Raw genomic sequence first — 64,692 nt, forward strand, 5'->3', positions numbered from 1 at the left:
TCATCTTTACCACACTATGCCCTGGCTTCATCGCAGAGTTGCTTGTGACTCATAAGCCTGTTCTGGGATGCGGAACAGCTAACACTAGGTCTGGGGGACTTCTGCAACTTTACTGTGAGTTGAGGAACAATTAAAAGAACTAAAGGTCCTGGCCTCTGAGAGGGGGAACCTAGATGGCCACCATCTTTAAATGGTTGAAAAGGACTCATTAGTGAGATGGCTAAGTGTTGCTTACTGCCAAACCTGAAGATCTGACTTTGATCCCATGGTGGAAGAAGAGAACTGTCTTCTGCAAGTTGCCCTCTGACCTCCACCTATGCCCCTACTCACATCCTCATACACAGATAAACAGATAAAAGTAATTTTTTAATTTAAATTAAATTTTACATATTGTACAAAAAATTGTCAAAAAACTATCGTGAGAGGAAAAATACTAGAATATTCTTCTAATATATCTATAAGTCAGGTGTGGTGGGAGAGTCTGAAAGCCAAGCGCTCAGCAGGCTGAGACAGGAAGCTCTCCCTGAGTTGGAGGACAGCTCGTTCTACCTAATAAGTACCTGGCCAGAATGAGACCCTGTCTCAAAACACCAAAAAAAAAGAAAGAAAGAAAGAAAGAAAGAAAGAAAGAAAGAAAGAAAGAAAGAAAGAAAGAAAGAAAGAAAGAAAGAAAGAAAGAGAAAGAAAGAAAGAAAGAAAGAAAGAGAAAGAAAGAAAGAAAGAAAAAATGAAAGAAAGAAAGAAAGAAAGAAAGAAAGAAAGAAAGAAAGAAAGAAAGAAAGAAAGAAAGAAAGAAAATATCTGTAAGATTTGACTTTTTAAAATTAACAAACAGGGGCTAGAGAGATGGCCCAGCAGATAAAGAGCACTGGCTGCTCTTCCAGAGGGCCTGAGTTCAATTCCTAGCAATCACATGGTAGCTCACAACCATCTGTAATGGGACTCTGATGCCCTCTTCTGGTGTGTCTAAAGAGAGGAACAGGGTATACACATATGTAAAATAAATAAATAAACCTTTAGAAAATAAATATAATCAATGAACAAAATATTACTTTGGTAACTAGAGAAAAAGAATGACAAAGTTACAGCCAGAAGGGGGACTTGAACAAACCAGCACAGCAAGACAGATCAAAACAGAACTCTTTGTGATGTGAAACCAAACCCAAGGTCTAAGATGCAGAATGCTCCAGTGTGGAAGGGCTGCACTGAGAGGGTCTTATCTTTGATAGGATTCAAGCAAAGAATAAATAGCCGTGTGATTCCAGCAGCTCCAGAGAAGGCTGCCCAAGTGAGCGTGCTAACAATGTCCTTTCCATTATAGGGAAAGAAGTCTTCTTCCATTTGCTGGGGCTAAAGGAAACGTCTGTGAAGAATTCAGCCTTCCAGTCTGTTCACAGAGGGAGACCCTGTCTCAAAACCAAAGCTCAAGCAACAATTCAGCTCTCATCAGCCTCAAAGCGTAGCTGAACAAGTGAGCTGCAGGAAGGGAGGACGGGGGTGAGCTCAGCTCACACACAGCCCCGTGCTGGTGACTCAGCCCCTAGCGCTCAGTTTCTGGGTTTTATAATTCATATTCTTTTTCACGAATCTGAAAGGCCATTGGCAAGAATAGGGACTTGGCTCTTCCCGGGTCAGGCACTGGTCCTGTTTGATCAGTGAATCACTCTTAGGAGTGGAATCTTAAAGTTAAAATACAAAACAAAACCCCGAGCAGAACATAGTGACAGATACCCTCCACGTCAGGGGTGTAAAGTTCTCAGAAGTACTGGGAGTCGGGGTGTGGTCACCCTCAAAGTGATGCTTAAGGTCCCGTCTAAAAACTTGGGGCTCACTAGTTGTGAGTCATGGTAACCTCGTGCTGATGATGTTTACCACATGGTTGGAAAGAGGTCAGGTCTCATTCATATTCAGCCGAAGGCATGAGCTTGAGTTAGTGAGGGGAAGCAGGGGCAAGAATGGAACCATAGGAAGGGCAGACAGACACCAGTGCTGACCTGGGGTGCACTGTCATGGTCGGAGAGACCCCAGGCTAAATTACAAGTTGTCCACACATGGTTCTCCTCTGTGACAATTTTAAAATAGACTTTTAGGAGCTCGGCATGGCCCCACACAGCTGCAGTCCCCAGGAAGCTGAGACAAAAGGATTGAGTTTGAACCAGTCTGAAGACACGCACAGTGGGATTTTCTCAAAAACATAAACTAGGGTTGGAGAGATGATGGTTCAGCATAAGAGAATTGACTGCTCTTCCAGAGGTCCTGAGTTCAATTCCCAGCAACCACATGGTGGCTCACAACCATCTGTAATGGGATCCGATGCCCTCTTCTGGTGTGTCTGACATTCTGGTGAGTGATATTGTACTCATATACATAAAATAAATAAATAATCTTAAAAAAACATAAAATAGAGGCCAGCAGTATACTCAGCAAGTAAAAGTGCCTGCCAGCACCCCTGAGGATAGGAGGTTGATCCCTGAGACCCACATGGTGGAAGGAGAGAACCAACTCCTACAAGAGTCCTCTGACCTTCATGCACCTGATGTGGTACATGTGTATCCACACAACAAAATGTTAAAAAAAAAATTCAATAAAGTAAGCCTTTAAATTTTAGAAGTTTAGATTTACAAAAAAGGGGTTGATCAAATAATCCCGAGTTCCCACATGCCCCAGGCCCCCCATTGTTAACACCAAGCTTCACTGTATACTAGACTGAACTCAATACCTCCAGGTGATCAGATCTGGGTAAAGGGCCTCTGGGCAGTGGTTATATCATGAAAGTGGACCCTCCATAAATGGGCGTGGCATCCTGATAAGAGGCCTGGATTAGTTAGATCCATGGCTTTTTCCACCACTTGAGAACACAACAGGATGGCTGTATTTGAAAAACTGACCGTCACCAGGTGCTAGATCTGATCTTGGATTTTGAAGGCTCCAAAACGCTAAGAAGAAACCTTCTGTGCTTTGTAAGCCATGCGGTTTGCATTCGTTTTGTTTTAGCCTCTCAAGTAGAATGAGACATGACGGCTCGTTATAACCAGTGAAGCACTAGCAATATGCTGTGAGAGCTGAAGTCCATATATGATCTGAATTTCATTAATCTTTCCTGAGATATGGGAGGCACAGAGGTTCTTGTACTCAAGATCAAGTGGGTTGAAACCCGTTTAGGGGTTAAATGGCCTTTTCACAGGGGTCACCTAAGACCATCGGAAAACACAGTTATTTACATTCTGATTCATATTAGTAGCAAACTAGTTATAAAGTAGCAATGAAATAATTTTATGGTTGGGGGTCACCATAACATGAGGAAGTGTATTAAAGGCTTGCAGCAGTAGGAAGGCTGAGAACCACTGAACTAGGGTAACCAGGAATTTTAAACACACAGGGTTAATAGCCTGGTGACCTTTGTACTATCTGTATGACTGAGATTACGTTAGATCCTCCCCGAGACCCTTATCCTGAGCGTGTCAATCTATAGAACCCACCTTTATGGAAGGAGTTATATGCAATCAATCTATAGAACCCATATTTATGGAAGGAGTCACATGTGCTTCAAAAGACGTTTTGAGATAGTCACATCTTAAGCTTTGTTGAGCACATGAGCATGTTAATTAACACCAGGAACTCTTTCACCAAACTGTGCTGTGCTAAAATATGCCTGAAATAAACTATTCCAGGTCAGACTCCTGAAGTTTGAACCAATGTCTGTTACTTAGCTGTGTTGAGCTGAACTGCCTTCTTGCCTCGTCTGATCATTGCTCTGCTGGTCGTGGTGGTTAGAGAGACTCACACATTGATGTGTTTGTTTGTTTGTTTGTTTGTGTTTTTGATCCAGGGTCGCTTGGAGGAGGTCTGTATCAGTCTCCTAGGGCTGCCTTAGACCAGTGCCATAACATTGTTGGCTTACAACAGAGGTGTATCCTCAGAGTTCTGGAGGACAGAAGCTGGCAATCGGCTAAGCTCCACAGAGAACAGAGGCTCCTTCTCCACCCCTCAGCTCCCGCTGGCTCCAGCCCTTCCCCAGCTTGTGAGACTAGGGTTCTAATCTCCCTCCATATTCACATGGCTTTCTTCTGTGTGTGTTTCTGCATCTGAGAGTCTCAGATCTCCCTGTCCCTTCCACTTCGTTCCTGTCATTCCTAAATCCAAGATGATTTCATCCTAGATCCTTACATCTGCAGGACCTATGTCGCTATGACAAAAATGCCCAGGATAACCCACTTGCTAATCACTATGACAAAAATGTCCGGGATAACCCACTTGCTAGGAAGAAGGTTTATTTGGATCATGGTTTCAGAAGTTTTGGTCTGTGGTCATTCGGCTCTGTCATTTAGGGTCACTGCAAGGTGATCAGAAAACAAAGAAAGAGAAATAGGAAGGAAGTCGGGTCCACTGAAGTAGCTTCCCAGAGAACTCACTTCTTCCCAGCAGGTCCCCATTTCCACCATCTCACAGGCTGAGGACCAAACCTCCCACATTTTACCTTCAGGAAAACTCTAGATCCAAACTATAGCGTTCTATTTCCAAATAAGGCTGCACTCACAGACGCTGGAGATCTGTCCTCCAGCTCTGGGGGCAGGGGTGGCGACACAATTTAACCACTACAATATCACACTTAGTCATAATGTCTCCCTAGGTTCCACTGGGCAGGTTTTCCTTGTGGGCGAAGGCTCTGACAGTTCTGTGGCATCGCGGTTAGATGCTTTGTAGATTATGTCATGGTTTGAGTTTGTTCAATGTTTTTCTCCTGTTTAGACTGAGGTTCTAGGTTGAGAGGGGGAGACCACATGGGGGAAGGGCGGTTCTCAGCACTGGCTCTGGAGAGCGTGTGGCACCTCGTCTCCCCCCACCCCCTCACTGGTGCTAGCCATGCCCAGGAGGCCTCTCCCCTGCAAACTTCCCTTCTTAGTTCCTCTGCTTCAGTGCGGTGCTCCTCGGAACCACATGTAAGTGTCGCCACACTTAGAGATGGGAGTCAGGCTACTGTCCCCACAAGGCATATTTGTATAGATTATCCACACTTCTTCCATGGTCTCCAAAATTGTGTACACATTCTGGCACAGGAAAGCCACTATCGCTCTGTCAGCAAGAGTGCTCGCCTTGCAGTCACAGAGCCTCAGAACCACACAAACTGGGTCCGGCAGTGCACACTTATGATCTCATCACGCAGGAGGTGGAGGCAGGAGGATCAGAAATTCAACTTCATCCTTGACCTCACAGGAAGCTCGAGGCCAGTATGGTATATATGAAACCCGGTGTCAAAAATTAAAAATCACACATACACACACAATCTGCCTTGTCCCAGCTCTCCAGAGAGAATTTCAAATACAGGCCCAGCCCTGAGCATATAAGTCTCTAAATAGTTTTAACTAACTAAAATTACTCTGAGGACAAAGTTGTACAAAATGTTAAGTCATGGAGCTGAGGGTCTGGCTCCATGGGTGAGGGGGATTGCCACCAAGTCCGACAACCTGAGTTTGCTCTCTTGAATCCACACTGTACAAGAAGATAACCCACACCTACAGGTTGTCCTCAGACCTCTATATGCATGTAGTATGTGCATATTCCCACATAAATACATATTTTTAAAACTAAAATGTAGGCAATGGATTAGTAGTTTCACATCTGTAATAATGTGGGTATAGAAATTGGGAGTAACATGCAGACAATTTCATGACAATTTAAAGAGTAAGTTTATTAACTCTAACAACTAAGAATTGAGGCTTTTAGCAGGGCAGTGGTGGTGCACACCTTTAAGCCCAGCACTTGGGAGGCAGAGGCAGGTGGACTTATGAGTTTGAGGCCAGCCTGGTCTACAGGGTGAGTTCAGGACAGCCAGGGCTACACAGAGAAACCCTGTCTCCAAAAACAAAACAAAACAACAACAAAACAAAAAAAGAAAAGGAAAAAGAAATGAGGCTTTTGTTGGAGAAATGGCTCAGTGGTTAAGAGCACTGACTGCTCTTCCAGAGGTTCTGAGTTCAATTCCCAGAAACCACATGGTGGCTCACAACCATCTGTAATGGGATCTGATGCCCTCTTCTGGTGTTTCTGAAGACAGTGATAGTGTACTCACATACATAAAATAAATAAATCTTCTTAAAAAAAATTGAGGCTTTTTAAAAAAAATTGAGTCCTGTGCTGGAGAGATGGCTCAGTGTTTGAACTGCTTGTGGTACAAAGATGAGGCTCTGAATTAAACCCCAGAGCCTATATTAAGGTCGACTCAATAACTCACATATCTATAACCACAGACCTCCTAATGGAAGACTCAGAGCAGAGACAGGAGGATGCCTTCAAACTCCAGCCCAGCCCACCCTGTTTTCCACATTAAAGCACAACAAAAAGACACCACCTCAAATAAGGCAGGAAGCAAGGTCCCCTGAGGTTATCCTTTGACTCTGCCAAAACTCCTGCATGCACACAGGCATGCGTGTGTGTGTGTGTGTGTGTGTGCGCGTGCGCGCGTGTGCGTGTGCGTGTGTGTGTGTGTGTGCGCGCGCGCGCGTGTGTGCATGTGTGTGTGTGTGTGTGTGTGTGTGTGTGTGCATGCAGAGGATATAAAGAAAAATAACTGAGTCTTATACAGTTCACCCTCTGCATGTAAGGTTTCTGTACCCCTGGATCTAAACAACTGTAGATTGAAAGTGAAGGAGCTGAAGGGGTTTGCAACCCCATAGGAAGAACAACAATATCAACCAACCAGACCCCGACAGCTCCCAGGGACTAAACCACCAACCAAAGAGTACACATGGAGGGACCCATGGTTCCAGCTGCATATGTAGCACAGGTGGCCTTGTACTGCATCAATGGGAGGAGAGGCCCTTGGTCCTGTGAAGGCTCAATGCCCCAGTGTAGGGCATGCCAGGGCAGGGAGATGGGAGCGGGTGGGGAAACACCTTCATAGAAACAGGGGGAGGGGGGAGGGGATAGGAGGTTTCCAGGTGGAAAACCGGGAAAGGGGATAACATTTGAAATGTAAATTAAAAGAATATCCAATAAAAAAAAAGAAAGAAAAGAAAATATTCTAAAATGGCAAAACTACAAGGGATGGGGGTATTGCATGTGTACTGAACACATATCTTTCTCTTTTTCTGTGTTGTCCTAAACAACACAGTATCACACCCATTTACACACACCTGTATTGCGTTACATGTTATAAATGACCTAGAGCAGGATATATTTAGGCTATATGCAAATGCACAGCGTTTTATTTTATTGAGTTTAGTATAGTTTTGTTTTTGTGGTGGTGTCTCATGTCACCTAGGCTGGCCTCAAGCTTGCTGTCAGAACCAGTTTCTGACTAGCATCCTCACGTGCCTGTGTTAAGATCTTGGAGTCATTTGTTCTGCTGTCTTCTCAGGACATTGTTCCAGCACCAAGGGCTGAGGAGGAGTGCGTCTGGAAGCTATGTGCACCTGGCCAGGTGTGCCTCACACAGATGTGGGTGTTCCCCGCTGTCACCTCACCAACATGCCCCCTTGTTCTCTAGATGTGACAGAGAGTCTCCAGCTTTCCCACACTAAGTTCTTGCCTGTGACTTTTCTCCCCAGAGTGTGCTTGTCCTGCCTGCCTCCTACTTACAGGCCCTGCTCAACGTACAAAGCAGGACAGCCCCTCTCTGGTCACTCCAGCCTATTTCAATCACCTCAGTATAGAGCCGCTGGCAGGTCAGTCTGGGGGGGGCTCTTGCTCATGCTAAGGTGAAGGTGCCCAAGACACTTCTGGTGCATACAGAGGATAGCAAAAGGGGACAGGGCTGCCAATGTCAAGTTTTTGCTAAGATCTCCAAAGCAAGCCATTCATATGGTCATGGGGCTAGCAGAAGTTAATTACCAGACCACTGGAAGTTAATTTAAAATAATAAATATATTGATTATTACTATATCAACTACAAAAGAACACAGAGCCTCCATGCTTATAGAAAACGTGCAACCACAGTCCCATATTTAATATAAATAAAAATTTTTGAATTATTAAATTGGGCTTTAGATAAAAAATGTATTAATAAATAAATACTGTTATTATCTTGTAGACAATCCAAATATTGCAGTGCATTGTGTGTTAAAATAGATAGCCCTTGATATAAATGAATTTTTTATAACCCATCTGGCATTAATTTAACTTTGTAATATAGGAACAGTCTCAAAAAGTGTGCCAGGGGCTGGAGAGATAGCTTAGTGGTTAAGAGCACTGGCTGTTCTTCTCAAGGACCAGGCAGGACAGGCATGCGTTTAGACAACATACACATAAAATTAAGTAAAAAATAAATAAATAAGGCAGGGCACTGGCTGAAGACATAGTGGCACACGGGGCACACAGCTGTAACCCCAGCACGTGGGAGGAAGTGGCGGCACGAGGGTGAGCTCCTCCCACTCCCGCTGCACCAAGGAAGAATCCAATCCTTTGGCTTCCTATACGGTCTGGGTTACTGCTGCCCCTCAGGCTGCACTCAGAGTCCGTCCTCGCAGGGGGTGCTATGGACTAGGTTCTATCGCCTTAGTCCCTGTGAGGAGGCCCTGGCTCCCACTGTGAAGGATTTGGAGGTGGGGCTTGTGGATGGTCATTAGGTTCAGATGAGGTCATGAGGGTGGGGCTCTGTCTTACATCAGTCTTGGTTACAAAATACTATAAACAGAGTGGCTTAGAAATGACAAGAATTTATTTCTCACGGGTTTGGGGCCGGAAGTTCAGTATCAAGGTGCCGTGTGGCTGAACTCCAGGTGCCGTGGACTCAAGGTGCTGTGTGGCTGAACTCTCATGAAGACCCCAGTCTGGCTCTCTGAGTAGTCCCTTCTGACCCCAACCTCACAGCAGGAAAACTCTCTAGGGTCTCTTTTATAAGGGCTCCACCCTGGTGACCTCATCACCTCCCAAGGCCCCATCTCCTAATGTCATCTCAGAGGTTACCATAGCAACATATAAATCTCTAGAGCTCCCGATTCACTGGTGTGGCACAGACAGCTCACCTATATGGACTCCATTTTTTGCAGGAAACCCTCTCCACTTTATACTGCCCTTAATTTCTAGAGTCTTTGCCAAAATCCCATATCCTTGGTGACAAGTTTTAGCTTATTTTCTTCTAACTGAGGTAAAAAAAAAATTTACACATAAAATTAAGTAAAAAATAAATAAATAAGGCAGGGCACTGGCTGAAGACACAGTGGCACACAGGGCACACAGCTGTAGCCCCAGCACGTGGGAGGAAGTGGCGGCTCGAGGGTGAGCTCCTCCCACTCCCTCTGCACCAAGGAAGAATCCAATTCTTTGGCTTCCGATAGGGTCTGGGTTACTACTGTCCCTCAGGCTGCTGGGGCAGACTCTGGAGAGATGGCTCAGCAGTTAAGAGCACTGACTGCCCTTCTGAAGGTCCTGAGTTCAATTCCCAGCAGCCACATGGCGGCTCACAACCATCTGTAATGAGATGTGACAATAAATAAGTCTTAAAAAAAATATTTTTTCTCCTGAAAAGGAACCTGGAACTACTTGGTGGTGGGCTCTTGTAGCAGTAAGCCTTCTGGATCCGGTGAGAGGAATGCTGGGATTGACTACCAACGTGTCGTGACTGTTGGACAGGTGACGGCATCAGTGCCAACCTAGTTTAGAAGCTGTTCTGTTTTTCTCCTTTCTTTTTTCATTGTTGTTCAGGTTTTTGGTTTTTCTGAGATAGGAACTTGTGTTTGTTATATACCTGAATTCCTGAATATTGTGGAATCCCTGAGCCTCCTGCTTCCACCTCCCACAGGTTGGTTTCATACACATGCACCACCAGACTCAGCCTATGAGCTTTTGCCTAGGATGTTGATAAGCATGGCCACTGGGCATGAGCAACCGTGACTCCTCTAAGCAGTGTGTCCTGGTGGCTTCGTCCTCAAGGGGCACCCAGCTTCTGTGGGTGCAGATGAAGAGCCAGGTGGGAGTAAGAGATGTTAAAGTCCACTGCTCGGTGACTAAGGAGACCCCCAATCCTGTGTGCAACCCCCGATAAGCAGTACCATCTCCACACAGAAGTACCAACTCTCAATGACATTGCGATTCATTCCTACAAGCTTAAGTCCAGCACCATGCTAGGTACTTTGGATGAAAAACAAAAGCACTGTAATGTCTATGCTCAAGAGGTAGTCATCTTACCAGGAACATCCCTGGCCGTGTAGTGAGTGCTCATGGAGTCCAGAGCATCGGGACAAGGACAGCTAGACCCAACAGATAAGAGAGGAACAGGTGGGGGTTTGATCTTGGAAAGGCAGCTGTGCATACAAAGTCAGCAGAGTGTCCTGCTCAAGGGCAGTGGGAGAGTGGCTTGGAGGTTAAATGGAGAGCTGCAGGGGAAATGGCCAGGACCATAGCCATGGGGTACAAGAGGCAAGCCAAGCCTCCATGCCGCAGAGCTAGGGGCCCAGAGGACCGGGACTCAGCTCAGCTATGGGGCCCACAGGGCAAAGAAGGTGCCCTTGGAACAAAATCTATAGCACAGCCAAACAAGGCCCAGCTCATGTGGTAGAACCAGTAACTGCCAAACAGGACTCCAAGTTCCCTCTGCCTCAGGCAAGTCTAGTCCTAGCTGAGAGGGAACTGAGGGGAGGTTCTAGCTGAGGAGAGAGGGCAGGTAGTGGTGAAGAAATGGATGCATGAAGGCCCCTTGAAACCATTCACTGGGGTACATGAACATGGGTGGCAGCAGTCTGAGCAGGAGGGACAGGCTTGGGTATGCTAGAGACAAACTCCAGAAGCAAGGGCAGGTGTCCTCGCTTGCGTTTCCTGCCGTGATAAGAGACTGGCCAAAACCAACTCGGGGACCAAAGGATTTGTTTGTCTTACACGGCCTGGTCACGATCCATCATTGATGATCCCAGGTCGAGCTCTGGGGCAAGATATTTCCTATCCATTCGCCTTAAGGCAGTGAGAGGCCAGTGATTGGAGGGGAGAGAGGAGGAGGAGCTAAGGGAAGTGAGGGGAGGAGAGAGAGAGAGAGAGAGAGAGAGAGAGAGAGAGAGAGAGAGAGAGAGAGAGAGAGAGAGAGAGAGAGAGGGGCTCAGTGGACCTGACCAGAGGCGCTGAAGACTGCTCTTAGAGGAGCCAAGAGGGAGATGTGCTATCCGGATGGCTTCAGATGTATTTCTGGTGTTTTGGAGAGGTTAGAAATATTGGGGTAAGACTTTATCATCGTAAACTGGCATTATAAAATTGGGAGTTTCTTAAACATAAATATATTTGGTTAACTATTCAAGTTTAAGAGTAGTGCTTTACCAGATACTTGGAAGGAGTGGGTGCTGGGCAGAAGCATGGGATACCCACGCCCACGTTTATAGAGTCTATGGCAGAGAGGAAACAGCTGGGATGCTGTGAGAGCTAGCTGAAAGAGATCGGCTCAGCGGCGACAGTGAAAGTCACTCTGAGATGGACCCACTGGGAATCGGTGCAGAGGCCTGGGGGAGATACGCTTTATTATTTACCCCAACAGAGCTCAACGCAGGAACTAAAGCAGAGGCCGTGGAGGAATGCTGCTTATTGGCTTGTTCAGCTGGTGTTTTCATACAACCCAGGACCACCTACCTAGGGTTGGCACTGCCCACAGTGGGCTGGGCCCTTCCATATTAATTAACCATCAAGAGAATGTTCTGAAGACATTCCCATGGGTCCATCTGATGGTGACAGTTCCTTAGTTAAGGGTCCTTCCTCCCAGGTGACTCTAATTTGCATCAAATTAACAAAGACTAATGAGCACAAATGACCCCTTGTCAACCTGACGCATAAACACATCACTATTAAACATAATCTGTAAGGATTTTCTGTCTCCAAGATCTCATGTTAATATTAAGATAGAAATATAAAATACGGTTCAACACTTAAAAATCCCACCGTCTTTAAAAATTCTATCGTTTAAAAGTTCAATATCTCTTTAAAATATTTCAAGTTGGGGCTGGAGAGATGGGTCACAGGTTAAAAGTACGTTGTGCTCTTGCACAGGACCCAGGTTCCCAGCATTGATGGCTGTCTCTAATGTCTGCGTTCAATGCCTGGAGCCCATGTAAAGGTAAAAGGAGAAAATGGACTGTATAGGTTGTCTGATGACTCCCCTCCCCCACACTGTACTATATATGTGCCCATAAACACATATCTTACACATATAGACAATAAATACCTTTAAATATTCAGAGTCTCTTAACTGTGGACTCCTATAAAATCCAAAATAAGTCACATACTTTCTTATTCCAAAACGGAAGAAACAGGGCATGGTTGTAATCATATCGAAGTGAACTGCAAATCCAACAGTGTACAAAGCTCAGTGTCTGACATTTGGGACTCACTCATGATCTTCTGGGCTCCAATGGGCTTGGGCAGCCGTATTGTCCCAGCTCTGCCACTTCCAACATGCACAGCTTGTCTCAGAGTCTTAGGCCAGTTCACTCCACGCCATGGATGCCCTTGGTGGCCATCCCCCAGTCCCGGCTTCTCCCATATGCTGGGGTCTCCATTGCAGCTAAAGCTGTACCTTCACCAATGGTGTCTTTGAGTCTCACACCATTCCTAGCCTCGTGGACTCCTTGTTGCTCTCCATGACACCTTCATGCCTTCAGTATGATGTAGAACACCCTTTCACATTGCCAAATTTGCTGCCAGCTTGAAGTGCAGACAGCCTTAACACTCCAGCCAGCCAGGCCACAGTGTGACAGCATCATTGATGCTGATTTCATATTAATCACAGCCATCTTACCAGCATTGATCATCCCAGAAAACTAAAGGTTTCACTTCTATTGACTCTTAATTCAAATATCATACGGATGGCCCTGGTGGTCTCTGAGGGACTCGGAGGCTTCGTAAGCCAGGTCTCCATCATCTGCATTTCTCTCAACAGTCTCGGCTTCCAAGTCCCCACAGAATGGCCCTTTAAGTTCTAAGCTTTTCCAGCCCAAAGTTCCAAAAAGTTCCACAGTCCTTTCCAAAACCCACAAAATCCCACTCCCTGATAACAATTTCTTTAGTTTCCTTTTGTTGTTGTGATAAAATTGACCAAAATCAGCTTGGGAAGAGTTTATTTTGTTTACACATGTCAATCACAGGCCTCCCCCCCCTCCGACCCCCCCAGAGAAGCTGAGGCAGGAACTGAGGCAAAGACCACTTGCTCTCCACACTTTGCTCAGTCTGCTTTCCCACACACCCCAGGACCTAGGGATGGAGCTACCCGCAGTGGACAGGGCCCTTCCATAGCAACAATCAAAAGAATGCTCTGCAGACTTGCCCAAGGGCCAGGAGAGGCAATTCCTCTGTTGAGGTTCCCTCTTGCCATGTGACTCTGGTTTAAGTCAAGTTGACAAAAACTAACCAGCACAGGCTAGAATCAAATATCAAAACCTGACCTACTGGGGAAGAGGCAGGAAGGAGGAACAACGGTGTGCTAACCAACAGAGTTCCTCGGACACTAGTAGCCTGGTGGAGAAGTTAAATGTCACACATTACAGAATTTGATGCCCTGGACTTACATCTGGCCTTTCTTTCTGCATGTTTCTTTGGGCAGGTCAGTTAACCTCTCTGGGCCTCTGATTTTTCATCTATGGATAATAACAGTGCCAGCCTCACAGGAGTATTGTAAGGATGGAACGGAAACCCTTTTGTTTGTTTGTTTGCTTTTTTGTATTTGGTTTTTTCAAGACAGGGTTTCTCTGTATAGCCCTGGCTGTCCTGGAACTCACTCTGTAGACCAGGCTGGCCTTGAACTCAGAAATCCGCCTGCCTCTGCCTCCCAGAGTGCTGGGATTACAGGTGTGCACCACCACCGCCCTTGGAACAGAAACACTTAAAGCACCATTGTCACGCCTGACCCCAGTGTGTGCAAACGTTTGCTTGTGTCACAGTCGGGGAAACAAAGCAGTGTGTCTCAGATATTCGCCCAAGTATATTCCATGAAACCTTCAAAACGATGTTTCCCCCAAGGAAAGTTCTTGGAGCTGGGAGATGGTATGCAGTATGAGATATTTCATGTGCCTGCCTCTTTAAATGACCCTGTGCAGTTCAGTGACAGTGACTTCTGGGAACAGGAGAGGATGTAAAACCATCAGAGGCTGAGAGGAGACTGAGTTAGGAGTAGGTGTAGACAGGAGAAGTAGGACTGGGGGGCAGGCAGAAGTGGGGTCCAGGGGATGGAGGAGTGGAGTCAGAGTAGGAGGAGAGGAGAGGAGAGGAAGGGAGGGGAGGAGGGGAGGGGCGAGGACAGGAAGGGAGGGGTGGGGAGAAGATGGAGAGGAGGAGAGGGGAGGGGAAGGGAGGGGAGGAAGGGGAGGGGAGGGAGGAGAGGGGAGGAAGGGGAGGGGAGGGAGGGGAGGGGAGGGGAAAGATTCTGAAGAGTGAAAGGAAATCAGAGGCATGTGAAAGTGACTAGGCTGGCCGACTATGAAGAGATGATCCCTGGGGACAGTTGGGCCAGGAAAAGCCAGGCTGAGTAGAGTAAACATTGTCAAGAGACAGAGAAAAGAAGAACCGGAAGAACCCACAAACAACATAGGTACAAGAATATAAAGACAAAGAATTATAAACAAAAAGTAACATTTTTACAAAAAGCTACAATGCTGCATGCTCTTAAACCCTGCAATCAGGAGACAGAGATAGGAGGAACTTGGAGAGTTCGAGATCAGCCTGGTCTACTTAGTTCCAAACAAACAAACAAACAAACAAACAAGCAAAAAACAACAAAGAAAGCTCTTGGGCAGGCAGATGGCTCAGCAGGTAAAGAGCTTCCCCAGAACTCATATAAAGTAGAAGAGAACCAACTCTCAAAAGTTGTTCTCTGATCTCCGCACCTCTATGGTGGCACTCACATACATACCACACACACAAATAGTAAAGGTTTTGAGTTACATTTTATGTTTTTTTTAGTTGGGAGGAGCAGAGCATGTGTCATGCACACATGCAGAGGACAACATGCAGAGATGATTCTTCTTTCCCCCTGGGGGCCCGGGGGGGGGGGGGGTCAGAGTTAGTTCATCAAGCTTGGCCGCAGATGCCTTTACCCACTGAGATCTCAAAGCCCAAATAAGAAGTCCTTATGGCCCAGGTGTGATGGTGCACACCTGTACTCCCAGTGCTCAGGGGTGATGGCAGCTGAGGAATAGGGTCACCTCTGCTGCAGCCTGAGCTCAAGGCCAGAATGGGCCGCATGAGAGCCACTACCTTCAGTGAGTGCAGTGTGCCAAACCTAGTGGGTCCTGGGCCGCTCTGACATCACACCTAATGAGATGACACTCTGCAGGACACCAGTTTGGAAAGCACTCTTGGGGACTGGGGGAAGGAAGGTCTCTAGAGACAGCTTCTGGGGGCACCCAGCAGATCGGGTGCCTGGGAGGGAGCAGGGAGGAGGCTTTGGCCAGGTGCACATGAGGGTCCCAAGGAAAGTGGAGTGGAGAGGACCAGAATGTCGGCTCTCGGAGGGCAAGGGAGCCGGCCGGACACGGGAACTCACGCTCAGAGAGGTAGGACGTGGGAGCAGCGCTGGGACCAGGGTGGGAGGCATCGTTCAGTCACAGCAGCACCCTTTCCCAGCTGTACGGTGGGAGTAGCGGTGAGTCCCGTGGCCTCTCTGGGATGGATGAGCCCTGAGGTTAGGAAGATGCTCAGTCCCAGCTATGTGCAGACTGTGTGGTTGTAAAATCGACAGCAGTTGTCCAGTGCCTCTTGGCCGAACTCCAAGCTGGTGCTGAAGAGAAAGAAGCACGATATCCAGGCCACTTATGTAGCAGTTATAGGCTGTGCTGCCCTGGGAAAGTCACTCCACATCTCTGGTCTACCTCTCCTCCCCAGCCTCTATCCTTAAGCCTTCATTTCTTCCTCTCTCGGTCACGGCTGCCACAGCCATAGCATTCCTAGCCTGGGACCCTGAGCCCTAGTCCTAGAAGCACGAGGCACTTGGGACTTTTGCTCACACACAGCCCAGGCAGGCACTCACTTCTGGAAGACTTGGCGGCAGCACAGGTAGACCTCAAAGCTGCTGCTGTTGACAGTTTGGTTCAGAAGAGACACGCAGTCCACCTCGCCCCCCCTGGGCACATAGAGGATCCCTGCAGAAGGAAGGGATTTGGGGGCCTGGCTCAGGGGCCAGCCCTGCCTGAGAGGGGCTAGAAAGCAAGGGGTCAGAATTCTGAGGTGGCTGGACGACACTCACCTGCCACACAGGCATTCACCAGGGACACGAAGGCCCCTGTGATCAGCGCCCGGAGCACAATCTGGGAGAAGTCACTCCTCCGCTGGGGGACCAGGGAGGCTGCAAGGGGGCAAGAGAGCTTAGGGCCAAGGAGGCCACCCACCCCCTCTGCCCATTTGCTGAAGCTCTGGCACCACCTCCCTGGCACTGCTCTCTGGCCCAGCTCATAGCATCCAGTGATGGATGCCCCCTTCACCACGCCCACTGTAGCAGGAGGAAGGATAGAAGCTGATTGTTGAGCGCTCTCTCTCTCTCTCTCTCTCTCTCTCTCTCTGTCTGTCTCTCTCTCCCAGCCCCGCACCCCAAAAGGCTGCTGTGTCCATTCGTGCAGAGGCACATTCAGGAGGGGCCTTCCTCTCCCTGGCCGGCTGTGAGGAGATAGTGGGAAGCGGGAGTAAGCCAGAAAACTCACATTTAGGGGGAAAAGAAAGCAGGAGAGCAGAAAGGGGCCCGGGGTGAGGGTGTCTGTCCTCCATTACCTGTGACCTCCTTCCTTTACCTGCGTATTGTCCCCACAGCCCCCCCCCACCACCCCTAGACGTCCCCCTGTCTCCTGGGAGCCGCCCCCGCCCAGCCCGGGACTCACTCAGGCCTCCCAGCATGATGCCAATGGAGCTGAAGTTGGCGAATCCACAGAGGGCAAAGGTCGTCAGGATTTCTGCTCTGACCTGAAAATGCAGATCACAAGGAGACCTTGCCCCTGGACGTGGAGCACCCCGGCCTTAATTCACTCAGTTCCTTTGTGGCCTATGGCCTTGGAGCATGCTGGCCAAATGCTCCATCTTAAGTCAACTCTACTTCACCACCCCACACAAGCCTCTGACTCTCTCTCTCTCTCTCTCTCTCTCTCTCTCTCTCTCTCTCTCTCTCTCTCTCTAGGCTGTCCTTCATCCTGTATCCATAAGACACACCTTTTTGTTTTGTGTTTTGGTGACAGAACCTCAAATTGTCCTAAGCTGTCCTTAAGCTCATTATATCAAGGATGATCTTCAACTCCTGATCTGCCTGCTTCCTGCTCTGAGGTCACAGACAGTAATCTACAGCACCGTGCCCAATTTGAGCGGCGCTGGAAGTCGAACCCAGGGTTTCCTGTGTGCCAGTCCAGCACTCCGTCGGTTGAGCTACGTCCCCTGTACAAGTACCAGCTTTTTGGGTTCTGATTCAGGCTGATTTGGTGTGCCAAAGGCCCCCCTTTCTCCCATCTCTGCAGTCTCTTGCCTCTTTCTGGTCACTGAAAATACCTGTACTTTGGGGGCTGGAGAGATGGCTCAGTGGTTAAGAGCACTGACTATTCTTCCAGAGGACCTGAGTTCAGCAACCACTGGTGGCTCACAACCATCTATAATGGGATCTAATGTCCTCTTTTGCCATACAGGTGTATATGCAGATACAGAGCTTTTATATATATATATAATAAATCTAAACAAAAAAGACACAAACCTCCCCTTATTAGGAGCTTAAAATTAAAACAAGCAAACAAAGATGGAACACTTTGTAAAAAAATAACTGCTTGCCACTCAAGCCTCACACCATAAAGTTAATTTTAGACCACTGAAGAAAATAAGCATTTTAAACATAAAATCATTGGCTACAGAGGGCAATAATGGCTGTAGCGCAGTAGTGACCTTGGGGCTGACTAAACACACCGAGGCTCACAGAGCCCAGTAGCAGAAGCTGTGTAGATACGGCAGCTGAGCCAGAGACAGAATCCAGTCCTGTCTGGCTCAGCTCCTGGTCTTAACATTTCGCCCCATTGTTTCTGGAATTTGATGCTTACAGGGCCATGTTATAAGATTAGAAAAGCTGGGCGGTGGTGGCGCACGCCTGTAATCCCAGCATCTGGGAGGCAGAGGCAGGCGGATTTCTGAGTTTGAGACCAGCCTGGTCTACAGAGTGAGTTCCAGGATAGTCAGGGCTACACAGAGAAACTCTGTCTCGAAACAAACAAACAAACAAACAAAAAAAGCCAAAAAGAAAAAAAATAAGATTAGAAAAAGGGGAATGGAAAAATAGAAATCTTTCAGAGAGAAATATTTGGTATAAAAAAATAAAATTCTTTCAGATAAAATGAAGGTGAGGAAATAATAGGGGAAAATTACAGAAATCCATAACAGAAAGAATCTAGGCCTGGTGGCCTGGCCTTGTATTCTTAGTTAGGTGGAGGCGGGAAGGTTGTGAATTAAAGACTTCCCTGGGTAACTTAATGAGACTTTGTCTCAAAACAAAAGTGGAAATATTTCTAAAGGTAAGAAAATTTTCTGGAATTCTTTTCTTTAAATACCTTTGATAAAATGTGCTTTGAGGGCTGGAGAGATAGCTCAGTGGTTAAGAGCACTGACTGCTCTTCTGAAGATCCTGAGTTCAATCCCAGCAATGGTGGGTCACAACCCTTTGTAATGAGATCTGATGCCCTCTTCTGGAGTGTCTGAAGACAACTACAGCATACTTACATATAATAAATAAATATTTTTTAAAATGTGCTTTGATGGTATGCCTGCACATATGTCTATATGAAGATATCAGATCTCCTGGAACTGGAGTTATAGATGGTTCTAAGCTGTCATATGGATGCTAGAAATTGACCCTAGGTCCTCTGGAAGAGCAAGCAGTGCCCTTAACCACTGAGCCATCTCTCCAACCCTCTTGGTACTCTCTAGGTAGCCAAGAATGGCCATGACCGTCTGCTCCTGCCTTACTAACTGGGGATTGGGCTTCACAGTTTACGCCGTGCTGGGGAGCAAACCCAGTGCTTTGTGTATCTGCTCAAACCCTCTCTGCCAGATGAGCTCTGTCGTCAGCCCCCAAACATGCCTTCCAATACAGACTTCCGGGACAGCCTTATTTCTGGTGGTAACTGTGGAGAGGCGCACTGAGGCCACACTTAACCACTACCACAGCACTTAGGAACGCTGCTCCAGGAGGGCATGAGGTTTTACTTAACCACATTCCAGGAAGCAGGGAGAGTTCTACACTCAGATATTCACTTCAACATCATCATACACACAGCCAGATAAGGAGTTCAGCTGATGACCCAACAGCACAAGACTGGAAAATATGGTGGACACTCAAATTTGGGCCTGTGAGACGGCTCAGCAGGTAAAACGCTGTCATTACGCATGACATCCTAAGTTCAATTAGCTCCTACAAATCACCCTCCAGCTTCCATATGTGTGACATGGTGTACACACACACACACACACACAGAGAGAGAGAGAGAGAGTGAGTGAGTGAGAGAGAGAGAAAGAGAGAGGCATACATATATACAGAAAGACATGAGCACACACATACAAATACTATTATATAACTATTAAATAACTATTATTATATATTTTAAAGATATATGAATTTTGGAGCCAGGCATGCTGGCAAACACGTTTTAAGCCCAGCATTCAGGAGGCAAAGGCTGACCTGGTCTACAGAGGGAGTTCCAGGCCAGCCAAGGCCACACATAAAACCCCTGTCTCTTTATACCAAAACAAAAATCAAAATAAACAACCAAACAAAAAAGGTAAGTAAATTTACAGTGGTGTATAGCTTAGTGTTTAGCGTCCACAAGGGCCTAGTACAATCTCAAGCATTGAAAATAAGAAGCTCCGTACATCACGATGAGGTGGGGGGAGCTGGCTGGCTACACTGTACTGTGGGAGCAACTGTGTAAACTGTCTTAGAGCAAAGGAAGCTGGTCACATGGGTGTGGTGGCACACGCCTTTAATCCCAGCACTTGGGAGGCAGAGGCAGGGCCAGCCTGGTCTACAGAGCGAGTTCCAGAACAGCCAGAGCTATACAGAGAAACCCTGTCTCGAAAAAAAAACAAATAAAAAAAAAAAAAAAAGAAGAAGCTGGTCACATCATAGACTTACACCTGTGATCCCAGCAGAAGCCGGGGAAGACAGAAGCAGAAGGAGCTCAAGGCCACTCTTCCATATATCTGTGGTGGGCGAGCCTGGGCTACATGAATCCATATCCCCAAAATAACACATGAAAAAGAAGAAAACAGATAAAAGCAATAGCTGCTGTCTTAGGATAGTGGGATTATTATAGACATTTCTTTTTTAATTCCCAACATTAGGTTATGACCCTGTACTCTTTTAGAAAGGCTAATTTTGTTTGGATTTTTTTGCTTTTGTTTTTGTTTTTTCGAGATAGGGTTTCTCTGTGTAGCCCTGGCTGACCTGGAACTCACTCTGTAGACCAGGCTGGCCTCGAACTCAGAAATCCACCTGCCTCTGCCTCCCAATTGCTGGGATTAAAGGCGTGCACCACCACGGCCTGGAAAAAGGGGATTGCATAATTACATAGCTTACATAATTTTGTTCATGGCAGTGTTTTTAGAATAAATGTTAATATCCCCTGTTTTCCAAAACAGAGGCAAGGCACAGTAGCTCACCCAAGGCCAAAGCTAGCAGTGGCCTGTCTGGAACGTGGCCTCAGACAAAGCTCTTTCTGGAGCCCACAGTGCAGCTCTGTCACTAGAGCGAGGGGGCAGCCAGGCCTGTCTGGTCTCCCAGGATAGCAGCATAGGGGTGGCTAAGCATCTCCTCAGTGTGTCTCAGACAGGCTCAGGGAAAGAGCTGTGCCACCCCCGTGCTGTAAGGAGTGGATGAGAACACTCACCGAGATCCACTGTTTCTTGTCACCAAGCCACTCCTCGGCCCCTGCCAGGCGTCGCTGCTTGTACTGGGAAAGCTCTTGGTAGGCCACAAACTCGTTCAGAAACAGCTTGATGCCCAGCAGCTCAGCCACTACCGGACAGTCCTCCCAGGCCACACCCATCAGGAAGGCCACAGGCCGCAGGACGTAGGAGCAGATGAGCTAAGGAAAGGGGGACAAGAGAATTGGGTGAGACGGGGGCTCTTCAGGGCGTCCACCTATCATTCCCTGTCCTGAGACCATCCCCCCAGCACAGCCACACCTGGAAGCTGAGTCCCTGGATATCCACCATGTCCCCCAGCCAGGAGAGGGCCGCGTTGATGAAGGCCAGTACAGCCAGGAAGGCAATCAGATTGGCAGCAATGTTGGCAACGACCTTCACTGAGATGGCAGCCCCAGCGCTGGCTGCTTCCACGAGGTTCTGAGCATCTCTACCGTTGGGATCAACAGGTGTCATTATTGGCATGTCCCTATAAGCAGTAAATGTCCCCACCTCATAGGTGCAAAGGGGAGCCTTGGACAGAGGGCTTTGAAACCAAGGAGGCTTATTTTCTTTCTTTGACAAGGAGATAAATGACGTTAAGAGAGGGGGAAGGGGGCCCTGCTGGCCAACAAATGAGAACGCACCCAGGTTTTTGCGCTATGCTACAAGATAGAAGTTGATGGTTCAATGTGTCTCGGGACACTGGAGAGCAAGCTGGGCATAACCAAGTTGTGTTGTAAATGTAGTATAGCCCTCAGATGTTGAGGATTTGAGGAGAGGGAGAAGGAAAGAGAGAGGGAGAGGGAGAAGGAGAAGGGGAGGGAGAAGGGGAAGGGAGGGGGAGAGGGTATCTTAGTTTTTGTTTGTTTGTTTGTTTGTTTGTTTGTTTGTTTCTTTCTTTCTTTCTTTCTTTCTTTCTTTCTTTTTTAGTCATGGTCTCTCTATGTATCTTAGTTCCTGGTTATCCTGGAACTCATTATATAGACCAGGCTGGCCTAAAACTCAGAGATCCATCTGCCTCCCAGATGCTAAGATGCTAAGACCTATGCTACCATGTCTAGCCTCTTACTATTTTTATTGATCACATGGATCACAAAAAAATGAAAATGTTTTTGATACGTTAGATTAAGCAAAAGATTTTAGTAAGAGCATGTGCTTTTCTTATTTTAAAAAATAGGCCAGAAGCCAGACATGAGGGCCAGCAGAGCTCTGTAAGTTTGAGGCCAGCCTGGTCTACATAGTGAGTTCTAAGCCAGCTGGGAAAGAAGGTTATGTCTATAGAAGAAGATGCTAAGGCCGGCGGCCTGAGCCTGCTGCTTCGAGCTCACATGGCAGAAGCAGGGAAGGAGCTTTCGCCGGAGTCGTTAGGACTGCCTGCCTTCAAGATGCGCTGAGCTCTCCTCCCAAAAGCCTGCATCTCTCTCACCTCTGTGGTCTGCAGCTCTTTCCCTCGTGAGCTCTTCTCTTTCTCAGTCTCAGAAGGAAATTGATTGATTGTCCTGCAACCTCCAAACGAGTGCTGTGGCACACATGCAGCACCCCCACACACACACACACACAATAAATAAAATGCAATAAAAAGTTGTCTGGGGCTGAAGAGATGGCCCAGCAGTTAAGAGCACTTGGTGCTGGCAGAGGACCCAGGTTCAGTTCCCAGCCTCTACTTGGCAGCTAACAATTGTCTCTAACTCTAGTTTTGGGGCGTCTGGTGCCTTCTGATCTCCACTGGCACAGACATGCATGTAATATACGTTTATGTACATGCAGGCAAAAAAGAATATACATAAAAAGAAATGTGTGTGTGTGTGTGTGTGTGTGTGTGTGTGTGTGTGTGTGTGGTTTACTAGAAAATATAAAATAAAGGTTAGGGATGTAATTCTATAGGCAGAGCACTTGTCTCACATGTGCAAAGTTCTGGGTTTCATTCCCCAAACCCCATAAATTAGGAATGATAGTATACACCTATAATCCCAGCATTTAGGTAGTGGAGGCAGGAGAATCACAAGTTCAAAGTCATTCTCAGATATAAATCTAGTTTGTAGCTGTTACAGTTGGGGGGGGGCGGGGGCAGAGGGAGGGGAAGAGGAAGTGGGGGGGTGATAGAGGTGGTGCATAGTCGCTTTCACAGGGCAGAGCAGCCCCAGCGCCTCAGGAGGTGTGAGGTTTGGATTGCTCCTTGTGCGGTCTTTTCAATGTCTGAGCACAGGGAGTGTGGAGACAGCCTGGGCTGGCCTGGAATTTACTGTGTAGTAAGAATGGCGTCTAGTTCCTAACTTTCCTGCCTCTATCTCCAAGTGTTGGGATTACTGACATATGACACCACACCCAGCTTCTTTTCAACATTTTAAAAGATTTGGTTATTAATGGTGGTGATTAAGACTGACAAAAGGCAAGTTAGGAACCTGGCATTCTACTTGTCAAGGTGAGGCTGCCACCTGCTGGCCAGAGGTCAGAAGTGCAGAGAGGATATCGGGGAGCGGCACCAGGCCACAAAGAGCTGAGCCACCCTGGTGAGCTAGGCCAGCCCCGTTTCTCTTGCTGGTCAGAGAAACAGGTTATGATTTGAAAAGTAGGATCAGTGCTTGCTGCTGCTGCTGCTGCTGCTGCTGCTGCTGCTGCTGCTGTTTTTCTTTGGTCTGTTCTGCCTAAGCCAGTTGCCCCGTGTAGCCTACGTTGGTCTTGACTTTGCTCTGTAGTCAGGCTGGCACTGAACTCTCGATTTTCCTACATCAACCACCTCAGCAAGTATGTTCCAGATGGAGATTAAAGGTAACTGAGCTGGGTGGTGGTGGCGGCGGCTCATGTCTTTAATCCAAGTACTCGGGAGGCAGAGACAGGTGGATCTCTGTGAGGTCAAGGCTAGCCTGGTCCACAGAACAAGTTCCAGGACAGCCAGGGCTACACAGAGAAATCCTACCTTGAAAACAAACAAATAAGCCCGGCAGTGGTGGCGCACGCCTATAATCCCAGCACTTGGGAGGCAGAGGCAGGTGGATTTCTGAGTTTGAGGCCAGCCTGGTCAACAGAGTGAGTTCCAGGACAGCCAGGGCTACACAGAGAAACCCTGTCTTGAAAAACCAAACCAAACCAATCAAACCAACAAACAAAAAAGCCAGCAAACAATCAAACAGAGCGACAAGCTGCACTTCCAGAGGACCCAAGTTCAATTCCCAGCACCCACATGGAGGCTCACAGCTAGCCATGTGCCAGAGAACTCTATATTCTCTTCTACAGGCAAACACCGTGCACATTAAACAAATAAATTAGTTCTGGGGAAAAGAAGTGTGTTAAGACTTAGAGGTTAAGAGCACTGACTGCTCTTCCGAGGTCCTGAGTTCAGTTCCCAGCAACCACAGGTGGCTCACAACCATGTATAATGAGGTCTGACGCCCTCCTCTTACATGCATGAAGACAGAGCACGCATGTACATAACATACATTCATAAACACATCCTTCTAAAGAGTGTTTGCACGTGAAGCCACACCAAGGAAGCGCTGGAAGAGAACGGGCCAAGCTCCAGGGAAGACAGACATGGGTCACGGACAGCGCTGTTCTTTGACACCTCTACCCCCACGCCTGGCATTAGTGCACTTCGGAAAGCCCCCTGTTGCACTCACCCATACGTCAGCTTCACGCCTTCCTTACTCCGGAACTTGGACTCCTCCACCTCTGGGTAGACCAGCTTGGAGAGGGCCAGAGCACAGGGCGCCGCCATGACGGAGGCCGCGATTAAGGAGGCAGCGTCGATCTGCAGGAGCAGCAGAGAGGGTGGGCTGGGGCTGGCGAGAGTGGGGTGCTGGCTTAGCCTGCATGAAGCCATGCCTGTGATCTCCAGAACCACATGACCACGCAACCACGTGACCACGCGACCAGGCCCGGAGGTGCCTGCTTGTAATGCCCACCCTCGGAAAGTGGAAACAGGAGGAATTCAGGATCCTCCTCAGCTACATAGTGAGGTCAAGGTCAGCCTGAGACCCTGTCTCAAAATATAATCAATCAATCAATCAATCAATCAATAGGGAGGTTATGAGGGACAGGTAGAAGAAATGAGGTGGCACAGGAACAGGTTTTTATGTGGATAATACATTCTTGTAAGTATGACTCCACTGTACTACAGCTGACCTGATCATTAATAATTCTTTTTATGTTCAGACGATCTCCCAGGACTTCTGCGAGGGCCCATGAGATGGCTGGGCTGGTAAAGGGGCTTGCTGCTAAGCCTGACAATCTGAGTTCAAGTACCTGCAACTGACATGGCAGAAGGAGAGAACCGACTCCTGCGCGTTGTTCTCTTCCATACACGCACACACATATACATATATACATATACATACATATATGCATACACATATAAGATACACATATATACCACATATAAGAGACATGTAAAAAACAACAACAAAAAAAGAGTGGTCACTCTTTCCTTAAAAACCAATACTTCTGCAAGGTAGGTCAAGCAAGTGACAATACCCCATCTACACACAAACTGAGGCCCCAGAGGATAACTACGACTTGCTCCAAACAAAGGAAGAAGAAGTAAAATCCGACGCTGCCTTTGGCTCCGATTTCACTGGTTCTCCTCCTCGCCCAGGCTGTCTCTCTCTGACCACTAAGCCCGTTCTGCTTGAGGAATTTGTCACAGATTCAGACAATGCTCCAGAACTTTTAAATGTTGTCTTTAGTCCTTAGAAGATGGGATGAGCAGCTGGGCGGTGGTGGCGCACGCCTGTAATCCCAGCACTCTGGGAGGCAGAGGCAGGTGGATTTCTGAGTTTGAGGCCAGCCTGGCCTACAGAGTGAGCTCCAGGACAGCCAGGGCTACACGGAGAAACCCTGGGCTAAGCCCAGAGGGCTTCCTTCTCTGTTCTAAGCATGCCGAGGCTTGGTCCTGGAAGCTTCTAGCCTCCATACTATCAAATCTTCCAGGCTGACTGAGTCAGTGCAGGTTCTCTCAGCTTCTGACTGGACTGCTCTGCTGGGCCTCAAATAACTCTGACAATATATGACAATATATGCTCTAATCTTCTGGATCCTTCTTATATATATGACAATATATGCTCTAATCTTCTGGATCCTTCTTATATATATGACAATATATGCTCTAATCTTCTGGATCCTTCTTATATATGTGACAATATATGCTCTAATCTTCTGGATCCTTCTTATATATATGACAATATATGCTCTAATCTTCTGGATCCTTCTTATATATATGACAATATATGCTCTAATCTTCTGGATCCTTCTTATATATGTGACAATATATGCTCTAATCTTCTGGATCCTTCTTATATATATGACAATATATGCTCTAATCTTCTGGATCCTTCTTATATATATGACAATATATGCTCTAATCTTCTGGATCCTCCTTATTCTCTGGTTCACCCTTGTCTCTGTAAAAGTGTCCTAGTAAAACCGCCTCTCCCACCCCATCTGTCCCTGCACTGCTCTTAAGTAGCCTCTTCTTCTACATAAAGGTGTGTCATTCTTTCTGGATCACACAGACCTAGAAGGTCTTTTTGGATGTAACCCTTGTCAGAGCAGCCGTGTTGCTGGGTTAAAATTCCTCTACAAGAACTGAGGGTTGGGATGGATGAAGCAGGCGGCCCATCCCCGCCTCTGCATGGCTCCTGTGCAGTAAAGGAGTATAGCCCCTAAGTTGTATTTTTAATACCTATGATGACAGGGCACTCACCACTTCAAGGCAGCCTGTCTCCCTCGCTCCTGTATGAGGGAGTCAGCCTCCTTCAACAGCCTGGAGGCCCTGGGTCTGTCTCTGTCAGTCACACTGGACAAGTACTCCAGCAAGATCATAAACCACCACCAACTCTGAGGGGGTGGGGCACTTCCAGAACACACACCCTCACTGCTCCAGAGACAGATGGACAGCCACTGATCTACTCACCAAACTGACATCAGAAGCAAGCATCTCACTGACAATGAGCAAATAGCCTGTTCTTTTAAAGACTTGTTGATTTTGTGTGAATGGACATTTTGCATACATGTTTCTGACTATTTTCAGTCTATCCTTTGTGGCCAGGTGACCAGTATGTCTGCCCATTTTACAGATGTGGAAACTAAGCAACAGAGTCACTTTGCCCACTCAGGATCTTGCAAATTCTTGTTTCCCTTGGGAACAATTCAATAAGAAGCATGAGTGGCCAACTCCTGAATGTTACCATGACCAGCCTGGGTTCAGAGACCCCTGCACCAAGAGACCAATTTGTTTGGATTTGCAGTGAAAGCTGGTGTGTCTATCCTAGAGCCTCTGTAATGACAGCATAGTCGAAAATGTATGTGGAGATCATGATGAAATGATTCAGTCAAATAACAAAAGAGAAGACCTAGGCTGGCACTGTCCGGTACAAACATGAGAGAAACCATATTTATAATGTCATTCTTGCTAGTCTTTAGATACAGTCTTCTGTAGCCCAGGCTGGCCTCAAAGTTGCTATGCAGTTGATGGTGACTCAAATTTGTGATCCTTCTTGTCTGCCTCCCAGGTGTTGGGCTTTTTGAATTGCGAGCCTTCCAAGGTTGGCCGAATGCAGTGGTATGTTTTTCTCGTGATGCTGGAGGCAGCAACCGGGCAAGCCCCAGGCCCAGGTCTGCCAGGGGAAGCTTGGTGCTGACAGTGTACTGTCTATGACGAAGGGGTAGTTCCCACTTAAGATACGTTTGTTGGTGTGTTTGCTGGGTATAGCCTCACTGTACATCTGTGGGGGTTTGTTTGCTTTGTTTTAATTTCATTTCAAATAGGGTTTCACTATGTGACCATTGATCCTCCTGCCTCAGCTTCTGGAGTACCGAGATCACAGGTGGTGACAGACGTATTCATTCATTCATTCATTTTTAAGATAGGGTTTTTCTGTATATCTCTGATTGTCCTAGAACTCACTCTGTAGATCAGCCTGGCCTCAAACTCAAGAGATCTGCCTGCCTCTGCCTCCCAAGAGCTGGGAGCAAAGGCGTGTGCCACCACCTTCTTTGGCTTTATTTTATTTTACTTCTTTTAATGTGGTAAGATACATCCCCTGCCTTTTAAGTCCTAGATAATGACTAGAGGTGTCTGCAAAGCTTATGTGTCTAGAAAGAACATGGGGACAATTTTAAAAACTGATCACGAGGCCCAGAACAAAGTTAAGATGTTTAAAGACCTTAAGATATGCAAGTAGTGTGTCTAATATGTCACCATTGAGAAACAGTTTCACCAACAAAGTGTGGGGTTTCACATTTTGTATGTTGCCAGGCAGCAGTGGCACATGCTTTTAATCCAGCACTTGGGAGGCAGAGGCAGGTGGATTTCTGAGTTCGAGGCCAGCCTGGTCTACAGAGTGAGTTTCAGGACAGCCAGGACACCACAGAGAAGCCCTGTCTCAAAAACAAAATAAAACAAAAATTTGTATGTTTAGGTTTTATTTTTGACTTTTGAGGCAAGATAGCCTTCAGTTCTATGTATAGTTAATGACCAAGGACTTCCGATCCTCCTGCCTATGCCTCCCAAGTGCTAGGATTACAGTTTTTTTTTTTTTAAAAAAGTAAACTGGGGCTGGAGAGATGGCTTAGAGGTAAAGAGCACTGACTGCTCTTCCAGAGGTTCTGAGTTCAAATCGCAGCAACCACATGGTGGCGCTCACAACCACCCATAGTGATGCCCTCTTCGGGGTGTCCGAAGACAGCTACAGTGTACTCACATACATAAAATAAGTAATTCCAAGAAAAAAGAAAAAGAAAAAGAAAAAAATTAATGTGTGTGTGTGTGTGTGTGTGTGTGTGCGCGCGCCTATGCTATTGTATTGTGATTTTTTTTTTTTAGTTTCAATGCTTTATTATAGAAATTAGGAAGAGAACAGGAGATAGAGAAGTAAAGAGAGAAAGAGAAGACAGAGGGATGAGAGCTGGCCATGACCAGGTGGAAAGAGGGGAAAGAACGGGGAGCGAGGGGGGAAACAGGGAGACAAGAACAAGGACGAGAGAAAACGAGAGAGAGCTTGTCTTGTGAATTAAGGGTCCAGCTTGTAGTACTGGATTGGCCCATGAGAGGATTATGATACACATCATTCAGGAGGGCAGATGCCCAGGGAAAGCCTACATGTGGGTCTATGGAAAAGTGAGCACACATTTTGGAGTTAGATCTGAGTTCAGATCCTGACTTTAACCACTAATTTATTCTCTTACTTATCTTACTTATCTTGAGCCTCAACGTACTTATCTATAAAATGGGGGTATTAAAGCATCCAGCATAGTGCCTAATATGTAATAACAGCTTAGTAAAGGGAATTCTGGGAATCTGTCCCAGCGGCCATTTGAAAAGTCTAACCAAGTACACTTGTTCAGTCAAACTGGGCTTTGAGACATGCCATGGCTGCTATGACTAGGAGCATGTGGGGCTTCCAGAAAGGTGATTTCGGGGCTTTGGCAAAGCCAATCAGAGAAAGGTTCTACCTACCCCAAAGGAGATGTAGGCGCCCAGGAGGCTGCCAGCAATAGTAGCATAGCCTCCAGTCATGACAACGTGAACTTCAGAGAGCGTCATGTCTGCCAGATAGGGCCGGATCAGCAGCGGAGCTTCAGTCTACAAACAAGTCAGAAGGCAACAGTGAGCTGGGGTGGCGGCGGTGGGGGGGACTGTCCTCACTGTAGGAGTGATGGTCGCAGTTCTTGACGGAGAATCTCAGAGGAGACAGAGGGTAGGTTTCCATTCAGCCGAGCCTCTCTGGACCTCATTGTCCTTACACCCTTGTGACAGGTCCTGCGTACCCCACCCTACCCCGCCGCTGTGTGTTAACTCTTACCTCACACCTGGGCACTCAGTGCTTACCATCTGAGACAGAAAGGACCTGTCATTTTCCAGGGAAGCAAACAGAAGCTTGGAGGGGAAGCAGGGGGTATCACCAAAAGAGCGGCCGGGCATGCAACGGGCATTTGCTCTGGGGCTTGTGGGGAGTCTGGGCCACTCTTTATTTGTCCGGTCTAACTATGGAGTCTCCGTCACTCTTGGTAGTGTTTGCAGGACGGGTATGATGGGGAACTCTTCACCGTCACGTGACTAGGTTTAGAATCACCATGGAAACACACCGCTTAGTGTACTGCAAGGGTGCAGTCAGAGAGGTCTGAGGAGGGACAACCCACCTGCCCTGAATGCGGATACACCATCTTGTAGGCTGGGGCCCCAGAATGAATACAAAGTAGAAAGTTGTAGGGGATTATGGAAATCAACCCTGTGAAGGGAAAAGTGGGATGGACAGCGAAGCGCCACAGGTTCCTACAACTCCTCGAAGAGTCCTGGTCTGCTGTATTAGGTCTAAATACAGCATGGTATCTAAATACAAAATAGTCTGCTGGCATTAGATCTAAAATGGCTCCCAGAACACCAGTGAAACAGCAAAAAGGAATGGAAGCCAAGCGGTGGCTGCTTCCCCCGGGGCTGACGAACAGCAGGACTTTACAGAAGTCCTAACTCCTCCCACTTCTTCTGAGTAACCTCATCAGGCACGACGTTCATTGGAGCCTGGTGACAGTGTGGTGAGATATGATTGGCCAAGGATTTAGGAGCTTGGGATTGGCTCAAACACTGTATATAAGCATATGCGCTGGGCAATAAACTCAGATCTGCACTCTGATGCTGGTCTCCAGAGTCTGATTGCCCGGGATTGGTCACGTGACTCTGCTGCCTCTCACTCCATCCACATCCTCAGTCCTATACTCGCAGACAGTAAGCTGAGCACCCATATTTGTCTCACACCCCTTCCTACAATGTGACCAACTGTCTCACATTCACACCACCATGACCTCTCTGCCATGACAGCCTGTACCCCTAAACTGTGAGTCAACAGGCATCTCCCTCCTTCCTTAAGTTGTTTCTGAAGGGTGTTTCATCACAGATGAAAGTAAAGCAACCAAAAGCCGGAAGTGACAAGAAATACAGACACACCCTTACACACATCTTTAATCCCAAACAATGAAGGTAAAGTTAGTTTGTATAAGGAAGCACCCAAGTTTGAGAGTGATGTCTAAATGAGTGGCAGACAAAGTGATGAATCAGAGAAAGATTTGACACAATAGGATACACCTAACTCTCACTAGAAGAGAAAGGAAAGGGAAGCTATTTAAAAGAGAGCAGGGGGGGTGGGTAGAGGAGGCAGTTTTACCAGAACAGTAATAGACAGACAGATTGCAGAGAGAGACAAGCTAGACCAGAGAATGAGAAGGAGCCAGAAGATTAGAACATATTGCCAAAGTTAGTAGGAGGCTAAGCAGAGCAATTCAGTGAGAAACTGAGAGAAGCCAGATTGGATCAGTCACCTTGGAGAGGAGCTTAAACTAGAACAGCTGAGTTGACCAGCCAGAGTTCAGAAAAAAAAATTAGGAAGCTCACTAGAGTGAACTTATTCAGCAGTAAGTCTCAGGGCTAAGAACATTCCTGGCCTAGATTAGATTGTATGGAAGCTAGACGCTTCCAGGACTGGGCCTAGGTTAGCAGATGAGACAGCAAGCCTCTGAGATGACAATTACATCAGATGAGTAAAAGTTACTTTTACATCTTGCACCATAACAAAAAACAGGCCAATATTTTCTTAAAATAAACAAACCTCTAAACTACCCAACGAGATAAGGAATCACTTGGCAAGGGTATCTCTTAGGGACTCCCTGACTTCCACAGTCTCCTTCTTGGGAAGGTTAGGCCTGCAGAGACTCAGGAGTCCTGGTGTTGGCATCAAAAGACCACTTTTGCAGATTGGCTCCAAACTCAGGATGTCACACATATGTGACACCTGTTGCTATGACAACCACATACCTTCCCAGAGCCCACTTCCTGCCCTCGGCCCTGAGCTTATGCCACAGCATATATGAAAGAGAGACCTTTCCCCACTCTCCCCCCTTTTCTTTTTCCCTTTGTCTTTCTCTCTGTCCCCTCTTTGTCCCCAGTAAAACCTTTTACAAGTGGAATTGCTTTGGCCTGGTGTGATGTGTCCAGACCCAGACCTGAGCTGCTATTCTAACACATCACCTGGTGCCTTCAGAACTATATTATTTTAAGAAATATGTTTCAGAAAAAGGAAAACTAAGACAGAATGATAGAGTGGAAAGAAGCCTGATCAGGGAAAAACAAACAAAAAGCAACTAAATGTGTCTCTACTTATCCCTGCAGGATCTTGGCCAAGCGATTCATATCTCCCTAGCCTCAGTTTCCCTGCTTATCCTGTCAGTATCCAAGACAATGACAACAGCCCAGGCTGAAGTGATAGAAGTGCCAAATAGACCAAGTCTGGGTTTGGCAAGACACAGGCAGGACACTCAGCATGCCCGGGTGCCGGCCTTCTGTTTTCCTGGGCACAGGTTAAATGGCTCTCCCTTGAGTTAGAGTGGATCCCTGGCTGCCTCCGATCTCTTTGGGGTAGCTGCAGGACCTACCTGGCTCACAAAGATGTTTCCTGCCACACTCAGTGTCTCAGTGGCTGAGGTACCCATAGTGACCTGCATCAACCAGGCAATCTGGAAAAAAGCACAGAGTACTTATGAGTGGACATTAGCAAGAGAGTTGGGAGTGAAGGTGCCTTAGATATCTTCCAAGCCCGGGCCCTGCTGTGGTTTAAATGGTCCCTCCAAAACTCATACTGAAATTTAATTAGCATTGGAGCAATATAAAGAGGTGATCAGGGGACTGGGGAGATGGCTCAGCATTGAGGTTTGGTCTGTTGCTATGAATTAAAATAGTAAATTCTGTACCAGAGAATTCTCACCTTTAAAAGCTTTTGTTGTGGTAGCTGGAGAGATAGCTCAGTGGTTAAGAGAACTAACTGCTCTTCTGAAGGTCCTGAGTTCAAATCCCAGCAACCACATGGTGGCTCACAACCATCCATAAAGAGATGTGACGCAGCTGGGTGGTGGTGGCATACACCTTTAATCCCAGCACACACCTTTAGTCTCAGCACTTGGGAGGCAGAGGCAGGTGGATTTCTGAGTTTGAGGCCAGCCTGGTCTACAGAGTGAGTTCCAGGACAGCCAGGGCTACACGGAGAAACCCTGTCTCAAAAAACCAAAAAAAAAAAAAAAAAAAGTAAGAAAAGAAAAGGAAAAGATGAGGTGGAAGATCAGCAAACTAGCTAAGGTAAGCAAACTGGGTAAGACATTTGTCACCAAGCTTGATGGCCTTAGTTTGATCCCCAGTACCCACCCAGTGGGAAGAGAACCAACTCCATGCCTTCTTGTGCATCTGAACACAGCTACAGTGTACTTAGATATAATAATAAATAAATCTTAAAAAGAAAAAAAAACTTTTTAAAAAAAGCATTTGTTGTGCAAACCTTATGCCTTGATTTTTAAACTATTGGTTAAATAAAATTGCTATGGCCAGTTACTGTACGGATTAGAGGGAGGTAGGTTTAGAGTGACCTGGCTGCAGGTGGGTGAGAGCTGAGGAGGAGAGGGGGGAAGAATGAGAGGGGAGGAGGAAGCCGCCATGAGGGGAGATGGACCATGAGCACGTGGCCAGGAGAAACAGCGAGTGTCTGGGGTACACTGCTAGGAAGGTAGCCAGGCCGGCAGCTAGAAAAGATGAGGGGTGACTGTACTGGCTGGTTTTGTGTGTCAACTTGACACAGGCTGGAGTTATCACAGAGAAAGGAGCTTCAGTTGGGGAAGTGCCTCCATGAGATCCAGCTGTGGGACATTTTCTCAACTAGTGATCAAGGGGGGAGGGCCCATTGTGGATGGTGCCACCCGTGGGCTGGTTGTCTTGGGTTCTATAAGAGAGCAGGCTGAGCAAGCCAGGGGAAGCAAACCAGTAAGAAACATCCCTCCATGGCCTCCGCATTATCTCCTGCTTTCTGACCTGCTTGAGTTCCAGTCCTGACTTCCTTTAGTGATGAACAGCAGCATGGAAGTGTAAGCTCAATAAACCCTTTCCTCCCCAACTTGCTTCATGGTTATGATGTTTGTACAGAAACAGAAACCCTGACTAAGACAGTGACCTCTAGTAATTGTCAAAGCCAAATAAAATAACCATAGTCTGAGACTCATTTATTTGTAAGCTAGTCGGGGATCAGCTTAAATTGGTTGTACTACAGCTCAATTGGTCAGGTAGAGTCCCAGGACCCATGTACAAGCATCCACCTGTAATCTCAGTGCCGAGGAGGGAGAGACAGGAGGATCCCTGGACTTGCTGGCCAGCCTTTCTACCCAATCAGTTCAGTGAGAGAGCTTATCTCAGAAGATGAGGAGGAGGATCAGCAAACTAGCTAAGGTAAGCAAACTGGGTAAGACATTTGTCACCAAGCTTGATGGCCTTAGTTTGATCCCCAGGACACACCCAGTGGGAAGAGAACCAACTCCTGCAAGCCGTCCTCTGATGGCTACACATGTCTGGCATGCATCCAAATATGCATATTTACATGGGTTTGTTTTATGTGTATGTGTGTGCTGATGATGGAGGCTTAGAGAAAAGGGGACCAGGTTCCCTGGAGCTGGAGTTTCAGGGAGTTATGAGCTGCCAAGGTGAATAATGGGAACCCACTATATCCTCTGCAAGGGCATATTTCTAACTGCTGCGGAGCCATCTTTCCAGCCCCTGGAGAAATAATTTTAAAACAACAACAACAGCAGCAACAACAAAAACCATGTTGGCTGGACATGGTAACACACATTTTTAATTCCATGACTCAGGAGGAAGAGACAAGCAGATCCTGTGAGTTCAAAGTCAGCCTGGTCTACATACTAAGTTCCAGGACAGCCAGGGCTACAAAATAAGACCTTGTCTCAAAAAAAAAAAAAAAAAATCACTCACCATAATGTAAATTACAGATGGGGAAATATCTTAACCAAGCCTACATCAGACTGATATCCAAAATATATAAAGAACGTAGACGCTAACAAACCAAATAACCCAATTTAAAATGAGGCAGTGTTAAACAGAATTCTCAAGAGAGGAATCCCTAATCGCTGAGAAGCACTTAATGAAATGTTCAACACCAGGGACATGCAAATCAAAATTCTATCTTCTATCTACTCTGAGATTCTATCTTACACCTGTCAGAATGGCTAAGAGGGGGCTAGGAGAGAGAAGAGAAATTGATGGGGGCATCTCTGGGACAAGCTGGAGACCTGGTAGCAGAGGGTAGGTTCTAGGAGTCTATGGGGGTGACGCCAGCTGAGACTCCTAGCTGCTGGAGATATAGATGTTGATGCGGCCACCTTTCATAGCCAGGCAGGACTTCCTGTGAAGGGAGAGGAACATCAACCCACCCGTGAAACCTTCAACCCGAAATCTGTCCTGCCTACTAGATGTGCAGGGATAAAGATGGAGCAGAGATTGTAGGGAATGGCCAGGCAATGACTGACCCAACTTGAGACCCATGCCATGAGAGAGAGCCAACCCCTGACACTATTAATGATACTCTGCTGTGCTTTCAGACAGGAACCTAGCATAACTGTCCTCTGAGAGACTTCATCCAGCAGCAGATGGAGGCAGATGCAGAGAACCACACCCAAACATCAGGCAGAGTCCAGGGAGTCTTGTGAAAGAGTGGGGGGTTGGATTGAGGAAGCTGGAGGAGCTAAGAACACCACAAGACCTACAGAGTCAGCTAACCTGGGCCCACGGGGCTCACAGAGACTGAATCACTGACCAAAGAGCATACAGGGGCTGGATCTGGGCCCCCTACACATTTGTAGCAAATATGCAGCTGGGTGGAACAGGGGCTGTCTTTGACTCTGTTGCCCACCACTGGATTCCCTTCCCCTAACTGTACTGTCTGGTGGGGACAGGATGTTCCTAGTCCTGCTGGGACTGGGTGTCCCAGGGTGGGGTGGTACCCAAGAGGGGCTTCTCCTCTGAGGTGAAAGGTAGAGGGTAGCTGAGAGAGGGACTTGTAAGGGGGGGGGGGACTGGGAGAAGAGGAGGGAGAGGTTTGATAAAGTGAATAAATAAGTAAGTTAATGAAAAAAATTAATTCACCATAATGTCTAGCCTGGTTTTCCTCAGTTACCTAACTACAGACTTTCTTTTCCAAGTACCATTTGGTAGCACGCCAGGGTCTAGAGTTCAATGGGAAAGGGTTTGGGACATATTGTACTAGAGAGTTCTTCTCTGGAATGTTTCTGTGCCGCTGCTGCCTCTCAGCCTGTCCTTGGCTAGCCTTCCGTCATAAGCATTTGGAATTAGCCTTCCATCCTATCTTCCTCTGGTCCAGGTCTATCATTCTCCATCTCTCCAGCCTGGCTGTAGAGGACGTGGATTCTTTCCTGCTTATACCACCATTTATCCAAGCCCATGGTGGAGCCCATGCTCCAGATCCAGGGGCAGACGCCTCTTCTGGATTCTGCACCATAAGCACTTTTTATTTTTGCTGTCATCCAAAGGTACTACTTATCCTGAGCTCTGCTGGCTAAAGCCTCAGAACCTTTGGCTGGGTCTGATGCTTCCCAATGCTGTACAATGCTAACTCTTACATCCTAGTCATATGCAGATTTTACAAACCTGAGCATGGTAGGGCTGCCTACTCAGCAGGTAAAGGTGTTCAGTGCCAAGCCTGACAACCTGAGTTGTCCCACATGGCAGAGGGAGGAAGCCAGCTCCTGCAAGATGTCTTCTGACATCCACATGTGCATCCTGGTATGCATGCATGCATGCACACACATGCACGTGCACACACAATAAACAAATAACTCAACAACTTAAAAAGTAAACAAACAGATGAATAGTTCTTTTAAAGAAAGCATATTTATACCAGCTAAGCCTGGCCTATCTGGCCTGGTGTTATAATCTCTGTGGATCATTTTGGTATAATTTCACTCCTAAATCCCATGTTGCCTCCTAGACCCCCAACCCTCCCTCCCATTAGAGACAGCATTAGATTTTGTGCCATTTTCCCCTAGTGTCAGGACAAGAAAACTTTGGAAGGAATGTTTGATTAGAAATAGATTTGGAGAGAATGTAAAGTGTGGGAAGAGAGCATTCTGGGAAGGTATGGGCTTCAGGAGCAAGAGAGTTCAGGAGGGTATGGACCCTGGGAGCAGGGGATTCTGGGAAGGTGTGGATCCAGAAAGAAAGAAATTCTAGGGTAGGGAGGTTGACCTTGAGCCATGGGACTCTGGGAGAGTGCAAACGAACGCTGAAAGGCTGTTCCCCGGAGCTGGTGACTCAGAAGAAGCACGCCAGGCCTTAGGACTCACCTTCAGGATCACCCACTGCATGAGACCCAGATAGTACAGAACTGACATGACGCAGCTGAAGAAGATGATGATGGGCAAAACCTGAGGGAGACAGGGTCCTGGGTTAGAGGTGTGGCAGGGCCAGGCGACAGCCCTCTCCTCCAAAGCCTTCTCTCAGAGGTCTGCCAGGTGCAAGGGGAAGCTCTGGGGTCTGTGTAAGAGTCCAGGTGATCCCCAACACAAGCCTGTGCTGGGCTGTGCGAGGGCCTGCTTTCACCCCCTGCTTCTTCACCTCTGTCATAAGAGAAATCCTTCTTAGGATTGTCATGAAGGCTAAAGGAGCAGCCTCAGGTCTAGCACATTCATGAACTTTCCTACTTCTGCATAAACTCAATTCCGGTCTATGACTCTGGCTCAGGGGTGGGGGCTCCCTGCTCCATGGGCCTGAGTGAGGGACCCTCCTTGGTGTGGCTTTTTGCTTCTGTTCAGGGCCATCAGGGTATCAGGCTTGGAGCAGACATATCCTCACCCTGCAATTAGCAATCTTATCTTGTCACCCCGTTTCCTTTTCAATCATGCCAGGACTTTCAGATCCATTCCATTCCCTCTACAGTCCACCCAGAGCTTTCTTGCTACAGCCCATTTATTGATTGATTGATTGATTGATTGACTGATTGTTTTTTAAAGATTTATTTATTTTATATGAGTACACTGTAGCTGTCTTTAGACACACCAGAAGAGGGCATCAGATCCCGTTACAGATGGTTGTGAGCCACCGTGTGGTTGCTGGGATTTGAACTCAGGATCTCTGGAAGAGCAGTCAGTGCTCTTCACCGCTGAGCCATCTCTCCAGCCCCTATTTTATTGTTTTAATTCTGTGTATATGAGGGGCATGGTGCAAGCACATGAGTAAAAGAGGTGTGTCACGTGCCCTGGAACTGGATGGATTTCAGGCGGTTGCAATGGACCACCTGACACAGGTGCTGACAACCACACTGGGGTCCTCTGCAAGAGCAGGGCCTGCTCTTTACATCTGTCCAGCCCCAACTGCAGCTCATCTGTAGTAGCAGAGTTTGCATGCCTCTTGGCTTAGAAGCCCACAGCACGGGCACCCATGGAGAGCTAAATGCCCGGAAAGGAGAACAGGGAAGCTCTTGGAGTCTCCTGAGCAGCTTGCACCCAAGTCTTGAGTATATGAGCTTTCCTAAGCCCTTCTCCCTCCTCTCATGCTCCTGATGAAAATCAAAACAGGAAGTGGAAAAGGAGGAAGATGCTCCCTGCGGGACCATGAGAGGCAGGCTGTCAGGTGAGAAGGGAGAGCCTCACCATGGGCATGGTCTGCGTTATTACCTGAAGGAAAGGCAGGAAGTTTGTGTGGACCAGAGACATCATTTGAAGGGTGTGCAAGTGACCAGTGGCAGCAGGCATCTGAAAGTGAGTGGCTGAGGGGCCAGGGCGTGGGGGACATGTGGCTCCTGGGTTCTTCTTCCCATGGGAGTGGGTGTCCTAGCTGTGTATTTCTTTTTAAATAGTTCAGAAGTCTGGCAGAGTTGCTAAGGCTATGGGAATTCACTCTCATTAAAAAGTGGGAAAGATGGGCTGGAGAGATGGCTCAGCGGTGAAGAGCACTGACTGCTCTTCCAGAGGTCCTGAGTTCAACTCCCAGGAACCACATGGTGGCTCACAACCATCTGTAATGGGATCCGATGTCCTCTTCTGGTGTGTCTGAAGCCAGTGACAGTGTACTCACATACATTAAAATACATAAATAAGTCTTTTTTTTTTTTTTTTAAAAAGTGAGACAGTTGGGCCAGGTGGTGGTGGTGCACGCCTTTCATCCCAGCACTCACTCAGGGGGCAGAGGCAGACAGACCCCTGTGAGTTTGAGGCCAGCCTGGTCTACATAGTGAGTTTCAGGACAGAGAAATCCTATCTGGAAAAACAAAACAAAAACAAAAACAAAAACAAAAACAAAAACAAAAGAACGGAAAAAGGAAAAAGAAAAGCTGGAATATTAAAACATCACGATAGGGAGCTGGCCAGCTAGCTCAGCCAATAAGCGTGCTTGCCGCCAACCTGACCACCTGAGTTTCATCCCTGAGACCCACATGGTAGAAGACAGATCAATTCATTGTTTTCTGACTTCGACGTGGTGCTATGGCCTGTGTGTGTCTGCACTCTCACACATACACAGACACACAGACACATAGATATTGAATAAATCCTTTTAAAACGGAAAAGAAGGCACTACTCCCAAACACTTATACCCTGTGTGCCAGAACTGTGGGGAGTTTGGTTTCCTTCCTTCCTTCCTTCCTTCCTTCCTTCCTTCCTTCCTTCCTTCCTTCCTTCCTTCCTTCCTTTTCTTACTCTGTGAATATCCCATCTGTTCCTCTATTCTTTTTCCTTCTTTGTGGGTGCTAAGGATCCAACCCAGGACTTTGTGCATGCTCTGCAAGCACCTACCACACGTTCAGTCCGTGTACCCTGTTCCTGTAACATTTTTCAAAGGGGGGCAGCAAAGCAGAGGAGAGCCTCGGAATCATCTATTTAGTTTTGAACTTGGTGGTTGTGGGAAGCCCATGGGATCTCCAAGTGGAATGTCCCACTGGATGAAAGGGTCCAGGGCTGAGAGGGAACTCTGGATGGGGACTGGATTTAGAACTTGGGTTCATGAGAAATGAGGTTGAGGCCTTTGAGATAGTTTGACAGGTAGCGACCTGCTAGCAAGCCTGATGAGCTGAAATCTGCCCTTGAGAGTCCCACAGGAAAGGGCAGAAGCAGCCTCCACAAGCTGTCCTCTGACTTCCACATTTACTCTGTGTCACACATGGACCCTGCCTCAACACACACCCAGTAAATTAATTAAAAGTAAAAGAAAAAAAATGAGGTCCAGCTGAAGCAACAGAACAAATACTACTCACAGAGGCCTGCTGAGGTGTGCAGAGCAGGAGCCTGCATGGCTAGAGAGAGGAGACCGGAGTCTAGGAGACCCAGGAACCAGTTAGAACGGCTGAAAGGCGAGGGGCAGAGACCAAGCAGGCCAGCCGGTCATCTATGCGGGAGCCTCAGCAATTTGGCAAGACAAGTCTTGAGACAGACTTGTGGCACTCAGGTAAGAACGGCGTCAGAAGAGGAGCGTGGACACTGAGCAGAAGTCAAGTAACACTGAGAGGGAGCAAGAGTCCCAGAGATGGCACCCGCAAGCAGCACTTCCGGGAGGCCAGGCAGCACTTCCGGGAAGCCAGGCAGCACTTCCGGGAGGCCAGGCTGGCAGGAAGGGCCAAAAAGCAGGAGCTAGTTATTTGTGTTTTGGAAAGGGAGAGCCTTGCACAATCTCTCAGAACAAGTAGATAGTCCTAGGTGGCAGCTCCCACAGCCCAGCTGTGGGGATGAAAAAGAAATGGGTGTGGCTGGGTTCCCTTCCCCCTTTCAACCAACCCCACAGGCCTTCTGTAGACTTGTTCCACTTCACACCTATTGCTGTGGCTTGCCTGCTGCTGGGGACATCACACGCCAGGGAGCATAGCTACTGGATTCAGAAACCCCATTCCTGCCTTATAACTCCTCCTTGCTAATGCTCGGAGCTGGAACTACTCACAGCCTCAGGTGGTGACATCACTCTGCTCTCCCAGAAGCCAGATGTGAGTCTAGTCAGCTGGTGCAGCTGACTATGTGAGGGACAGGGCAGCTGGCTGGCTACAGCCGCAGGCTGGAGCTAGAAGGAAATACCCAGGATGGCGGAGCGGGCATCAGAAGGAACGTTCTAACTAGAGGTGGAGGCTGTGGGTGGGAGGGAAGCTGCATTTGGGGTGAAGGGGTGAATGGTGACAGAGGGAAGGGAAACAGAAGAGAAGGGAGGGGGTCTCTGGATGGCTCAGTGGTAAAGCATTTGGCTAGCATGTGAGGCCCAGGAGAAGCAGCACCACAAAGAAGAGAAGAAAAGCACAAAAGGAAATAAGAAGAAAAGAAGGGAAAGGAAAGGAAGGGGGAGGAGGGGATAGATAGAGGGGAGGGGGAGGCAGGCAGGCTCCAATTTTCAAGGCACAGTATGTAAGAATGTCCCTGTGCCAAGTATGAGTCCCAGGAGCAAGCTTTGGAGTGCCTGGAATGGTAGACAAGCAGTGTGTGTAACTCGGGGCAGTGCTACTGAAGAAGGACTATTAACTCCTACTATGTGCCTGGAAGGAAGTCCTACTGTGTGCCAGATACTCATTGATATGTGGTGGTTCACCGATCCTCAAAGCAACTGAGGCAGCTGCAACTATCTCCACCTAGCCAATGGGTACACTGAGGCTCTGAGGTGTGGGCCACCCATCCCGGGTCACACCGCTGAGAATGGGCAGAGATCACTTAGATGCCAGGAAGGTTACCAAGGTCCTGTATGGCTGAGGCGTGCGCCCTGGAGAAAGCTTGATTCTCTGCATTCAGGGCAGCGTGTGTCCCTGCTAGAGGAGGACTCTCCCAGATTCACAAGATAAAACCGAAGTCATCGGGAGGTGAAGCCCTTATCCATAGGGTCAGTTCCCCTTGTACAGAGGCCCCAGAATGCTCCCTCTGTCTTCAGTCACGGGAGGGTGGGAGAGGAGAGGATTGTGACCAGGAAGAGGGATTCCTGATGGGAGCATGACCACTCTGCTTTCCTTTCCGGCTTCTAGAACGTTAAGGAGCTGTTTGTGGGCCGGCATGCCTATAGCTTTTAATCACAGTATTCCATCCTCTGAGGACCACGGCTCCAGAGTCTCCACTGCACCACACCCTTGCAACAACTACATTGGCCTGGAAATCAAACCCATCCAAACTGGCTCTCCTTCCTCCCCACCCCAAGGCCTCCCTCTCAGTCTCTGCTCTCTTCCCACACCATCTCTGAAAAGACTGCTGTTTACCTGAGGGGATTAAGGTCTGTCTTAGGCAGACACCCCCAAACCCTCAGGAGATAAAAAGGTTTTTTTTCACCTCTGGGGCTGCTCATGAGGAGCAGTTAAACACTGCCTAGCTGAGTAGGTGGGGCCTGTGCCAGAGGCTGGGGCTGGCCATTGTGAGAGGCTGAGGGCCTGTGATCCTGGGTCAGCGAGACCCAGCAAGAAAGCAGGAGCTGGGGGTGTGAGGAGGGGAGACTGGGGGGGGGGGGGTCGGTGGAAAGTTACTAGGAGGGAGATGGGGCCAAAGCAGGGGTGGGGACAGGGGTGGGAGAGTGACTAATCAACCAGACACAGCCAGGAGGAGGAGGAGGAGGAGCCACAGGGACTGTGCAGAGTGCTGGCCCAAGGAGAAGCAGAGGCCTGAAAAGTCCCAGGGTGATTCTACTTCCCGGAGAAAAGACCATTTGGACTAGGTCCCAGCAGGAGACAGCCTAGGTCTAAATCTGCAGGAGCTCAGGGAAGGCTTCCCAGTGTGGACACTGGCCAGAGATTTAGAGTCTGAGAGGCACAGAAAGAGCCTTGAGTTCGACTTAGTACCTAACAGAGCCACCCTACCACCGTGAGGGCAAGCTCAAGACTGTAAGCCGCACAGTGGTGGCGCACGCCTGTAATCCCAGCACTCTGGGAGGCAGAGGCAGACGGATTTCTGAGTTCGAGGCCAGCCTGGTCTACAGAGTGAGTTCCAGGACAGCCAGGGCTACACAGAGAAACCCTGTCTCTAAAACAAAAACAAACAAAACACTGAAAGAGGCGTGTTTGTGGTGCTGTGTGTATATGTGTGTGTGTATGTGTATGTGTGTGTGTATCTGTATGTTATATAGTATGTATGTAGTATGTGTGTACAATGTAAGTGTGTGTGTGGTGTGTGTGTAGTGTGTATGGTGTGTTCAGTATGTGTGTGCAATGTGTGTGGTATGTGTGGTATGTGGTGTGTGTGTGTGGTATATGTGTATGTGGTATGTGTGGTGTGTGGTCTGTATGTATAGTGTAGTGTATGTGCATATGGTGCACATGCAGTGTGTGTATGTTGTTTGTGGTGTGTGTGTGTGTGTAGTGTGTGTGTAGTATATGTATGTGGTGTATGTGTTTGTGGTGTAGTATGGTATGTGTGTGTGGTGTGTGTATGTGGTATATGTGTATGTGTGGTATGTGTGGTATGTGTAGTCTATATGTGTAGTGTGGTGTATGTGTATATGGTGCATGTGCTGTGTGTGTGCTTGTGTAGTATGTGTATGTGGTATATGTGTTTGTGGTGTGTGTGTAGTATGGTGTGTGTGTGTGTGTGTGTGTGTGTTTGTGTCTGTGTGTGTATCTTGTTAAGGTTACCATTGGCTTACACACTGAGATCTTCCTGCCTCTGCTTCCCTATCGATCTCTGGGATCAAAGGTCTGCATCAGCACCACTGCCTGGCTAAAGGGTATATTTCTAAAGGTTGCTTCCATTCAATCAGTGATGCATCTCCGTGGCCCCAGCTTCTCATCGGAACAAGAGCTCAGTGGCCCAGTTGGTGGATGCAGCTCAGTGGCCCAGTTGGTGACTGGTCCAAGCATGGTCATGCTATCTAATGCAGCCCAATCAGCATCCTGCCCAGGACCTGTCTGGCTACAATACAGTTGTCCATGCTAGCGATGTGTTATAGGAATGGATATCTGGTGCTGATGGGGTGAACATGGTGTGAGGGATAAAGCAGAGAGGACACGAGGCTGCAGCTGTTCTGGGGCCTCCTGACCGGCTAGTGTGGGAGCCAACAAGTCCCCTCCTCCCTGGGAAGCTAGGTGCAAGTGGGTTTCTGTCCTCTCAACCATCCCAAAGAATGTACTCTCTTATAAGCCAGGAGGAGAACAAATGTGCTAAAACCCAGCGCCCCCTGCTGCCTAAACAAAGGGCACAGAAACTAAAACAAGGACGTTGTGCTGGGGCGCCAGTCTTGACTCATCAGCCCCGCGACTTTGCACAAACATCAGCCACCCTGAGCATCAGGCTCCTCACCTATACAGGGGTATTCGCATTTTCTCTGAAGGGTCAGTGTGAGACTAAAATGAAGTCTGGCCATGATTCCTCTCTCTAAGTCGAAGCAATCAGGACTTTCTTCCCCTTGCCTGAGGTTTTCTTTTCTTTTCCACTAGAGCAGTGGTTCTCAGCCTTCCTAATGCTGTGGCCTTCTAATACAGTTCCTCATGTAGTGGTGACCCACAAGCATAACATTATTTTTGTTGGAATTTCATGGATGTAAATTTTGCTACTGTCATGAATCGCAATACAAATATCTGATATGCAGGCTGTCTTATATATGACCCCTATGAAAGAGTCGTTATACCCAAAGGGGTGGAGACCCACGGTTGAGAACAGCTGTACTAGAATGTCTAGCACTGAGTGGGACAGAATGGTTTATAATAGCCCTGAATTGCTTCAGAGTCCACCTTTGGCCCTCAGGGGATTAGAAGCCCTAGGTCTTGCTGTGGAGCTTGGTGTCTGGAGTGGCGTTGCATGCCTGTAATCCTAACACTTCAAGGGTAGCAGTAGAAAGGTCAAGAATTTAAGTTCATCCTCAGCTCTGTGACAAGATCAAGGTCAACCTGGGCTACATAAGGCCCTATCCCAGCACTCGGGAGGCAGAGACAGGCAGAACGCTGTGAGTTTGAAGCCAGCCTGGGGAGAGTTCTAGGACAGACAGGCCTACATAGAGAAACCTTCTCTCAAGAAGCAAAGAAAGCGGCTGGAGAGATGGCTCAGAGGTTAAGGGCACTGACTACTCTTCCGAAGGGCCTGAGTTCAAATTCCAGCAACCACATGGTGGTCACAACCATCTGTAATGAGATTAAATGGCCTCTTCTGGTGTGTCTGAAAACAGCTACAGTATACTCACATATAATAAATATATAAATAAATAAATGCCCCCCCCAAAAAAAATGTTGTGTTAGACCAGGGACTCCAGGACCTTGGAACATGGTACCCTGGCCAGGAGAGGCTGTCTCCATGGGACTCACTGAGCAGACCCCCTGTCTCCTTGGGGCTCACTGAACACACTCACTAGCAGACAGAGGAATCTCCCAGGACTACTCCAGAACCATCACTTATTTATTTATCATTCACTCAGCAAACGACAGAGCCTCTGGCTGTCACTTTGTGGGGCTCAAGGCTATGAGAAGGATGCAAAGTAAGACCAAGCTTTGTCCTCAAATGGTAAATGCTCTTGTGACAGCACCTATGGAATTGAGGGGGGACGTCTGTCTTCCCCTAACCAGGCATCCCTAGACTATAAAGCATCTCCTTTGTGGGGGCCCCTCTCCGGCCCACACACCAGCATCCTACTGCTGTCTTCCATATCTGCTGTTGACATGTTAAGTAACCAATGCCATAGTCAGGACTGCTCAGAACTCTTCACTGGAGCCTCTGTTAGTGAAGAAAGCCCAGATGCCAGACGCGCATGATGGTGCATAGGGGTTATTCCAAAACTCAGGAGGATCACAAGTTTGAGGCCAGTTTGAGCTACATACAGGCCCTGTTTCAAAACAAAACACAACTTAAAACAAAGACTTAGCAAAAGATCCTCAAATGCCTCGGCCTGGCATCGAGACTGCGCTGAGCCCAGAGGCCGTCTCCCAGCTTCCCTCCGAGCCTTTGCCCTCCTGCTTCCGGCTCCAGGACCTCCCAATCCTCCACATCCTTAGGGAGTCTTCCTCACCATCCCTAGTGGCAACATCTCTGCTATAGGCTCTGCGTCTGTCTCATGCACATGACCCCTGCACTCTGGAGGTAGAGCCACCGTGTGCTGTTTAAACTGAGAAACTGTCAGACTTTACCATGAGATGCCTTCACAAGTCACCCAGAGCAGATGTCACTTCTTCCCCCGGACCTTTGGGTGCACACTACTTGCTCATGCAGATATGGAGAGAGCAGTCCCCACACCCTGGGGGGACGGTATTTGGGTGAGCTTGTAGGCTAGCCAAGGCTGCCTTCCCGATATCTTTACACACAATAGTTCTTGGGGGGCAAATCTGCAGGGCCAGAGAGGCTCTAGGAACCTGGGGCCCTCCCTTTCTCTACAGCACTGGCGTCATTCAAACCCTTCGGGGCAGACTGGATCTTCCTCAAGGGGTCGCTGACACAGCAGGCACTGAGTCTAAGAAAAACTAGTAAGAGGTCAGAGTTCATGCCCAGAAGGATGGCCTGGACTTCACTTGGCTCTACATGAGCCCAGAAGTCTAAAGTAGAAGCTGAAAGCCCTGGGCTCATCATTCCCAGCTGAGTAGAAAGGCAGAAACTCCAGAACCTACCAACAGCGCCTCTGCAGCCCCTCCACGGCTTTAGTGGTCTAGACAGGCACCGTGATTCATCTCCTTGTTACTTTGGCACCAGAGGCAGAAAACTGGAGCCAGGCTGCCGCTCTCTCCGCCTGGCTTTTGGAAATGCAGTGAAAGCCTGGATGGAGTGAGCTTCGGGCTGTAAAGCTGTCTATAAGAAAGGGGGAACTGTACTAAAGTCCTCACTAACCAAGGTATTTCAGAGGCTTGACCAGGTTACTGGAGAGAGAAGGAATATAATCATGCAGACCAGCAAAAGAGGCGGGGGCGGGGCGGGGGCGGGGTGGGGCGGGGCCACATCCACGACGTCTCCAGCTTGAACCGCTCTGTTTTAAACTGCTGCTGGGCTCTGCCATGGGACAACAGAGTCTCTAAAACAGAAGAGTGGCTTTACTCTTCATGTCTCCTATAATAGTTTACATGACTGTAGATGTAGTGTTGCGCAAGCAGAGGGAGAGAAGGAGAAGAAAGAGAAGGAGGAGGAAGGGCACTAGAATCAGAGCCTGTAGAGAGGATGGCTCTGAGGGGTGGGGAAGAGGGAGCCTGAGAGGAAACTGCATTTACAATCCAGTGGCCCCTCGGCTGTGGGCTCCTCAGGGCTGTCTCTCGGCACCCCTCACCCCCCCTCCCCACCCCGCCACTTCTTGCACTCAGCCTTCTAGGAGCTATGTCAAGTGGTGGTTTGTGCTTAAGAAAAATAATGCAGAACCAGCAAACTTCCACACATTTTACCAAACATCATCCAACAGGGTGCTGGCTCTCTCCTGGCCCCAAGCTTCGGTTTTGTTGCATCCTAGGGGCTCATCTGTGCCCACAGGAGCCCTCACCTCCTGAGCTCACCTCCTCTCAGCTTGGCTGGGACCTGAGCAGCAAGTGCCAACCCTTGCTGGGGCGACAGTCAACTGACCTGAAAGGCGAAGACATCCTTGACCAGAGCCTCTCCAAAGACGAAGCTGGAGCCGGCCTCCGTGTAACTCAGGAAGACCTGGAGGGAACACAGATACAGGGCTGAGGCTGGGAAGGGAGGCAGGCCCACGGCCAGGAGCCCAGGTGGGCAAGACTTCAGCCCAGCACAGGCAGCAGAAGGATGCCAAGGCTACAGGCCTTCCTGCCTCAAGATGCAGCCCTGAAACACGGACCCTGTGTGCGCCCTCCAGTCTGTGTGCATGAAGTTAATGAGACAAAGAGTCGTAACAGTAGACTTTATGCTACATATCTTTATCGTAGTGAATTTGAGGCTAACCTGAACTACACCAAACACTGTCAAAAACAAACAAACAAAAACAACTCCCCCAACACCACCACCAACAACAACAACAACAACAAAGACCAAAACCAACAACACCCCCCTCAAAAAAAGCAGATATATAACTTAAAGAGCTAGGAATAGCAGCTCCTCCCTGTAATCTCAGTTGGGAAACTGAGGCAGGGGGATTGCCAGGTGTTCAAGGCAATCCTGGGCTATGCAGTGGTAATATCTCAAATAGTAAAACAAATGACAACCTCCGAAATTTAAGGGGATGACTCCAGTGGTGCAGTATTTGCCTCGTAACAAGGACCTACATTTTGATCCCCAGAATCTATAGCTTTAAAAAAAAATCCAGGGGTGGTGGCAGGTGCTTATAACCCGGTGCAGGGAGGTAGGCACAGGTGGATCCTTCAGGATCCCTAGCCAGCCATTCTCCTTGGCAAGCTCCAGGCCAGGGAGAGACCCTGCCTCAAAAGAAAGTGGACGATGCCAGATGAACAACACCCAAGATTGTCTTCTGACTTTACATACGTATATACACGTACACTTATAGCTACACACCATGAAAACACACACACATGCACATGTGCACACAAGCTAAGCCAGGCGACTCCAAGGATTTATTTATTTTTTATTTTATTTTGGGGGGAGGGTCAAGACAGGGTTTCTCTGTGTAGCCCGGGCTGTCCTGGAACTCACTCTATAGACCAGGCTGGCCTTGAACTCAGAAATCTGCCTGCCTCTCAAGTGCTGGGATTAAAGGTGTGCGCCACCACCACCTGGCTGGCTCCCAGAATTTTAAATTGGGACGACTCAGAATAATAAGAACCAGGTGCTGTAAGCCGGCATGACAGCATGTGCTTTTAATCCCAGCACTTGGAAAGCAGAGGCAGGTAGATCTTTGTGAATCTGAGGGCAGCCTGGTCTATAGAATGAGATCCAGACCAGCAGTAGAAACACAATGAGAGACTTGTCTTAAAAAAAAAAAAAGGCAGCTGAAAAAAAAATAAAAGAAAACCAAGTATGACTTCAATAAACATTTCTAAATTCAAATGCCAAGTGGATAATTTTGAAAGGTTTCCTTTGTTAACAGTTTTAACTTATTTACATCCCAAGCCACTGAAATACACAGAGGGTCACATGACCTGGCATCTGCATACCCTAAGAACTTCACCATCTGGGAATCCATTCCATCACCAGACCCAGCCTCTGAAAGGACGAGAGTGACTGGGGTTCCTTGGGCCGGCGGCCCCTGCAAGCCCCTGGCCAGTCCCCTATTCTCATCCCAGATACGGGGCCCTAGTCTTTCTGGTCCTGAACTATCTCTGTGACCTTCACATCTATCTCCCTGAATCAAGTGGCCTCGCCCCAACTCTCCAGAGGCAGGGCCCAACATACACACCTGGATCTGATCACCTAGCCACTGGAACGCCACGAACCCTGGTTCTGTTCTGATGACGAAGAGTCCAAGCACAAACTGCAGCCCAAGGCCCCAGAACACGGTCCGCCATGACACCTGGCAGCCAATGGAAAGGTCTTAGTGAGCTCAGCTTGGGGGGATCCACAGGTCCACTGCAGGGTGTGGGATGGGGAAGCGGGGCGCAGGAAGGACACGGTGAGCTTTGTCCTGTCTGGGTCCAGCCTGGCACTGGGCCTGTTGCCAACAGTTACACAGAATTGGGGCTAGGCCAGGCTCTCGGTGGGTGAAGCAGGAACAGTCTAAGTTGATGTGCAGCCTGCTAAGGTCATGGCATTCGCTTCTCAGACCAGGGCCTTAGGATATAGGCAGGAGGCTGCCCAAGCCCAGCAGGATCCTCTCCAGCTCAGGGTATGATTTCTGTCTGACCTCTCTGAGCTCTCAGCGACCCTGACCTCAGGTCTCTTGGTGGCCCATGTGACAGAGAAGAGCCCAGGCCCTAGGGCTGCGTTTCTCACTCAGCACAGAATGAATCCTTGACCCCTCCCTCACAGGAGAGCATCAGACACGGATGCAGCCACACTCTGAAGCACATAGGGGCCCTGATTCTGGGACATGGTTGCTCTATGGTTGCCATGGAGACAATGAGAAGGGCCCATCCATCCAGTACAGCAGGGACTTCCCTCATGGATAGGACATTATGTATACCACTTACCCGAGGGCTTGCTGGCCAGCCTTGCCCCTGAGTTTCTAACTCTATGTGGAAGGAGTCAAGGCCAGGAAACAGTGTTTCTAATATATTCCACAGAGACGTTGTGACCCCTGGTGAGGGAAGCTGACCTCAAACCACTGTTGTAAGCTAATGATTTCAGGAAACCCTTGGACTCTCTAATGGAACTGGAAGCTCAGGTTTCCTATTTTCTGAGGTAAGGTGGTTCCTGAGACCGAAGACCTGAGGAACGTATCAACAAGCTGATAAATACCCCCAGCAGCCTCTGAGTTTGGAGTGCTATCAGCAGTTCTCCCCAGAAAGCTCCCTGTCCCCTGGAGAATTCAAGGGTTTCTGCTTAGACAGATAACTTCCTACTTGGGGTCTCCAGTCCCTACATGTCCCTCAACAGCTGCACAGGAAACGTATCCAGTGCACACGGCTCTTCTCCGCTGAACCTCAGGTGTTCTCCCAGCAGGAGCATCGTCTCATCCCAGCCCCAGCCCATGGGAGCATCCACTGGCTTCCAGCCTGGGCGGCCAGCTGAACACTCACAGCACGGCGATGCTTTGAGCCAGCGAAGAGAAGGACAAGGAACACACAGATCCCTGCAAAAGACACCAGCTGTTCGGGCCGCTGGGCAGTGTCCAGAGATAACCACAAGATCACGCCCAGGCCAGCAGCAAGGGCTAGACCTCTGTAGGAGAGAGATAAGAGAGAAGGCCATCAGCCTTAACATCTCTCTCTCTCTCTCATACACACACACACACACACACACACACACACACACATATGCAGGCACACACATGCATTCCCTTAGTGGCCCAGGGACTCTATGCCCCGTGGGTTTTAGGTTCTTTACTCTGAGTGCTGTGCACAATCATCTTCCTGGCTCTTGGCAATTCCAGGCCCAATTCCCTCCCATCCTTTTGGATGGTTCTTTGGGATAGTTTTCTCAGAGGTATTCACCAACCAGAATTAGAGAAACCTGTAGCTCTCTGGAGTTTTCTCTCTTAGCCTCATATCCAGTTCAATATGCCATTGCTGTCGAAGGCACAGATAATAACCCTTGACTGAATCCCAGCTGTCCACATGGGGCTGTTTCTGCAGATACACAGGATGCAAGAACTGTAGACTGCAAAGGATGCTGGGAACAGTCTTGGGAATGTGGGTATAGAAGTGTGGGGCAGTGGGGCAGTAGTGGTGCACGCCTTTAATCCCAGCACTTGGGAGGCAGAGGCAGAGGTAGGTGGAATTCTGAGTTCAAGGCCAGCCTGGTCTACAGAGTGAGTCCAGGACAGCCAGGGCTACACAGAGAAACCTTGTCTCGAAAACACCAAAAGAAGAAGGAGGAAGAGGAGGAGGAGGAGGAGGAGGAGGAGGAGGAGGAGGAAGAAGAAGAAGAAGAAGAAGAAGAAGAAGAAGAAGAAGAAGAAGAAGAAGAAGAAGAAGAAGAAGAAGAAGAAAGAAGGAGGAGGAGGAGGAGAAGGACGAAGAAGAAGAAGAAGAAAAGAAGAAGAAGAAGAAGAAAAGAAGAAAAGAAGAAGAAGAAGAAGAAGAAGAAAAGAAGAAGAAGAAGAAGAAAAGAAGAAAAGAAGAAGAAGAAGAAGAAGAAGAAGAAGAAGAAGAAGAAGAAGAAGAAGAAGAAGAAGAAGAAGCAGTGTATGGCAGAAATAAGACACCCTGGCGACCCCATAGCAGCAACAGGCTGCATTGGCCTAGGAGAACCATAGGCATTGATATACAGTTCCAACCCATGCGAACATCTCTGTAGACTGAGCCCAACAAAGCCACGAGGCTGGGTTGTCTGGCCGCCCAGGGTGCCCAAGATGCACGCAGCACCTATAATGAAAAATGATTCCAGCGTCTGAAGAGTTAAGGTCTTGAGCTGGCTCAGCAGATAAATCTGATTATCTGAATTCAACACCCCCATGGTGGAAAGAGAGAACAGACCCTCAAAAGTTGTCTTTTGACATTCACACACACACAATCACACCCACCCACATCTACCATGTACACACAAATGTAACAAGATAATTAAAAAAAAACCAGGGCCTTACCTTCTTGACCTGCGCACTTGCTTGGGTCCTGTCAGGCCACCTTCTAATCTCTCTCGCCCTTTCGGAATGTGTTCTGCCCATCTTCCATGGTTTGGAAGTGAACACTTGTTTACGTGTTCAGGCTCACAGCTAAGAGGAGTTTGCCCTGACCATCAGGTGAGACTTTTGACTCTGAACTCTCCTGTTGACGTCTGGTCAAGTAAAGACTCTGAACAATTCCGATGGGAAGCCGTGTTGTGTGTGTGAGAAGCAGGGGTTGGGTTAGGCCAGGGGTGGGGTTTGGGTTTTCCATTCAAAACTCATGTGGAGTTCCTTTTGTTTTGAGACAGAGTCTCATGTTGCCCAAGCTGGCTTCAAACTCCTGCTTCCATTTCCAAAGCACTGGGATTATAGGTGCTCACCACCATGTCTGGTTGTTCCTGGTGAAATGTGACTGTCACTGTGCTGGAAGGAGAGGCCTTTAAGAGATAATTAGGTCCTCCCTTGAAGAAACTGGTTAATCAGGGGACCCGAGTGACTGCTCTCTCCTCAGGTCTGGATTAGTTACTGTGGACAGCGGCCGGTAGTATGCACTAAGTGGCCACTCCTGTTTATCTCTTCCACAGACCCTTGCTGGCCCTTCTACCATGAGCTGAAGCGTGAAGACAAACAGACGCCAACCCCGTGCTCTTGGGCTTCTCAACTGCAGAACCAAGAGCCAAAGTAAACCACTCTTCTTTATAAATTGTTCTGTCTGTGGGACTCAGTTATAGCAACAGAAAAGAACGGCAGGAGTCTGACCCTCTAGTCTCCCTTTCCTCTCTATGATATCTCTAGGGTTTGTGGTTTCCAGGGGTTTCTTTTTTAAGATTTATTTTATTTTTAATTATGTATGTATGTGGGGAGAAGCTGGTATGTGAGTGCAGGTGCCTTTGGAGGGCTGAGTATTTGCTGGAATTATGGGCAGTTGTACGCCATCCATTGTGGGTGCTTGGAACTAAACAAGGGTCCTCTACAAGAGTGGTAGGGTTTTTTGTTTTGTTTTGTTTTGTTTTTTTTTAACCACCAAACCATTTTTTATACTCTAGGACTACTAAAAGAATGTTTTATTACTGGTGTGTGTGTGTGTGTGTGTGTGTGCAGAAGTCAAAGGAAAACTTTGGGGAGTCTGTTCTCTCCTTCTTTCCTTCCACCGTGGGCTCCAGGGATCAGGATGCCCTGGGGCTAATTTAAAATGCTGGCACTTGGAGCAATCTAGCCTGTAGAACTGAGCTCCAAGGACGTCCCTAGGTATCCGAGATCTCTGTAGCTGGGAGCCCTAGGGGGTCTGCCCAATGAAACATCTAAGAAAGGACTCTGAGCTTGATGGCCAGACTCTGAATGTAAGAAGCTCTCACAAGTCTGGCCTTCAGTTACCCTTTGCAACAATCAAAACAAAGAAACTAACAAAAAATGTCTGAAACAGAGCTGGCCAATGCTTTTGAAGCCACCCAGCACCTCTGTCCCAGGGCTCCAGGGGACAAGCAGGGTGGATCACATTCTGAGGCTGAGGGTGTACTTACCTTTTCAGCCAGAGGCTCAGGCAAGAGTGGCCTTGAAACTTCACACACCTCCTCAGCCTGGACCCCAGAAGCCTCTTCAGCAGACCGTAGGCCAGAAAGACAAGAACCACGCAGGTGAGGACAAACAGCGCCAGGGCCCTCTGGAAGTCCAGGAGGCAGGCAACGATCAGGAAGCCAATATATGCTGCAGGAGGAGTGGTTGGCAGGCTCATCAGGAGAAGACATTGCTCTTAAGCCCTGCCGCGCAGTCCCCTGGCTCTGCCTTGTCCACCCAGAGCATTAAGGGCAGGAAACTCGCTCAGTTCCTCCCAGCCTCGCTTTCCCCATCTAGAAGTGAAAACACCCGTCCCTACTGGGTCAGAAGGTTGTTAGGGGGACGACGCACAGTGGTGGAAGTTTGCCCAGCATCCAGCATGCCTGAGGCCCTGGCAAATGTGTGAAAAGGGCCTCTGCACATTATAAAGTGGTGGCAGAGACTGAGAGAGGAAACAGTGTAACGGGCATCTACCCAGTGCCTGGCCAGAGCCATACCATGCTAGGGGTAGAGGACCAGGCTGGATAAATCAGTGACTCTGTATGACTCCGATTGTAACCTCCATCCTATCTGTTAATCAATAACCCTCCACCGTGTGTGTGTGTGTGTGTGTGTGTGTGTGTGTGTTGTATGTTTGTTTATGTCTCTGTGGGCACATGCATGTGCACTGCATTGCTAGGTTTGGGTCAGAACCTACCTGACCCAACATCTACAACATCTACAACAGCCTCTTTCTTCCTCTACACTCACAGCTGCTATAAAAGAAATGGCAGGCGCCCTACTGTGTCTGTGGGTCTGTAATCTTCTAAGAGTTCAGCAAGCTCAGGTTACTGGACTCTGGGAACTTGATAAGCCCCCTGCTGTGACCCCACAGTCACTGAGGAGGATAGCTTCCCCGGTCCCTTGCTGCCCAGGCAACCTAACTACAAGCACATGCTATGAACTACTCATTAACTACCGGGCATGCGGCTGCCCTCCTTCCTCTCTCTGAAACCTCTAAGAAAGGCAACTTGACTCTGTCTCCTGGTCTGGAACTCATACAGTCCCTGCCCTGCTGCCTGCCCATGGAGTTAAGACCTCTACTGTCACAGGGCTCCAGACCTTAGTAGGCCCCTAGACCTTAGCATGACTGACTCCATGATGGAAGTACCATTCCAGCTGAAAAACTCAGCACATAAAAAGCACCACCTGCCAAAAGGAAAACAAACACCTAACCCATCAAAGTCCATGGTTCTGGGAAAAGTCTCTAACTTTCCAGTGCACTAACCTTGCTTTTTAGCTTCTGTAACTGTTTTTGTTAACTGAAGTATGTCAGTTCAGGACATAATTTTTGTGCTTAAACACTCAGCCCGAGAAAAGCCAAGGTCTACAGTGGGATCATGAAACACTGAGTGTAGTCACCAGCTAGTTAATAAAAACTTTCTAGAGTCTTCTCTGATGGATACCCCGCAAGGCTATTAATACATTTCCTATCCTCAATGACAGTCAGACTCATGATGGAGTTTTCACACAGGTATTGGCACTTGTGTGTCAAGCCCTTTACTGATGGAGCCATCTCCTAGCCTCACCAAGGACAGTTTTCTTCCTAGAGTTCCCTCTTCCGTGGCCTGGCTCTCCTGTGAGCCACTGAGCCAGCCTAAGCTTTTGCTTCACAAAAGGAACATGGCAACCATGGAGGGAAGACTTCTCCCTGACTTTTAAGTTTCGGAATCCAGGGCCTCAAGAGTGGAAAGGGCTTAGCTAACCAGAGGAAAATATGGGGAGGCGGTTCACAGAAATGCGAGTCTCACCTCGCCTCCCACCTTTGGCATAGTCCTTAGAACAGGACACAACAGTGTTCCTGGGGCCGGAGAGACTGAAGCTTGAAGCTCTCAAACTGGCCTACACCCAGGGCTTTTGTGACAGGGTGAGCTGAGGAACCCAGGCCTTGCTTCCTCAGAGGGGTCCCAACAGGGCATAGGCCTTCAGAGAGGAATGCTGTGTGCGGTCTGTAGGTGGGCAGAACTCATGAGCTCTGCACACCCACAGCAAGCACAGAAGCTCTGGAAGAGACACCCCTGTCTCCACATAGGGGTTCAGAAAGGGGGAGGTGGGGGCCCAGGACAGGGACACAGTGGAGAAAAGGGACATCAGAGTCAGCTCCCCTGAGAGAAGCTAGGACAGTGGCAGAAGTAGACAGGTCAGTAGATACTGACGGGTGGTAGTTAAGGCCTGCTGGAGAAAGGGTTCTGAAGGGATAGTCAGAGTGACAGAAATCAAGTCCCTGTCACTCAAGGGATGACAAAAATTGAAGTTTGTGTCAAGCTGTAGAAATAAAGTTCCCTTTCTCTCACTAGAAGCTACCACAGAACAGATTTCTCTTTACCCCTTCTATCAGTAAGGTCTCCTTCCCTCTCTCCCTCCCTCCCTCCCTCCCTTCCTCCCTCCCTCCCAGAGCCAAGAAAACCTTGCATTATAATCATAAAACCAAACAAAAACAACAAAATCAGGATCTCATACCATAAGGGCAAAAAAATTCATCCTGTAGCTGATGACGACCTTGAATTCTGACCGAGCCTCCTCCTTCTCCCGAGTGCTGGGATACAGGACATGCCCTCATGCCCAGCTTTGGGCAGAGCTGGGAGAAAACACAGCGCTCTGCACACTAGGTGAGAACTCTACCAACTGAGCCCACTTAAAAAGAGAATTGCAATTTATTGTGGGGAGCATGCAAGTGCAAAGCTCAGAGGAGCCTGTTCTCTCCGTCCACACCTATCTGGGTGTTTTGGACAGAACTCAAGTCCTCAGTTTGTATGACAAATGCTTTTAGCTACTGAGCCATCATTTCCCTGACCAAGCTGGTTTGGATACAAGATCTAATGAAACCCAGACTGGCCTCCAATTGACTATTTAGATGAGGTTAGCCCTTCCTCTTGATCTTCCAGGTACCAGTTGGGCATTTCTTCACCTTCTTTCTAAAAAGTACCCTCAGCTCAAAAACATGTTCAGTGTCTCCCTTTAATAACACCTGACATCTTCACCCTCTGTCACACACTGACCCCCTAGGAGTCCCTTCTTGTTCTCATAAAAATCAAGTGAACAAATGAGCAAAATCTCTCAGCAGGGAATGGTGGTCTCATGCACTTAGGAATCTAAGGCAGGAGGACTGCCATGAGTTTGAGGCTAGCCTGTGCTATACAGTGAACTTTAGGCCAGCCTAAGCTACAACGTAAGACTGTCTCAAAAACAAACAACTCTCTTCCTCCTCCTCCTCCTCCTCCTCCTCCTCCTCCTCCTCCTCCTCCTCCTCTTGGGGTTTGGCTTTGTGAGACAGGGTTTCTCTATGTAGGCAAGGCTGTCAATTTCCTTTTCTTTTGCTTTTTTTTAAATGTAGGGAGTCACCATGTGGCTCTGGCTGGCATAGAACTCAGAGATCAGCCTGCCTCTGCTTTCTGAGCATTAGAATTAAAGATGTGCGCCTCTTGCATGCCTGTCCCTAAGTCAGTGGACAGTGCTCAGCCCTTATCCCTTCCCTTCCCTTCCTGAAGTCATCAGCGTTGCAAGTTCTTTACCTCTAGCTCGCCCTACTCTCTGTCCCTCACTTATTTCTCAGTTCATCCTGCAAATATCCTTAGGAAACAACTTGATCTGTCCATGTCTTAGAAGTTCTTCCCTAGCCAATGGTTCCCATCTCTCCCTCCCTGTGGAGACTGTCTCCTTCGCCTGTGCTCTGTGGGAGGTACCATCATTCTCCCATCATCCAAGCAGGAAGCTGGGCCAGCCTTAACCTAAGACCTCCTCCATCCTGTACACGTGGTCACTTCCCAGGGTCAGCAAGCACTGACCCATCCCTCCATTCTCAGATCACCAGTCTGTCCTTTACTTCATCTTCACATACACTGGGCCTCACTGTCTTCTCTGCCTCTCCTGTAGCCATTTTTGGTCTCACAGTTTGATGCCAATCTGGACACTCCTCAGGTTAAACCCTTCCGTGCATATCTCTGGACTTCAGAGTCAAATCCAAGTTCCTGTCTATATCAACTACCTTCTTCACTTCTGATTACCAGGCCTTTCAGAGTCCTCCCGCCTCGGGAGACTCGGGCTGGGCACCCTCCAGAAACCCAGCTCCAGCTCCACCAGACTATCAAAGCCCACACCCTGCTTGTCCACCTTTGCTCCCTGACCTTCGTGCTTTGAGGGGTGGGGTATGGGAGGGTCTCCACACTCATTGCCCTCCCCTCTATCCAGGTGACCCAAGACCATGAACCTCAAGGGGAAGGGCTTGGGAGAGGGTTCTAGTTTGGCTTGGTGGAGACCTGAGCTCCTTCCTATCTTGAGTGGGGCTGAGTTTGGTGCTCAACAAACTTTCTTGGTTGACTGGGTGAGTGAGTGAGTCTGCTTTGTCGTATGGAGGCTAGAGGGGCAGTGACGTCTTTTCAGTGGGACAGGATGAGTCAAGCTCACCAGTAGACAGCAGGCCTTTGCAGATCCATCCAAACAGCTGCCGGTGCTCCCCGCAGAAGCTTCTCGCTTGTGCAGTCAGCTGCAGACTCCTCCTGAGGAGAGGGACGCCGGGGTTTGTAAGTGCCCACCCCAACCTTCATCCCAGAGGGGAGCCCCAAAACCTGCAGGTAGAAGCTACTCAGTCATATCCGCGGTGTGGTAGTGGGTTAAGGCAGGGCTGCCCCTCGCTACCTTACAAGGCTGAAAAGCAACCACAGTCCAAAGACACAAGCAATGGCTCTGCACACCACGGTGAGGCTTGAGGCCACTCCGCAGGGCCACCTCTGAAGGGAAGGAATTGCCTCAGAGGTAGAGGCTGATGCCATTCAGAAGGACAGATTCATGGCTGTCCAACCTCCTCCGTGTTTCCACCTGTCCATTGAGCAAGGCCAAGAGGTTCTCAACTACTGGTTCCCTTGGACTGGGACATTTATTGTCTGAGTCCTCAGTGCCTGAAAGGACTTGTAAAAGTATACAGTTGGCCATCCCCACTGCCTCCGGTGTCCAGAACAGACACTAGTCCTAGGGTCAATTGGTCACTTGTGTGCCCCTGAAGGGCTGCTACCCAAATCTCGAAGGTCCTGTTGGCCAAGCAGCTAGAAGATGCACACTGGTGGCTCATGAAATTCAACCCTCTGCTGCTGTTGCCAGGGCTCCCTGTGTGGGGGAGGGACATCTTCTCAAGTCCCCCTAGGCAGCTAGAGGTCCCACCACCATCACACCCTGTCCTCGGGGTGTCCTTCCTGCTCTGTTCAGAGCAGAATTTGGCCAGCCAGGACCCTCTAGGCTGGTCCCTTCTCAGCTGTGTAAAGTGGGGAGTCTGGCCGGGTCCAGGAGTGGACAAACTGAGCCCTGGAGTCCCCAGAGTGGCTCAACAACTGAATAGGGTACACGGCAGATGAGGGAGGTTGCAGGGAGGCCTGGCCAGTCGGGGCCTGAGAAGCACTGCATATGTATGCATTGGGATTACATCCTGGCTGCTTACAGGCACCTGGCCTGGCTCACCTCAAGACCTGCAAAGCTCACTTGCCCCTTGACTTCCCTTGGTCAGACTTCCATCTTCTTCTCCTGTGCCCTCACAGAGATCACCTACCATCGGGAGAAGGGCTTCTTCTCTGTTCTGGTCCAGCTGCCTCCACCCTCTGCCAGGCTTGAGGGTCTGTGTGGGAGCCGGCCTTCTTCCTAAAGCCAACAGGGAGCAGTCAGGGCTAGCCTTCCCACCAAGGGGCAACTATGGCGGAAGGGCATGGAGGTAGGAAAGACCCTGGCAGCCCCATGCACATAAAGGCACCTCATGAGAAGACTGGGGTAGAGACTGGACTTCTGCATAGGAAATAGGGGGCCTCTTAATTAAATTCTTCAGTGTGTGCATTGAGCATCTACTATGTACAGTCGCATCCTGTCTCAGGATTTCACTGTGGCTTCCTGGAGACCAGAAGGCAAGCCCTAAGGAAGGTCCCAGGCAGGCCCGCCCAACCGCATGACTCCAGGGCACCTCTTGCCTCACTATCCAAGTAGGTATTTTGGGGAGCTGGGGGGGGGCATTTAGTAAAGGAGAGGGAGCCACGTTAGGGAAGGGAAGGAGGACAGATGGGATCATGTTAGGCTCTACAGTCCTCTGCTTAGTCTTTGGAGAACCAAGACAGAGATTGCAAGTTCTTTGAAAGCTGAGGACACCCCACCCATCATCTGCTTCTCCTCTCATCTTGTAGACCAGATGTTCTTCCCTCCTGGGACCTTTGCTGTCAGCACACAGTGGGTACGGCACACAGTGGGTGCTCGGGACATGTTTAAGGGGTGAAATAAAGGGGGGTGCTTTGAGCTGGGGAGGCACCATGCAAGCAGAGCCGAGAGAGGACAGAGTGAAGGGAACACACAGTCCCCCCACCCCATGAGCTGCCAGTCAGGCTGAGACCCGCCCCTCCCCCACCCCGTGAGCTGCCAGTCAAGCTGAGACGCGCCCCCTCCCCCACCTCTTGAGATGCCAGTCAAGCTGAGTCAAGCTGAGCAACGCCCCACCCCACACCCCTTGAGATGCCAGTCAAGCTGAGGTGCTGTAGGGGAAGGGGACAGACCATTCTTTCCAGGAACTCGGCCCCCATGTTCTCCAGGCCGTGGGCCACAGGTGTGAGAGAAATGGACTCTCTTTGCTTCGGTGTGTTGTCTGCCATGTGCTAGACTCTTCAGCTGAAAGACAAAGGCACAGAGAGTCCAAAGCTGAAGGGAGGCCAGGAGAGAGGAGAGGAACCAGAGAGGGGGAGGACGGTGAAGGGGGAGGGGGAGAGATGCCCTTTCTGCCCTCACTCCTGATCCTGGGAGAGGCAGGTCTCTGCAAGCTCCAACAGTGGATTGTCCCTTAGTATCCAGTCACCCAGAAGGGAAAGAAGGCGCCTGGTGTGGGCGCTGCTCAGAAAAGAGGCCCTAGTGAGCTTCACTTCCTACAACAGGTGAAAATCATCTCCGGGGGAGGAAGTGTTCATTTCATCCATCTTGAAAACATGGTTCCAGCCGGGCGGGGGCGGCGCACGCCTGTAATCCCAGAACTTGGGAGGCAGAGGCAGGCAGATTTCTGAGTTCGAGGCCAGCCTGGTCTACAGAGTGAGTTCCAGGACAGCCAGGGCTATACAGAGAAACCCTGTCTCGAAAAAAAACGAAAATAGAAAAAAAAATATCAAATGAATGGTAGAATTCTGTGCCCAGTTGGAGAATTCAGCTTTTATTTGGTTCTGGTGACTGTCATCCTGTCTATGAAGTGTAGCTAGAGTATTAACTCATTTACCGTCAGTCAGTTCCAAAATAAAAGAAGCTAGAGTTCTTTTTGTTCCATAAACTGCTTTTATCTCCAGATCCCTTAATCTGGCTTTTCCACCATGTTTGTTTGTTTGTTTGTTTTTGTAGTTCTAAAACTTGGAAATAATATGAAACCTGAAGAGGCCACCTCCTATAGCCCAGCAGGAACCCCAGTGGAGTGACAGAGATACCAGCCCACCCACAAAACTTTCAATTCCAAATTTATCCTATCTACAATAAACACAGGCACAGGCCGGGCGGTGGTGGCGCACGCCTATAATCGCAGCACTTGGGAGGCAGAGGCAGGTGGATTTCTGAGTTCGAGGCCAGCCTGGTCTATAGAGTGAGTTCCAGGACAGCCAGGGCTATACAGAGAAACCCTGTCTCAAAAAGCCGGAAAAAAGGAAGGAAGGAAGGAAGGAAGGAGGAAAAGAAAAGAGAAGAGAAAAGAAAAGGAGAGGAGAGGAGAGGAGAGAAGAGAAAAGAAAAGAAAAGAAAACATGGTTCCAGGCCCTGAAGCCAGTGCTACCCAGGACTGTTCCATCCAAAACCCGACATCCTTTCTTCTCAGTGAAGCTGCTTTTCGATGTCAGCTCACCTGTGCATGACAGCCCACACTCCCGTTTCCTCACTGTGGTCCCTCTCTCGCCCACACCTTAGGCATGTCCTGCTCGAGAAACAGCAGCAGCGGCTAGGTCTTCCCAGACACATACCCTCAGAGGACACGTGGCGCATGCAGCCAGAAGCTGAGGAGGGGCGGCTACCTGGGCTCTCGCAGACACACCACACGGCTGGGCTGCACGGAGAGGAGAGGAGAGGATCCCGTGCTACTCACTCATGTGCTGTCCGAGGGCCGCGTCAGGAAGGGCTGACTGCAGCACAGGTTGCTGTGGGGAGGGCTGGGTCCAACCTGCTTGGGCTTTGGCCTGTTCACTTCTGTGGAAATTCCTGGGCAGAGTCCAAAACTAAAGTAGGTTGGGCTTCCCCAGAGTGATCGCGTGATCAGGTAACCTGGCTCCCTCAAGCAGGTCCTCTGTGCTCCTGTCCTGTCTGCTGCCCTTTTCCAAACCAACCTCTTCCTGGCCTCGCCCCAGGCCGCTTCCTCTAGGAAGCCACCTTGGTCCTCCTCACCCTCTTCTCTCTGTCATCCTGGAAATTTGTCTTCATGTTGCAGCTCAGCCTCCTTTTCTCACAGGATCAGCGACTCGTTTTCCAAAACTAGAAGATACAGAAAGCGCTGTCTCTGTCATGCAGTCACAAAAACAAGCCCAAATCACACCATTTCCTTCTTTCCTCTCTTGCTAAAGTGACACCCGGGTTATACATGCAAGGCAGAGGGACAACACTTTCATCTTCAGTCCTTAAACTTATCTAATAGGATTTAATAATTAATGATGCTCACTCTTTAATAATTAATGATCTTTTAGGATACAAAAGCTACTCCTCCTCACACAGAGGCATACGCCAGCTGTTCTGGAAAAATGGAAAAGAAGATGCTGGACATAGTGGTAGCCCCATTCTAGGGAAGTATCTTTTTCTATTGGGGTTGGGAGAATATCATCTCATCTAGCCCGGCCTGACTTTGAACCTGCTGCATAGCCGAAGATAGCCCTAAGCACCCAATCCTCCGGCCTCTGCATCTCAAGCACTGGGATTACAGGTGTGCGTCTCCACACCAGGTCTTCAGTCATGCGGAGCGAAACATGAAGGTGTTTTAGAAATATACAGAGCATAAGAATTTTTCTTATTTCCCCTTAACTATATACTATTTTTATTATTCATTTTCCAGTAGGAAATTGTACTATTTCAGGGTTTTCAAAGCTTATCTAGATATATACATACATGGACACATACGTATATTGTATCTGGAGATACAATACCCACTGTCAGGACACTGGGTCCCCTTGATCATAAAATAAATGTTTACCTTGAGCAAGACCGGGATGGGGCCACAGCAGATACTGAAGGAGCCCTGTCGGCCTCAATGAAGGGACAGGATCTCATCTGCTCTGATGCCTCTGATGCCTCAGGGGCTCCTCACGTCTACCTCATGTCTACCTCACACACCTTTCTTCCTCTTGGTGCCCAGAAGCAGGCAAAGGTGCACTGAGTTAGCAGGCTGCTTCACAGTCTACCTTACACTTCAAGGGCTCTGGCCTTCTAAACAAGGATTCAGTGTTATACACGTCACAAGATGAACCTTGAGCTGGGAGCCCAAAGATCTAGATTCAGCCTGGACTCTTAAATTAACTTATTCTCTCATCTGTGAACTGCTGAGGGTGGGAACAAACTGAGGATTAAACACACTGCTCACTTGGCAGGGAGCCCAGCGCTGTCAGGCTAGCGCTGCCTTCGCTGTCCCAGGCCCTGCCTGGACTGTCTTGGCACCCTGCTCCCTGCTTACCGCCCAGGATGCCCTGTGCCCTTCCCAGGCTGCTCCCCTCAGTGTTGGAGTGGCCACCAGGGATCTCACCCAGGAAGTCAAATCTCTCTGAGGCACAGAGGCTTGGGAGACTGAGGGATTGGGATGCTGACAACGGGGAAGGATAGAGAGCCGGAGGTTGGCTGGGACTCCTGCTTCTGACTCTCCCCTTAATGCCTCACTGGCCCCCTATGCTGCTGTCCGTTTCCTCAGGGAATGGTTCTCTGAGGTCCCACTTACCCTGACAGGCCAGCTGAGGGAGACACAAGCGTGAGGAGGCACGGCACTGGATCATGGACCGCTTTGGAGAAGATCACGTGACTAAACATGTAATCAAAATGGCCTCAGAAAAGCTGCAGGGACACCAACCCCCAGCCCATGCTGCTCCTTAGCTGCTTTAGCTTTTAGGGGCCACCTCCCATTTCAGGAAAACACTTAGCTGTTGGGAATTCGTTTTAATGCTTTGTATTAATTTGGCTCCCAAAAGATATGCTTCCCAAAAGACATAGATTGTCCCTGCTCCCAGCTGGCTTTGACTGGTAATAAGAATTGCTATACAGCCAATGGCTAGGCAGGGAGACCAGGACAGAAGAACAGGCAGAATCACCACGATGGAGAAGAGAGCAGACTTAAAAGCCCGCCATCTTGTAAGAATCCAGGAAAGTGGCCCTAGGAGCCACTCCCCCGAATGTGTCTGAGGCAGCAGAGATGAAATATAGATTTCAAAAGATGTTAACTCAGGAATACCGGAGGGGAGTGTGTGCTAGCCACGGAGAGGTTTAGAAGTGACCAGCCATCGAGCTAGTCGAGGCATATCAAAATTAGCTGGTGTGTGTGTGTGTGTGTGTGTGTGTGTGTGTGTGTTTCACTCGTGAATCCAGAGAGGTCTTGGGCCAGTGCAACGTGCACACAACCCACCAGGAGCCAAAGCGAATTAACTAATTCACAGCAACACTTCGCCAAAGAGCTGGCAAAGAGCCCTTCTTCTTACTTGGCATTTTCATGGTCACAGTCCAAAGGGAGAGAACCAATCTGCCACTCACTGACCTCAGTCACAGCATAGGGCTGGTTAGATCAGGGTCCCACAGCCAGCAGGAGCTATGTGCCCCACTGAGCTATGTGCCCAAGTCACATGACCCATTCGGACACACTCCTTTCCACTTTGTCGAGTCTCCAGAAGCAGATCTCATCAGCCCCTTCCCTCGGTTCCAGGACCAGGAGTGTGTAGGTGAACCTGGGCACCTCGCTCGGTCTCAGCGCTGGCTGGCTGACAGGTCAGTGGGCTCCTGTGGCATTTCCTGTGGCTCTCACCAGCCCTCCATCCCTAGGACAGAGCCGACTGTTCCATCCTGAAGAGATGAGAGCTGGAAGGTCAATGCCCAGGGTCAGGGACAGAGAGCTTTTGCTAGTTGTTGCCCTGTGGGCACTGAAGAACCAGTGTGTGTGGGGTGGGGGTGGGGTAGTCCTGAGATAGATAGATCCAGGAGATAGTGACAACTTCAGAGCTCTGCTGCAGTGTCAAGTAAACTTGACACAGTGACTCAGTAAAGTAGGTGCTGGCCACCATCTTTCTGGCTGTCCTCCACAGAGTTGTGACAGGGAACAAGTATAGTAATAGACTGACTGGTTGGGAAAGAAACAACCTGAGCTGGGCTGAGCAGGCAGCTGTGCCCCGAGCTGGGATTTGGGGAATCTGAGCTTCTCTGGAGGAACCTAACAAGGTTCCATGCAGTCTGCTGCTTAGCAGGCAGGCCAGGTTCTGGGCCCATCTGGGGCCCACTTCGTG

General features: G+C 48.7%; 1 protein-coding gene across 2 annotated transcripts; it reads right to left on the reverse strand.

Annotated features, from left to right (window-relative positions):
- Positions 1–14,363: 14,363 nt before the first annotated feature.
- On the reverse strand, positions 14,364–59,865 carry Slc28a1 (solute carrier family 28 member 1). Of its 2 annotated transcripts, XM_052178231.1 has the most exons (17): positions 59,770–59,865; positions 58,788–58,876; positions 57,656–57,747; positions 53,179–53,362; positions 50,133–50,274; positions 48,854–48,967; positions 47,110–47,187; positions 36,997–37,077; positions 32,239–32,319; positions 29,273–29,398; positions 24,438–24,568; positions 21,100–21,268; positions 20,802–20,999; positions 16,773–16,854; positions 16,148–16,246; positions 15,932–16,043; positions 14,364–15,682 (listed from the first exon to the last, which is right to left on the reverse strand). In XM_052178231.1, exons 1-17 carry the CDS (start codon positions 59,863–59,865, stop codon positions 15,610–15,612), a joined length of 1,947 nt encoding a protein of 648 aa, XP_052034191.1. In that variant the 3' UTR covers positions 14,364–15,609. The 2 variants fall into 2 exon arrangements, with proteins under 2 accessions (XP_052034191.1, XP_052034201.1); XM_052178241.1 differs by lacking the exons at positions 20,802–20,999; positions 21,100–21,268; positions 24,438–24,568.
- Between the last annotated feature and the right edge of the window lie 4,827 nt (positions 59,866–64,692).

The sequence above is a fragment of the Apodemus sylvaticus genome, chromosome 1 (genome assembly GCF_947179515.1).
Source record: "Apodemus sylvaticus chromosome 1, mApoSyl1.1, whole genome shotgun sequence".
Taxonomy (NCBI): Eukaryota; Metazoa; Chordata; class Mammalia; order Rodentia; family Muridae; genus Apodemus; species Apodemus sylvaticus.

Bases quoted from the DNA above. Each gene is read 5' to 3' on its own strand.
- Slc28a1 (XM_052178231.1), bottom strand. From the start codon at position 59,865: ATGGCAGACAACACACCGAAGCAAAGAGAGTCCATTTCTCTCACACCT. The intron at 58,877-59,769 runs GTCTGTCCCCTT...TGTTGGCTTTAG, and splicing joins CCGAGTTCCTGGAAAGAATG to GAAGAAGGCCGGCTCCCACA. The intron at 16,044-16,147 runs GTGAGTGTCGTC...TTCCTTCTGCAG, and splicing joins GGTGAATGCCTGTGTGGCAG to GGATCCTCTATGTGCCCAGG.